Source organism: Trichosurus vulpecula, chromosome 6 (genome assembly GCF_011100635.1).
Source record: "Trichosurus vulpecula isolate mTriVul1 chromosome 6, mTriVul1.pri, whole genome shotgun sequence".
NCBI classification, from domain to species: Eukaryota; Metazoa; Chordata; class Mammalia; order Diprotodontia; family Phalangeridae; genus Trichosurus; species Trichosurus vulpecula.
Genome location: NC_050578.1, coordinates 265,713,858 through 265,784,228, shown reverse-complemented (window position 1 = coordinate 265,784,228; position 70,371 = coordinate 265,713,858). Strand labels below are relative to the sequence as shown.

The window sequence follows — 70,371 nt, the reverse complement described above, 5'->3', positions numbered from 1 at the left end:
ACACTATGTGACAACACTTAACCCTGAATGTTGTCTCCCCCCTCTCCAAAAAAAAAGGTAATTATTGACTGAGAGTCAAGGCAGACAGATTCTGATCAGGAGTTGCCTCTCCTTTGTGAGAATAAACCCTGAAAGGCCTTATCCCTTCAGCCATTCCTTTCTTTTCCTGAGTTTTGTCCATCTGAGACTCCTAGACTGGAGTATAGCAGAGAACAAGGGGAAAGGAACCCCTTATGCCCTCCTTCTGTGTGCCCCCCTCCCCAAATGACAGCGTATAACTTATTTGAGAAGCATGAGATGAGTGGCCTGGGTTTGCCTCAGTGAGCCTGAAAGGGAGAGTTTCTGATTTTCCATTTCCACTCCGCCTTTCTGTGTTTTTTTTTAGCACATAATTCAAAGATTAGTGATCCTGAAAATGGGTATTTTCAGTCTTATGGAAATTACCTGCTCAATACCACAAGCTCAAGAGCCAGGCACAGGCCCTACACAGGGAGATTTCCTTAATAACACACTTCTCTGAGAAGGAAGAACACTGCCCTGGCAAAGATGAGATCAGAGATTAGAACTTGGAAGGCCCAGAGAGGCAAAATCATTTCCCCAGGATCTGCTAAGTACTAAGTGCCAGACTAAAAACTCCCTCCACTATACCACAGGCCCTTTCCTTAGCAGCACTCCATGATACTGCTGTGAAGTGCCCTGATGCTGCAAGTTGAAGGTAAGAATATTTGTTCAGTGCTGGCCCTCCTACCCCACCCTAAGTTCTTTACTTTCTAGGAGGAGCCTAATGAGTCTAACAGATTCAATGTTTCTCATTACCTGCATTTGTCCATGTGCCCCTGTGAATCCTTTGTGTCTCACACATTTCACGTGATGGGTGAAGCCCCAACCTGATAGCTGGATTATACATTTGGAGGAAAGGATCTTGTTATCCATATTTGGGGAAACCTAGATGCAAATCTTACCTGAACTTTATTCAAGAGATTTCCTCAGAGCTTGGTGGAAGGGGAGGGGTATGGGGTGAGGGGAAGAAGCATGAACCAAAGAGAGAACTTGAACCTCTTGGGTCTGGGCCCCAGCATTGAGCCTGGTCCTTGCAAATCTAGAGATCTGGGGGCCATGGACATAAATGCTTTTATCTATCTATCTATCTATCTATCTATCTATCTATCTATCTATCTATTTGCCTATCTGCCTATCTGTCTATCTATCTATCTATCTATCTATCTATCTATCTATCTATCTATCTATCTATCTATCTATTGAGCTGTCTATCTATTTGCCTATCTATCTGCCTATCTATCCATCTATTCCTTCATTCATTTGTATTTAAAGATATTCAGGTTCCAAAAAAGTATATGGTATTCTAAAGTATTTTAAAGTACAAAGTATTATGATGCTTAAAAAGTACCATGTATTTTATTATATATGTATATATTATGAAATTACTTTGTAAACTGTGACATGCTTTCCAAGACATCATTGAGTAGTGGGAAATTATGACTATGTTGGGGAGAACCAAATTATGAAAGATCTTGAAAAGCAGTGAGTTTGGGTATAGCATGGTAGAAAGTAGAGAACCAATAAAGATCATTGAGCAGAGGTGACACGAGAGGTTTTTTTAAGGGAGATGATAATAATTTGTCATTCAGTTGTGTCCAACTCTCCATGTCCCCATTTGGGGTTTTCTTGGCAAAGATACTGGAATGGTTTGCTATTTCCTTCTCTGGTGTGTCCCCATTTTACAGATGGGGAACTGAGGCAAATATGGGTTAAGTGACTTGCTCAGGGTCACAGAGAATCAGATCTTCTTGATTCCAGGCTCAGTGCTCTATCCATTGCACAACCCAGCTGCTTCATTAAGGAGAGAGGAAGATGTGTCTCTAACCTCTCATTTTACCTCCCATTCTGAGGAAGACAGAGGTTAAATAGGCTTGTTCAGGGTCATACAACTAGTGGGTGTCTGAGGTCAAATTTGAACTTGATTCTGGGTGTAGCTCTATCCGCTCGATCCACAGTGCCACCTAGCTACCTCAGGGTAAGTCTGGTGATGTTATTTAGGGTATAATAATAACAACGACCAGTATTTATAAAGAACTTTTAAAAACGTTTGCAAAGTGCTTTAGAAATATTACAAATACCAAATGAAGTCAGGAAGGCTGCCTTGGATGCTATGTTACAGTAATTCAGGTGAGGGTGGTGACAGCAGGAATAGAGGGATGGGATATTTATTTATTTTCATTTTTTGGAGGGGGGAAGGCAGGGCAATTGGGGTTAAGTGACTTGCCCAAGGTCACACAGCTAGCAAGTGTGTCAAGTGTCTAGTGTCAAGTCCTCCTGACTCCAGGGCTAGTGCTTTACTCATGGCACTACCTAGCTGCCCCCGAGGTTGGGATATTTAAGAGGAAAATCAGACAGGCATGGGGACTGATTGAATATGGAGATAAAGGAGAAGGATTGCCTCCCAGGCTGTGTGACAGGAAGAACTGGCGCCAGCGACAAAAATGCCAATTAATAGACACGTTGATGCAATTGGCTCAGTTGAGCTCTCTGAAGAGAAGCGATGAGCTCCTCCTGTAATCCTCCCAAGGCCCATGCTTGCCTTCTTCTTGGTTCTCTGGCCGAGTTTTTCTATGGTGAGTGTCCTTTAGCCTGGCTCTTTCATTCATATTTATGCAATAGGCAGGAACACTAAGCTGAAATGGGAAGATAGAGAAAAAGTGAGACCTGCCTTTAGAACAGGCTTTAAACACAGTTTCAAGTAGATCCATGCTCTTTTGGACTGGTACTAGAATGTGTTAATAAAATGGAGGGCAGGGGCCATGCCTCCTATGCATTGATGGTTGTTATGGAAAATCAGAGCCAGAAGAGCCCTCAGAAAACATCTAGCTCCATGAGGACAGGAACCGTTCCATGTTTGTCTTTGTGCCCACAGTGCTTGGCACATAGGGATAGCATAATGCCAAGATAATGAACTGGAGACACTGGAAAGACAGTGGTGCCTTTGACTTCAATAGGGAAGTTTGGAAGAGAAAAGGAATTAAGGGGAAGATAGTTCAGTTTTAGATGTTTGAATTTACGTTGTGTCCGGGATATCTCTTCTAATGAGGGAAAATAACACATAACAGGGAAACTGTGGGGAGGGTTTTTTTCTGGCCATAAGGCCTGGAGATGGCCAGGAAGTAAAGTGGAGGCATGGATAAGGGCTAGATAAGGAGAAAGCTCATCAATAAAGTCCAGGGTGACTTTAGAGCTGGATTCCATGGTTCCAGAAGGGAGGAGGTAAAGATAATAGCCTGGGGTGGAGACTGCATGGCATCGAGATGACTGGATTCAACTGAATTCTTCTGTACCCAATGGTTCATGTGGTTCAGAGCCTTCGTCCAGAGTTCAAATTAATAGTCTAACCAAGATGAATTGAAAAAGGGTTAAAATACTTAAAAAAACAAACTTAGGGATGATACCAAGGTCAGAGGTATGTGAAAGGTCATGGATAACAGAAAAGGTACTATAAAATTGGAGAAAAACAAATATTTTTGCAATGATCAAAACAAGAGAAAAGATCATTCTCCAGATTATAGGTCAGTGGGTTTGACTTCAGTTCTAGAGAAGTCTAGAACAGATCATTAAAGAAAATGGGTGGCAAACACCTAGAAAGAAGAGATGATTTACAAAGATGGCTTCCTGAAGAACAAGCACGCCAGATTAACCCTGTTTCATTTTTTGACAGGATTACTAAACTAGTAGATGAGAGGAATGCACTGGGTATAGACTACCTAGGTTTTAGCAAAGCTTTTGATAAAATATCTCACATTATTCTGATGGGAAAGACAAAGAGAGAGGCATTAGGTGGTAATACAATCAGAAGGATTCAGAGTTGGATGAATGGACTCAAAGAGTAGAAGTTAATGAATGGCTCAGAGTCAGAGTGGCAGGAGATCTCCAGGTTCCCAAGGAGCTGTGCTTGGCTCTGTGCCCTTTAACATTTTTATCAATGATGTGGATAAAAAGCACATATGGTACGCTCATCACTATGCCTCCCCTACTCAACTAATTCTCAGCACCTCCTACTGCCTCCAGGACAAAACATAAATTCCTCTGTTTAGCTTTTAAATCTTAAACAATCTGGCCTGAGCTTATCTCTTCAGGCTCATTGGCCATCATACCCCCTGCTGCACTCTCCAATCCAGGCAAACTGGCTTCCCTGTTTCTCACACAGGATATGCCATCTCTTATCTCCAGGACTCTGAGCTGGCTGTCTCCCACGCCTGCAATGTACTCTTTCTCTCTCCTCCCAGAATTCCTCTTTTCCTTTGAAAAGACTCAGGCACCATCTTCTGTATGAAGCCTTTCCAAATTCTCCCAAAGACTTTCCTTTCAAACTACCTGTATTTATTTATATTTATTCATTTTATATCATTGCTGTATGTATTTTTTTCTGTCCTTGCTATCTCCATTGGAATTTAAGCTCACTGAGACGAGGGCTTGTTTCATTCTCTACACCTTTTATCCCCAATATCTGGGACTTAGTAGGTGCCTAATAAATACCTATTGATTGATTTTACTGCAAATCTTTCTCACAACTTTTGCAAAGTAGATGGCACCTTGGGTGGCACAGTAGATCTGGGCCTGGAGTCAGGAAGACACAAGTTCAAACCCAGGCTCAGACACTTACTAACTGTGGGACCCTGGGCAAGTCACTTAACCATTGTCTGCTTTACTTCTCTGAACTGTAAAATGGAGAAAATAATAGCGCCTACTTCCCATGGTTTTTGTGAGGGTTAAATGAGATAGTATTTGTAAAAAGCATTTGGCACAGTGCCTGGCACATAGTAGGTGCCTAATAAGTGCTTGTTTCCTTCCTTCTTTCCTTCCTTCCTTCCATCTTTCCTTCCTTCCTTCCTTCCTTCCTTCCTTCCTTCCTTCCTTCCTTCCTTCCTTCCTTCCTTCCATCTTTCCTTCCTTCCTTCCATCTTTCCTTCCTTCCTTCCTTCCTTCCTTCCTTCCTTCCTTCCATCTTTCCTTCCTTCCTTCCATCTTTCCTTCCTTCCTTCCTTCCTTCCTTCCTTCCTTCCTTCCTTCCTTCCTTCCATCTTTCCTTCCTTCTTTCCTTCCTTCCTTCCTTCCTTCCTTCCTTCCTTCCTTCCTTCCTTCCTTCCTTCCTTCCTTCCTTCCTTCCTTCCTTCCCTCCCTCCCTCCCTCCCTCCCTCCCTCCTTCCTTCCTTCCTTCCTTCCTTCCTTCCTTCCTTCCTTCCTTCCTTCCTTCCTTCCCTCCCTCCCTCCTTCCTTCTTTCCTTCCTTCCTTCCACAACTGTCAGGAGTCAACGAACTATCTCTTCATCATTGGGACCAAGGATGCTTTGACTTTGAGGGAATCACATTTTTGCTGAACTTTCTACATCAGGGAGATTTGTGATGAGGCAGCTGGATGCAACAGTGGGTAAAGTACTGTGCCTGTGCTGAGGGTTTAGGGTGAGAGGTGCTCGACACCCCAAAGTACCAACACACCGGGTCCTGCCGAAAGAATTCGACTCAAGCTTTCTCAGCCAAGGGGAAAGATAAAGTTTATTAAGAGTTAGCCAAATAAGCCTGCCCCAAGACATCCCACCCCTTGCGACGCCTGCAAGGAAAGAGGGCCATACCAATCTGAGCTAGATTGGATCTGACCACCTTCATGGAGGCAAGATGGAGATTATATACACAAAAGTTGTGGGAGTGATTGAGGGGTGGTCTGGGATGACTAGAGGAGGGGCTTAGGGAGGGTCTTGAGGGGAAGTCCAAGGAGGGCAAGGTGAGGTAATGGAATTAAGGGTGGGGAAGTAGCTGGACAATAAAGGGTGAGGCTAGGTATAGATTTGGGCCTAATGATAATGTGAAGCTTGTGGCCTTAGGGGAAGGCCAGATCCAGTTGGAAGATTCAAGGACAGTTCAAGGGGGCTCCCAGAGACTGCATTCCAGATTCAAGGGGGTTCCTAGAGACTGGGCCCTCATCACCTGGAGTCAGAAGGCATAGGGTTAAAATCTGGCTTCAGACATTTACTAGCTCTGTGATGCTGGGCAAGTCACTTAAAAAAAAAACAACACCATTTGTCTCAGTTTCCCCATCTGTAAAGTGGAGATTACAATAGCACCTACCTTCCAGAGTTGTGAGAATCAAAGGAGATAGTGTTATAAAGCATTTAGTACAGTGCCTGGCACTTGGTAAGGGCTGTACAAATGTTGACTATTTTTATAATCATTTACTGCCGACCATCTTCAAGACAGTTTAATGCTCAGCTGAAAATTTCCTATCTAAAAACACGTGAAGTTTTTAAAGGATCAATAGTTCATTGACTTACGATATTGTGTTAGGGAGAGAGAGCTGGCAAGACTCTTTTCTTCTTGCTTCCCTGCCCGACCAAGTTGTCATCACTGACTCCAACACAGGGACACATTCAACTAAGCATATCTTCTTTGTGTCCAAGTCTGAAACAGTAACATCTTGGCCTTCTCGGTGCCTGACAGGACGATCTGGGTGGTAGCCAGTTGGCTGAGGCTTGAAACTGCTAGGATGAAATGAGTGTTTCTGGAGAAGGATATTGTTTAGGGTGATAGCCAGGAGTTACTGCACAGATAATCCATATGTCCCTACTCTTCAGGAAGGCTTATTTCAATCACTCAATCAACAAACATTTAATTAAATGCTTACTATATTCCAAATTCTGTTTTAGTCACTGGGGAACAACTCCAAAAGTGAGCCAGTCTCCGATTCCAAGGAGCTCGTTACATCCTATTTGGTGGGATACAACATCTTCCTAGCTAAGTAAATACAGGATGTGTACAAAATAAAAACACAGTGATTTGGGAGGGCACATTAGGGACAACTGGCAGAATCAAGAATGGCCTCCTGAAGAAGGTATCTCTTGCGGAAGCTGGGGATTCCAAGAGACAGAGGGGAGAAGGAAGAACATTCCAGAAATGAGGGACAGTCTATAAAAAGGCATGGGGGTGGGTATATATAATTAATTTGATTTTAAATGCTAAGCAAAGGTGTTTGTATTTTATCCTAAATGCAATAGGGAGCCCCTGTTTGGGCAGAGCAGTGATATGATTAGACGGGAACTTTGGGCATGTCAGTTTGGCAGCTGTGTGAAGAGGAATAGGGATGGGCAGAGATGGGAAGCTGGGGGATCTATTTGGAGGCTATTACAAAAGTCTAGGCGAGAGGTGATGAAGGCCCCGACAAGAGTGGTTATGGTGTTAATAGAGAGAAGGGGACAGATGCAAAAGAGGCTAAGTAAGTAGAATAGACAAGACTCGGCCTATGACTAGATATGGGAGGTGAGGGAGAGAGAAGAATCGGTAGGGACTCCTGGGTGACTGGAAAGATGGTGACGTTCTTGACAGAGATAGAAAATTGTGAACAAGGTTAGGAGTTCTGTTTGTTTCAGGCATGTTGAGTTTGAGATGCTGTATTGGTAATTAAGATGGGCTTTTAACACTTATTCAGTCAAGTGCCCTTGAAGAGTTTGCCCTTTGTTTCCTTGATTAAATTAGGAGTCCTTGATGACTTCCTTGACTCAAGGGAAAGCCTAGTTTACATGGGTTTCAGTGATATGTTTGTGACATCAAAGGCTTTTAGACGCATTTTTTGTGATGCTTTTAGGTCACGTGGGTGAGTTGCATGTGTGACTCACCTTTGACCCTGAACAAGATATATAAACCCAGAGGTTGGCATTCTCCCTTGGGGCTCTGAGCCACAGGAGGAGTGGCATGTGACTCTGGGCCAGCCATTGAACCCAGATGTTGATGGTTTATTGGTAACTATGAATTGTGATCTGGTCTGTTTATATTGTGTATGCTTGTAACTTGTTTGTATTTGCTTTGAAGTTCAGGTTGCTGGCTTTTCTGCCTAAACTAAGTGAGTTTACATGTATATGCTAGATTAAAGTAAGATTGTTAACCCCTTAATATTGCTTTCCTTAGTAAAGGAGATCAAAAGAATGTGTGCTGGCAGAGTTCTTGTTGTTGGGCTTGTGTTTGGTCTTTCACCCCCAAGCAGCTGCTAGCTGAATTGTTGCAACAGATGCCAATGGGACATCTCAACACTCAATATTTTAATGATTGATTCATATTGGGATGGCAGAGGCCACCAAGGGATGGGAAAATTTGCAAGGGGGGAGGGAAGAAGCATTTTTAAAGCACCTATTATGCACCAGGCACTGTGTTGAATGCTAAACAAATACCACCTTGTTTGATCCTCACAATAGCGTTGTGAAGTAGGTGCTGTTGGTCATCTCACTGGGGTGGTCAGTTCTGCTCTTTAGTGCTCAAAGTCAGGATGATGGAGATCTGCTGTCAAAGTGATTTCTTCCACCCTGATCTTAGTATACTCATTCACCCTGAGAGAGAAACTGAAATAGATTAAGTGAGGCTGTTGCCAAAACAAGATATGACTTTGGGTAAGGCTCCGCTAGAATGGATTAAAAACTTCTGGAAATCTGTGGGTGTGAGTTCACTCACTGCTGTTTCCATGAAGAGTGGCCTACTGATTCAACAAACCATGCACCTCCACCAGGAGAGCTAAATCCACATTCTCTATCACAGCTACCTCTAAGGAGTTAGTCACTTATTTTTATGTATGGTGTCCTTAACTTCCTCCATTAAAATCCTTCTCCAGCTGCCCATCATGCTGTGGAGGCTGACTTCTCAAAGGCTGGGCTACATGAGCACATGTGCTATAAAGGGTTTGAGCATGGGAGCGGCAACGATCTATGTGTCTGTGTTTGGGTGTAGGACCTGCCTAGCAAAGTTCAGAGAGGCTTTCATTGCTGGCTTTGACAGAGGGTGATAATCTCTTTTGGCTCTACTCTTCGAAGACCACCTACCAACACGGAATGTATAAGTAACAGCAGCACCCTACATCAGGCAGCAAGGTAGTGCATAATGGATGAGTGCTAGAACTAGAGTGAGTAAGACCTAAGTTCAAATCCAGCCTTAGATACTCATTAGATGTGTGACCTTGCAGGATTTGCACTTACATCTCTTTGTACTACACATAAAATTGGTAGTAATCATATGTAGGCTATGGGTCAGAAAATGGCACGAGGGCTAAGTGTCTGCTATGGGCCTTCATGGATGACGAGCAGCTTTCCTCCATCTCTTTTGGGGAGCTGCTAAACCCTCCATGGTTAACGCAGACCTACTTTCTCTAGAGACTAGAGACGAAAAAGGACAGATAAAATTGACTTGAAGTTCTGTTCAGAGCTGGGATTGTATTTTGCACAAAGGCATTAGAAGATATCCAAAACATTTTAAAGAAATAATCCGTATTTTGGGAGTTAGGGGTGGGAATCTGGATCTGTGACTGTGTATGGAAGCTCCCTCCACCAGCAGAAAGTCACCTGGGGCACTGGAAGTTTATATCACCTGCCCAGGGCCATATAAGTTGGCTCGTACTGATGTGGGACATGGGCTTGGGTCTTCTTGAATACGAGGCTGGCCCTTGTGGCCATCACACATGCCTCTCAAAGTCATTTACACAACTTACTTATTTTTCTCCCTTAACATTGAACAAAAAGAAGAGACAAATGGCACTGTAGTTAGAATGCTGGGCCTCTGGTCAGAAGACCTGAGTTCAAATGCAGCCTCAGACGCAGCTGTGTGACCTTGGGCAAGCCCCTTCCATAAAATGCTGATAATAACACCCTCTCCCAAGGTTGTTTTAAGGATCAAAGGAGATGTCTGTAAAGCACTTAGCACAGTGCCTGGCATACATATTTAGAAACAAAGAAACTCATGGATAATTCTCAAGTATACAATTTGTTTTTATTTACAATACCCTATAAAAATGTAAATTTAGAAACTTTTATTTTCATTAATCAGAACCAAACAAAAAAAGTAAAAGCACAGGAAGGAAAAAAGGATGAAATGTCCACTTGATCAGCTGGGGGAGGAGGGGTGAAGAGGAAGGTGCATAGGTAGAAATATTCAATAAGTGATGGTTGGGGGAAAAACTGGATGTTAGTGGGGGAAGGAATGGTTGGGAAAGAAGCTGGAGCTGGATAAGGGGAAGAGATGGTGAACCGAGAGTGATGGAAGAGAGGCTGGTTATAACGGAGGATTTCACTGGTTGTACAATACATATGTGCAAAATGTTCATCTTCTTAAATAAAAGAACCTCTCCTCTCCACCACATTCCAAAAGGTGCGAACAGCAGGAAACAGTATAGGATGATTATGAAAATTCATCAGATTAAATTGTCCTGGGGGCTATGCCTGCTGGGGATAAAACCCAGGCCCCCTGGTTAATTTTGTTAAGGAAATCGGGGCAATGCAAGGGGCTGTTCCGGCTGGGCTTCAAACCCAGGCCCCACCATTATCTGGGAAATGGGACTTGAGTGAAACGGAGCAGGGACAGCAGCTCTACTTATGGGTGGGGGGGGTGGAGGGGAGAAGGGAGGACCAAGTCAAACTCAGAATCCATGGTTATAGTTGGAGGCCTCTACCCATTAAGGATCAAACCAAAAAGGATTAGAGAAGAGTCACAGGAGAGCTTTCTAAAGCATTCGCAGGAAGACAGGGTAGGTAAGTGTGCAAAGATGTGAAGTTAGGTTCCTACGTGGCTAATGCAGACTACGGGAGAGAATCAGTCATCCTGTGCAGGCTCTCAAGGAAGGGGCAGAAAGCATGAACTCATTTCTTATGATTTCAGTGAGGACAAAAACTAAAGCATGTGCTGTTTCCACAGTGAGGAGATGAAAACAGAAGCAGAAGGAGCAATGAGGAGACAAATGAGGATATCTGAGCAGAGTTGGGCACCTAATGAGATAGAGCATTGCTCAATGATTTCTCTTGGGGATGGATCCCCATATTTGTATAAGCTAGCACGAAGGGCAATCAGCAAGTCAGATTTGGGGATGGAGTAGACAGACACATTCCCCACATTCCAGCTGGCTGTTAGTTACAAAGAGCTGGTCGATAGCCCAATGAAAGGTTTTTTTTTTCCCCAAGCCATCACATCACTCCTTTGGAACTCTGGAGACAACACAAATAACAGGATTTCTATCTAATGTCCCCTCCTAGAATCTTGTTAATAAGGGCCAAGGAACTGGAACGCATCAAACAGGGTAGGGGAAGAATATTTTTGGTGGGCTATAATTTACTTTCAGCATGAATGATGGGAAAACATCAGATTAAAGAGATTACATCTGTGACTCTGTAGCCAAAAAAAAAAAAAAACCCAGTGAAATTAAAAAGAACTGGGGGTGGGGCAGGGCATGCAGAATTGTGACCTAGTAGTGAGGAGTAGAAACCAGCAAAAGTCATAGCCAGCCAAGTTTCCCGAGCGGAGAGGAGGAGGCAGGAGATCGGGGCTATCTCCAAATACCAGTTATCGATGAGAAACAATCCCACAAGGCTTTGCTCTGGGGAAGGAGCCACTTTCCCTCCCCCACTGAAAACACTCCATTGGTGATGGCAGCAGTGCAGATAGCGGCCACCTGGAGACACAGGTGCCTCCAGAGCTCTTCTACCGTATCCCCTGAACCAACCTAAAGAAAAAGAGAGAATGTTAGGAAAATCAACCCAAACAGAAGCCACCTGTTAGACACAGCAAGGAGACTTGTGTAAGGGGAAGGGAACAAATATTCATTAAGTGCCAGGCACTAATTAAGTGCTTATATTATGTCATTAGATCCTCACCACAACCCTGTGAAGCAGGTGTTCTCTCCATTTTACGGTTGAACAAACGGAGGCAACAGAGGTTAAGAGACTTGCCCAAAGTCACACAGCTGGCAAGTGTCAGTCAGGTCTTCCTGACTGTAGGCTTAGTGCTTTCTCCACGGGGCTATCTCGCTGCACAAAAATTCTCAGGCCAAATGCCCCACACCCCCTAGAATCTCTTTTCTCTCTTTGTCCTTTTCTTCACTCCTTAGTTTCATCCCCTGCTCTTGCTTTGCCTCTAAATTGCTCCTGCATACAAGATTTAGCACCAGCTTAACTTACTGCAATTTTGTCTCAAGCAGGTTCAGTTTCTGTCGGTCAACATATCGAGAAAAGAGGGATGCTAGGTTTGCAGGTGTGGAGACAGGCTTGGCCAGCGTTGCTTGGGGAATCCGTAGGAGTTCTCTTGTGGCCATGAACATCAACTCTGTCCTGACAGAGAAAAGCCACAGAAATGATGTGAGAAAGAGAAAGGAAGCCCTTAATCACCCGCTGAAGTGACACAGCCACTGCCCTCCTGGGGCCTGCCTGGAAGGAGAGGACGCTAGCCCAACTCACCACTGGTTGTCCTGCATTAACTCGGGAGATGGCTCTGAACTCTGTAGCTCTTCTCCTCGGCTCAGGACCAGGTAGAGCAATGACAGGCCAAACTGTACAGAGAGAGGGAAGGCATCAATCTGTCAGCCGATCAAGCAAGCAAAGCTACTACGTGCCAGGCATTGTACAATGTGTTGGTGATACAAAGAGAGGAGGAAATGATTCCTCCTCACAGGGAGCTGGCCATATCTAAGTCTATACAAAATAAATATCAAGAGATTGAGTATACCCTAATACAAAGTAGTAGGGGAGGGTGGGCACTGGGAGCGGAGGAACTTGGCCAAGGTTCTGTGGAAAAGGTGGCATTTGAGCCACGTCTGTGCGGCAGAGATGAGGAGGCCAGCCTGTGCCAGGACATAGAGATGGGAGATGGAAACAAAGACATTTCATTTGAGTGGATCACAGGGTATGGGATGGGGAGCAATTTATAAGAAAGATTGAGGACAGACTGTGAAGGGCTTTAAAAGCTAAGTGCAGGGATTTCTATTTTATCCTGGAGGCAATCAGGAGTCACTAGGATTTATCTACCAGGAGGTGAGACAGTCAGCTCTGAGCTTTAAAAAAATTAACTTAGGAGCAATGTTGAGGATTTACTGGCATGGAGAGAACCCTGAGCAGGGAGACAAATTAGGAAGTCACTGCAATAATCTAGATGAGAAGTGAGAGAGCCTAAACAAAGGCAGCAGCTGTGCAAAGTGAGAGAAGAGCTTGGGAGCGACGGAGATACAGAAACGGAAAGATTTGGCAACTGACTGGATGGAGACTGGCAGGATGATGGTGCCTTCAGCAGAATCAGGAAATGCGGCAGATGGGTGGTTTGTGGCAGGAAGATAACTAGTGGTTGTTTGGGGCATGTTGGGCTTGAGATGTCTCCAGGCCATCTGATTAGAAATGTCCAATAGTAAAATGGTAGTGTGATGAAGCAGAGCGGGGAGACTGGGACAGGATAAGGAGATCTAAGAGTGATCCTAAGTAAGCCCATGTGAGCTGGCAAGGTCCCTGAGGGAGCACAGGGAGAGAAAAGAGTGACAGAGAGGGGATGGACTTTGAGGATGAAGCAGCAAAGGAGAAGGAGCAGCTACACAGGAAAGGAAGAGAACCAGGGCAAAGAATGTTAAAGGCAGCAGAGAGGGCAGGAAGAATGAGGACTCATATTTTAATCATAAATGAGGAACCCTATTTGGCAGTTGAGACAGCACTGGTTACTTTGGAGAGAGGAGTTTCAGTCAGGTGATGAGGTCAGAAGTCAGTGTCAAATGTTGAGGAGAGGAGGCAGAGGCAGGGACCAGAGACAACTTTTTCTGAGTGTATGGCTGAAAAGGTCAAAGGTCCAGATACAGCATTGTAGCTTAAAGGGATGGTTGTTGATGTCGGACTCTTCATGACCCTGTGGGCCATACTGTCCATGGGGTTTTCTTGGCAAGGATACTGGAACTATTTGCCACCTCTTTCTCCAATGGATTAAGCCAAACACAGGTTAAGTGACTTGCCTGGGCTGCACTTGAACTCAGGTCTTCCTGACTCTAGGCCCAGTACTCTATCCACTGAGCCACCTAGCCACCCCTGAAGGGATGGTAAGGTCTAGTGAAAGCTTTTTAAGGATAAGGAATACTTGGACATGGGGGAAAGGATCCAGTAGATAGGAGAGATTCAAGATTAAAGAGGAGAGGATGACTGAAACGGGACTTGGGTGTTAGATACTGGGGGAAAGGTGGAAAGAATGGGGGGCAGTGTCAAGGGGTTGTGAAAAGAAGAGAAGGTGAAGAAGGGACTCCCATGGAATGGCTTCAATTTTCTTAGTAAAACAGGAGGCAAGATCCTTAGCTGAGAGAGACTAGAGAGGGGGAAGTTTGGAAAAGCTTTTGGGGTAAGATAGACAATCAACTAGAGAAGAATAAATGGATTGCCTTGCTCCAGACAGGGCCTAGTTGAAGTTGGATAACATGAATTTAATCTACCTAGTCAACAAGGTTGTGTGACTTTTAGCTTCATTAAGGAGCATGTGAATAAGAGTGAAGGAGCTGGGGAGTGGGAATAATGTTGAGCTGTCCATCATATGGAGACTGCAGGTAGTCACATACTAACATTTCCTTCCCTTCACTATTTCTACACTAAAAGATGAAAATCCAAAAGCAAATAGGAGTCAACACATAAAGAACCTCCCCACTTCAGGCTGGCACGACTAGCACCCTTTTGGGGATAGAAGAGATTTGCCGAACTATATATACTGGGCGAATGAGCTTCTATTTCCTCGTCATTGTAATGGAAATGAATTCAAGCTGGGAAGGAGTCTTGAGAAATAAATGAACACAGCCCCCCCATAAAATGCACCTATTATCCTCTACAACAACCCTGATGGTATCAGCTGGCCAGTGTGGACTTCTCCAAAGACAGAGAAATCATGCAGGATGGCTTTAACTGTGGGGAAGCTCTTCCTTACACCAAATTGAAATCTGCTTCCTAATAACTTCTACCCACTGGATAAGAGAAGGGAAGCCACAAAAAGATGACCTATGGTACGGACCAAAAAAAAAAAAAAGGAGAAAACAAGTCAAGGCTTGTTAATGAGACTGACTTCATGTGAGAAGAAGCGAGGAAGGCCCAGTAAAGCAGCTAAATTATCCAGGTAATGAAGGCACTTCTATATGAGGATAGACATTTAAAAAGTAAACTAAAAATACAAATACTGAGAGGAACTATAATTATAGCTACTAACAAATCACAAAACTTAAGGAAAAGTGCAAACCAAGACCTAGTTACCAAATCCTGGGGTAGCACAAATAGGGGGAAGCACCTCTATCAATAAAGGCAAGAAATTTTTTTATCCTTAGAAATGATAACGCTGAAAATATAAACAGATTCTAGAAGGACTTAGGTTAATTTACAGATAATTGAGCCACATGACAGAGAGGGGAACCATGCCTTTCCACAAAATGCCCTTTGGTGGTACTGTCAAAGCTAGAATACTGGGTTGGCTGGATTTTTTTGTCTGACCCAGAATTAGAATTTTTTTCATATTTAAACAGGGTGTCCCAAAAGTCTGCTTTAAGAGCTTAAAACTGCACTAAAACTTTTGGGATTTGCTATTTGCTACGTCCTTCCAAAGTAACTAAGAGAACAGATGGTATAGATTAGACATACTTAAACTAACTTAGAACCAAATTCAGAACCTTTAAAATATCCTTATCACTTAGAATTTAGAAAATAATGTCAATTAACAGCCATACACTTCATTTAATTGTCTGGACAATTCTAACACTAGGGAGGAACAGGATGAGTAGGATTAGATACTACTTTTTCCATCCAGTCTATACAAAAGTCAGGATTTTTAACTGCAACCATGACATACATAAAGCATGCAACAGCTGTTCCCTAGGCCCCTGTGCCAAGCCCTGCAGCCTGTGTGCACAACTCTAAGCCCAGGTTGAGAATGCAGTACAGTGTGGAGGTCAGAGGCCTAAGGAGCCCAAGAGCACCTTGTTCTGGAGCACAGCAGTGAGGTGTGGGTTGGCGGGTGCTGGTGCAGCTGCACTTTGAGGTAGGTTCATTAGCTGTTGCAGAAGGCTGGTGACAGTCATTGATGGAAGATGATACAGGAGAAGGGAAAAGGGACTCAGTAAGCAAGGTAAAACCTAAAGAAGAAAGACAAAAGCATCAGATATTAGCACTGCATATTCTCTCCAGCCAAAGTAGGGATGAGAAAGGCATTACATTGTACAGTACGCTGAATGAAACAAGATTTAATAAGAGGGGAGAAATAACAGTGAATCTCAAATCATTTGGGGCTAAAATTGATGCAACCCTCAAAATGGCTCCTGAAGCACCTCACCTTCTTCAAGTCCATTTTATGAGCAATTTTACACCCCTCGAAGGTATGAAATCTTTTTATGAATACACAATAAGTAGAATTATCCTGAACTTAAGACATCATTTAAAATGTTTAATGTTTTATTAGAAACTTAACATTAAGCACATTGATAGAAACCACTTAGTAATTAATTTTAATGCTTGAAGTATAACACTTTTTCAGTACTTCACTTTATGTTCCCACAAGGATTCTTTCCCCATTAATTCTCATTCACTTTTCATCATATGTTTTTCACTTTGTATTATTTCATAAAGATCTTTCTAGATTTCTCTGCATTCCTCCTCTATTGTACTTACATTAGAAGATTCCATTACATTACTGTAACATAATTTGTTTAATCATTACCCTACTGCTAGAACATTTAGGGTGCTTCCAGTTTTTTTCCTTGCAATTACATATAATGCTGCTATGAAGATCTTTGGACAGCTATTTTTGTCAGGGGCCCTTCTCAACAATGGATTTATTGAGTCAAAGGGTAAAATCTTTTTGTAACTTTTGCTGTGTGTTTTCAGATTGCTTGTAGAGAACTTTTAACTTTTTAAAGTGTTTTCACATCTATTATTATCTCATTTAGCCTTTTAATCACTCTGTGGGGTAAGTGGTATTAAGGAGAAACTGATGCAATGAGACAGAAAGTTACCTGCCTACCTTCACAGAGCAAATTCATTGCTGAACCAAAACAAGAATCCAACCCTTTGATCACTGCTGAGACAAGGGGTTCTTAGCCTTTTGGGGGTCCTGAACTCCCCTTAGGTAGCAGGCTGGAGAAGTCAATTGGACGCCTTTTCAGAATAACATTTGAAAATGTACAAAATACACAGGGATTGCAATTGAACTCAATGCAATTAAACCAACTAGAAACACATTAATTAAAAAATAACACACACACACAATACATGTATACACATATGTGCGCGCACACACATAGACCCCAGGTCAAGAATCCTTGGCCTAAGACTACACAACTGACGTGCCAAATTCAAAAAGAAAAAGAGTTAGACAACTAGAAGGGAATACAAGAGTTCATTTGTTCCATCTCTCTCTGGAGAGTTAAGAGTTCATACTACTATAATTATCTATTATATTTTCAAAGTTATCCATCCAGTGAATGAGATGGCAAAACTATGAGTTTATTAATTTCCCTCCTCCAAATTCTCCCACTATAATTCAAAACCATTTTTTTCTACTTGGTCCTTTACGGAAATAACTGGTCAGTGTTTTTCTCATAACAATTTTATATACTTTAAGAGAGTAAAGCCGTTCCTTCAGTGTTTTCATCATGCTAAGAAACCTCAAATATAATCTCTCCTCTTACATATATTTTCCATTCCTTGAAATCATTTTTTCATACTTTTCTCTGATGCCTTTTCACTTCTTTCCTTATTTTTAATATTTTACCATATTACTTGGTCTCTAGGGCCCTTAGTTAACTATAAAGTAAGACTAGCGCAAAGTGATCTCCAAGGCCCTTTTCCAATCAAGCATCCTATGGTCTTCCGCTACAGGCTCCTAAGATCTTTCCAAGAAGCCCCACCAGACTACTAAGACTGAAACAGTCTGCCATAACTCCTGAGTTCCTTTCTGCTATTCTGGTGCTCATCTCATATTTTCTCCATCTTGTATTTAGGAATCTTATTTTTGTTTTAGACATCACTTTGTACTACTGAACTTTATCCAGTTTTGAATTTCCTGAAACCACTTTAAATTCTGTATGAAATTTTTAGCAATCCTGCATAAGAATTCAAACATTACCTAGAATATTTAAAAAGCTTTTTACAAATAATAACCTGGGCTTCAGGGACATTACTTGATTGATTTTCACTGATGCTGGGTCACAGCTATATATTTATATACATGCTTATTTTCTCCCAGATGAGAATGTAAGCTTCTTACTTGGGATATGTTAGTCTTTGTACCTGTATCCCCAGTACATGGCATTTAATAAATGCTTACTGAGAATAATTCATAGGAAGATATAAGCTTCACCCTAAGCACATCATGAAGAAAATGACAAACGGGACAGAACCAACTCTGCAAATCCACAGCAATATGCCAGCTGCTTCCCTCTTATTTATATGGCCTGTTCTTCTACCTCTTGAGCAATTAAAAACTTTGGGCTCCAACATACAAGTTTTTAGTTTTAATGACCAGAATGTACTTTCTTGAGAAGTTCTCTTTCCTTAAAGAAAAGGAAAGTTAAAAATCTAGAATTGTTATGAACTATGGAAGTCTACGGGCAAGGTATCTCTCCTGGGGCATTTACCTCATCTTGGGCATCCTTCTTGATCAGAAAAGGCAAGTTCCTGGCTGTTGCCAAGAGGATGTCAGCTGCTTGCTCTTTGGACAAGAAAGGGAGAATACGGGCAACCATTCTCTTCCCTTTACGGATACACATAATCTGCATAAAGTGGTCATCATTTGGCCTGTAAAGGGAGAAAGAAATTTCAAATTAAATCAAAATCTACTTGATTACTGTCACTTTGTCTCTGGCTTGTTGTTTCAACATTCCCGGGTTAGAAACTATCTCAACAAAATCCTGTTCACAATAGGGAGCTCCTAATTTATTCCATTTAGAATACTGCCAACTGAATATCCCATATAAAGTTACTTTACTGTGATTATTTTACCATGAGCATGGTCAAAACCAAACCTTGAAGAAAGGATGAAAAATAATTTTCTAGGCATGAAATGCTTTTGGCCAATGTACTGAACCATTTCATTTATTTTCTTTGTCAAAAGATCCGGGAGCAAACTTCATGCCTTGGTTCCTTACAGTGTATATTTGTATGAATATTTTTTCAGGAAAAATCCTCACTGAAAAAATGGGTAGCCAGCTCACTTCATGTAGGGCTGGACTATTCAGGGTCCAATATGATTTATAGGTTCATCCACAAGGCTCTGCCACTAGTTGATTCCTGAACCTGAAGAGGGTGGAAGGAAAAAAAATACACATCTGCTTTGTCTTCTGCTTCTCCACAATAAAAATGCTTCGGTCAGTACAATTTTGGAAAAGGCTTCCTGCCAGGGGAGGTGGGGGGGCCACCCACCAGAGTTAAATGGACGCCCTGATGTGGGAGAAACAACGGTTCTAAAAGTAGTGCGTGTACGGGCGGATGAGAAGCAAAGGCCCTGCTCATCTTGATGGCTGCTCTTACCTCTCCTGCCCAGGCAGTTTCCCCCTCAGGTTGTCATACATGCCACATATCTTCTGCTTTCTCTCCTCCATCAGGGCCTGCCGCTCCTCTTCCAGGCTGAGAACGTAGCGCCTTTCATAGTCTTCCACATCCAGGAGCAGGCTGTATGTCTAAGTGGGACGATGAGAAGCCTGTTAGGGCGGCACACCGTGAGCCCCGCCCACCATGAGGGATACTAAGCAGAAACTGGGTAGGACTGAAATTAACAGGCAGACTAAGACACTACAGACCTCTGTTAAATCTGGAACTACCTTGGAACCTCCCCCAGTAATGTATTGTCCCACCCCCTTCCTACTTAGCCTATCTCCAGATGGCTAAAAGCAGCAAAAACAGGTCTATACTTTGCCAAACTCTGGAATTAGACTTAAAAACTTCAAACCACCATACTTTCTAGAGAGACCTGGCAAGCAACAAGTAAGAAGTGTTTGTTAACCGACTGAAGCACAGACTATATGCCATTTATTAAACTGTCCTCCTAATTCCAACAAATGCAAACTTTCTTACATTACACAAGTGTGTGTCTGTATATAAACACATGTTGAAGAGCGGTATGTATATACGTATGTATGTATTTATGTACGTGATTATAAGTGTGCAATTTTCCACAGGTGGCTGAATGTAGGCATAACTATAAGAACTTACTTTCTCAATTGTAACGAGAGTCTTTCGTCTCTTATCCCGAACTTGTTTCTCTTTGGTCTCCTAAGAAAAGACAGACGCCTCAGTATTATGTCTTTTATCATACCCATCCCAAAGCACATACTGAATATCTCCCTGCAGGCAGTGTGGCAATAAGGTTGCGTAAGCTAACCTGAACAAGAAGCTTTTGTCTGCTGAAAGTGAAGAAGCTATGGGAGACAGCATCACCAAAAGGAAATACGGACGACTGCACCAACAGTGTCCAGGTATAGATGACAAAGGACATATGTCTGTTATGTATACATACGCGCGCACGCGCGCACACACACACACAAATACACATATACACACACAGAGAAATCAAGACAGAGACAGAGAGAGACAGAGCTGAGGATGGGAGACGGAAGCAAAGAAATAACGGTGTACTTTCAAGAAGCAGACAGATGTTAGACAAATAACAACCCTTTTCTCCACCACCCCTCCTCCCCCCTGCTCTGAGGCACTGAGAGGGACACAAAGAAGAAAAGGTGATAATCCAGATCCCTGTAAGCAGACAGTTCTGCTAACACCTACATCATCTTCGCTCCGGGATGTTACCACAGCATCGATCATTTTCCGGGGATTATTCACACTAGAGACAGTAAGCTTTCCCAAAGAGCCCTCAAATTGCACTGCAAAAACAAAATAAAAACAAAACAACCACAACAATGTCAGCAGACAGCTTTTAAAGAACATATTATTCTCTCATCAAACCATGAGGAAAAAATAATCCTTTACGTCCAAGCTCTGAGTTGTAGATTTCCCAATAATCTCTTATGCAAACTTCAACACAGAGTGCAATAATAACTCAAAATATTTCCCTCTTTATTTTAAGGGATCATGGGAAATATGCTGTCTGCATTAAGGTTTGGCCACTGTGTATTACTCCAGCCTTGTTTGCCTGCCCAACTGCCAACACTCTTAGCCTCCGATATGAGAGACAAATGGGGTGACAAGGCCCTTGCTCACCTGGCTTGTAGGCATGCTCCAGCTTTGCCACTTGGGGAGTGATCAGCTTGGTACGTTCTTTCTTGGGGCCATCTCCATGCACTTCCTCAGCTGCTGAGAGTTTCTCCAGTTTCTCAAAGTAGTTCTAGAGAATAGAAAGGATTGTAAATTATCTTTAATACCAAAAGGCTCAGAACTTAAGCTGTCAACTGACACAGTACATTTTTTAAAAAGCTATAAGGCAAAGAAAATATATGATGAAAAATTTATTTCAAAGTAAAATTATTTTTTTTTATCAGTAACATCTTTTATTTTTTTTAATTTAAATTTATTTATTTGACATATTTAGTTTTCAGCATTGATTTTCACAATAGTTTGAATTACAAATTTTCTCCCCATTTCTACCCTCCCCCCCCACTCCAAGATGGCATATATTCTGGTTGCCCTGTTCCCCAGTCAGCCCTCCCCTCTATCACCCCCCTCCCCTCTCATCCCCTCTTCCCTTCCTTTCTTATAGGGCAAGATAAATTTCTACACCCCATTGCCTCTGTATCTTATTTTCTAGTTGCATGCAAAAACTTTTTTTTTTTGTTTTTGAACATCTGATTTTAAACCTTTGAGTTCCAAATTCTCTCCCCTCTTCAATTCCCACCCACCCTCCCTAAGAAGTCGAGCAATTCAACCTACGCCACACATGTATCATTGTGTATAACCCTTCCACAATACTCATGTTGTGAAAGACTAACTACATTTTGCTCCTTCCCAACCCATCCCACTTTATTGAATTTTCTCCCTTGACCCTGTCCCCTTTCCAAAGTGTTTGTTTTTGATTACCTCCACCCCCATCTGCCCTCCACTCCATCATCCCCCCCCTTTTATTTTTTTTTATCTTCCTCCCTCTTCTTTCCTGTGGGGTAAGATACACAACTAAGTATGTATGGTATTCCCTCCTCAGGCCAAATATGATGAGAGCAAGGTTCACTCATTCCCCCCTCACCTGCCCTCTCCCTCCTCCCACAGAACTGCTTCCTCTTGCCACCTTTATGCGAGATAATCCACCCCATTCTATCTCTCCCTATCTCCCTCTCTCAGTATGTTGCTCTCTCATCCCTTAATTTCATTTTATTTCTTTTAGATATCTTCCCTTCATCTTCAACTCACCCTGTGTCACACACATATATATATACACATAGATATATACATACATACACATTCACTTATATATATACATAAACATATATATATGCATATTCCCTTCAGCTACCCTAATAGTGAGGTCTCATGAGTCATACATGTCCTCTTTCCATGTAGGAATGTAAACAAAACAGTTCAACTTTAGTAAGTCCCTTGCAATTTCTGTTTCTTGATTACCTTTTCATGCTTCTCTTGATTCTTGTGTTTGAAAGTCAAATTTTCTATTCAGTCCTGGTCTTTTCACTGAGAAAGCTTGAAAGTCCTCTATTTTACCGAAAATCCATATTTTGCCTTGGAGCATGATACTCAGTTTTGCTGGGTAGGTGATTTTAGGTTTTAATCCTAGCTCCATTGACCTCCGGAATATCGCATTCCAAGCCCTTCGATCTCTTAATGTAGAAGCTGCCAGATCCTGGGTTATTCTGATTGGGTTTCCACAATACTCAAATTGTTTCTTTCTGGCTGCTTGCAGTATTTTCTCCTTGATCTGGGAGCTCTGGAATTTGGCGACAATATTCCTAGGAGATTTCTTTTTGGGATCTATTTGAGGAGGCGATTGATGGATTCTTCAATTTCTATTTTGCCCCGTGGCTCTAGAATATCAGGGCAGTTCTCCTTGATAATTTCTTGAAAGATGATATCTAGGCTCTTTTTTTGATCATGGCTTTCAGGTAGTCCAATAATTTTTAAATTATCTCTCCTGGATCTATTTTCCAGGTCAGTGGTTTTTCCAATGAGATATTTGACATTGTCTTCCATTTTTTCATTCCTTTGGTTCTGTTTTATAATATCCTGATTTCTCATAAAGTCACTAGCTTCCACTTGCTCCAATCTAATTTTTAAAGTAGTATTTTCTTCAGTGGTCTTTTGGACCTCCTTTTCCATTTGGCTAATTCTGCCTTTCAAGGCATTCTTCTCCTCATTGGCTTTTTGGAGCTCTTTTGCCATTTGAGTTAATCTATTTTTTAAGGTGTTGTTTTCTTCAGTGTATTTTTCAGTATTTTTTTGGGTCTCCTTTAGCAAGTCATTGACTTGTTTTTCATGGTTTTCTCGAATCCTTCTCATTTCTCTTCCCAATTTTTCCTCTACTTCTCTAACTTGCTTTTCCAAATCCTTTTTGAGCTCTTCCATGGCCTGGGACCAGTTCATGTTTTTCTTGGAGGCTTTTGGTGTAGGCTCTTTGACTTTATTAATTTCTTCTGTCTGTATGTTTTGGTCTTCTTTGTCAGCAAAGAAAGAATGCAGAGTCTGAGACTGAATCTCGGTGCGTTTTCGCTGCCTGGCCATATTCCCAGCCAACTAATTTGACCTTTGAGTTTTTCAGTGGGGTATGACTGCTTGTAGACTAACGAGTTCTATGTTCCACATTTGGGGGGGAGGTGCCAGCTCTGCCACACCAGCACTGCTCCTTCCCCAAGAACCCCCAACCCGAACTGGGCTTAGATCTTCGGCAGGCTGTGCACCCCTGCTCTGATCCGCCACTTAATTCTTCCCACCAGGTGGGCCTGGAGCGGGAAGTAACAACAGCTGTAGCTGCCCCACCTCCGCTGCCCCCGGGGCTGGAAGCCGAACAGTGAACTCCTTCCACTCCCGCAGCTTTTCCCACTGACCTTCTCAGCAGTCTTTGGTGTTTGTGGGTTGAGAAGTCTGGTAACTGCTGCAGCTCACTGAATCAGGGCGCTGGGGCATGCTATGCCCGGTTGCTGGTCTTGTTGGTCCACGCCGCTCAGGCTGGGCTCTGCTCCACTCCGTTCCCAGCTCCCAGCTCCGTGCGGGATAGACCTCACCCAGAGACCATCCAGGCTGTCCTGGGCTGGAGCCCTGCTTCCCTCTGCTGTTCTGTGGGTTCTGCTGTTCTAGAATTGGTTCAGAGCCATTTTTTATAGGTTTTTGGAGGGGCTCGGCAGGGAGCTCAGGCTAGTCCCTGCTTTCCAGCCGCCATCTTGGCTCCGCCCAGTCAAAGTAAAATTACAATACAATTTTTGCATCAATTGACATATACCTTGTCCTAAAATTAATGATTCAGAATAATAGGGTAATAGTGTTTAGCTTACTGATATATCAGGTTTTGTTTAAACTCTAAAAATCTACTTTTGCGATTGATCCAATCCATCAACAAACATGAGCAAGCACTGCTGTGTACCAGACACTGTACTAAGGACTTGGGATACAAAGACAAAAATAAACTAGTGGTCTCCAAGAGTGTCTGTTCTATTGGGGTGATGACAAGACAAATACAAATTCAAATACGTATACAAAATAAATACAAGGCAGTAGGGGGAGTCCTAGCAACTGGGGGACATCAGAAAAGGCTTCATGCAGAACATGGCTCTTGAGGCGAATTTTGAAGGAAACAAAGATTTCTAAGATGCAGAGGTGAAGAAGGAGAACATTCCAGGGGACAAACAGTGAAGAGCACCAAGGTGACGTGGAAGGAACAGCGAGGCCAGTCTGACTGAACCACAGAGGCCAGGAAGAGGAGGCATAGATACCAAGCTAGAAAGGCAGGTTGAGGCTATGTTGTGCAAGGCTTTAAAATCAAATGGTTGAGTTTATATTTGAACTTAGAGGTAAAATAGGGTCCCTGAACTCTACTAAGATGTTGTTTAGTCATTTTTCAGTTGTGTCCAACTCTTAATTGACAAAGATACTAGAGTGGTTTGCCGTTTCCTTCTGCAGTTCATTTTGTAGATGAGGCTACTGAAGCAAACAGGGTGAAGTGACTTGTCCAGGGTCACACAGCTAGTAAGTATCTGAGGTTGGATTTGAACTCAGGAAGAAGTCAAGTCTTCTTGACTCCAGGCCCAGCACTCTACCCACTGAGCCACCTACCTGCCCTTACTGAGAAGTACTATCTCAAATCTGTCCTTCAGGAAAATTACTTTGGTATCTGTATGCAAGACAGATTAGAGTGGTGAGAGACTGGAAGCAATGAGTGCCATTAAGAGGTTACTTCAGCAGTCCAGCTGAGAGAGAATAATGAAGGCCTCAAGCAGGGTGGTGACCATGTGAGTAGAAAGAAGGGGACACATGTGGAGGCAGGAACGACAAGAGCTGGCAACTGACTAGATGAGTGGGTTGAAGGAGAGTAAGGAGGCATGATGACACTGAGTTTGGGTACACACAACTGGACCATGATACCCTTGACAAAAATAGGGAAAAGGGTGGGTTTGGGGGAAAAGATAATGAGTTCTTTTGGATAGAATGAGTTTGAGAAGCTATCGCATTTGAAATGGCCAATAAGTAGTGGAAGATGAGTGATCTTCAGGAGGAAGTAGGGCTAGAAATGTAAATCTGGAAGTCATCTTCATAAAGATGATAATTAAATACATGGGAGTTTATGAGGTCACAAAGTGAGAGTACAGAGAAAGAAGAAGGTCCAGAACAAAGTCTGGGGTACAGCCAATAGTTGAGGGACATGATATTCATTACCAAATAGTAAAGAGACTGAAGAGAGTTCAGTCAGGTAAGATGTAAACCAAGAAAAAACTGTGTCATGAACACACAGAGAAGAGAGAGTGTCCCAGAAGACAAGGGGATCAGCAACGTCAAATGCCACAGAAGAGGTCCAGAAAGATGAAATCTGAGAAGAAGCCATGAAAATGGACAATTAAGAGGTCTGCTAACTCTGAAGACAGCAATTTCAGTTAAGTGACAAAGCTGGAAGCCAGAGAGATGAGAGGAAGGTTTGTCCCTAGGAGTTTGACTTAAAAAGGTAGAAGAGATACAGCATAAAAGGAGTTTGACTTAAAAAGGTAGAAGAGATATAGCATAAAAGCTTGAGGAGACTAAAGGGTCTGGTGAGGGTATTTTTAAATATAAGGAAGACTTAGGCATATTTGTGGGCAGTAGGGGTGGAACCAGAAGATAAAGACTGAACATTAGAGAGAAGAATCTTATGGAGAGAGTAATCTGCTAGAGAATGCAGGAGGGAGAGGATCAAGGGTACCTGGGGGTGGCCTTGGTGAGGAGGACCACCTCTTCAGAGAGTGGAGTGAAGGAGGAGAAAAGAGGGGATAGATCAAGGGAGTCTGAACTCTAGAGAACAGAAGAGGAAGCCCATGTCAAATGGTCTTTATTTTCTCAGCAAAGTATAACATACAGTCCTCAGCTGAGAATATAGGGGGAGGTGGTGGTGATGTGGAAGGCTTGAAGCTCGGAATATCTTCTGTGGTGAGTGGAAGGGAGAATCAATTAGGGATGGGGTAAAAGGATTAACTTGCTGTGGTGAGGACCCTTTGAGATTAGGTAACATGTTTGTATTCAGCCTAGTCAGCTCAGTGGAGTGATGTCCTCCAACTCCATTAAGCACTATGTGAGCAGGAGTGGAGAAGCCAGGGCTGGAGTTTGGCATGGTTATGAACACTGACAGGACAAGAAGGAATGGATTTGAGATTAGAGGACAGCACAGAGCTGAAATAGTTAACTACAAGATAGAAACTGAGAAGGGGAAAAAAAGTGAAGTTAGAACAGGGGCAATGGCTTGGGACACTAAGGGATGGAGGGATTTGGAAGTTCTCGTGAGGATGAATAAGTGTAGGAGGGGCAGGGCATGGGGAAGTATGCAATGATAGGACAGTATGATCGCCTAAAATTTTCTTTGGAGGTTTGGATGGAAGAAGTGGAATATCTGTGAGTGATGGTAAAGGGTGTAAGGGAGCCCATGTGTAGCTGAGGTGGAAGGAAGGTAATAGCACTTAAGAAGCCTGAGGAATTTGGAGCTTAAGGTATTTGAGGGAACATTGAGATATGTTGAAGGCTCCTAGTAAAAGGGCACTCTCTATATTGGTGTATAAAGGAAGACTGTGAAGCAGGCACTGAGCATCCTGACAAGGGATCCTGAATGACACAGGAGATAAGAGAGTGAACAGAAAGGAGGAAAGACTGATGACTAATGTGGCAAAGTGAGAGTCTAAAAGCGGCCATGGAGAACATGAACCTTTCAGAACCAGGGTGCTAGGGTGGAATAAAAGAAGTAAAGGGGGCAGGTAGGTGGTGCAGTGAATAGAACACCAGCCCTGGAGTCAGGAGGACTTGAGTTCAACTTCAGCCCCAGACACTTGACATATTTACTAGCTGTGTGACCTTGGGCAAGTCACTTAACCCCAACTGCCCTGCCTTCCCCCCTCAAAAAAAAAAAAAAGAGAGAAGAATAAAAGAAGAATAACTGGTGTTGAAGAGAATGGCCAGGGACGCAGTGGTATCTAAGAGTAACCAAATCTCTGAAAAGAGAAGAAGACGGGAGGAGCACAAGAGGAAAAGGGCGAAAAGGAGGAAAAGTTCATTAAACAAAAGAAGAAAAGAATTCTAGAAGGCATAACAGAGGGATAGGAAGAACAAAGGGGGATGGGACACAGCAGAGGCAGGGTTGAGGTGGACAGAGATTAGAAAATGTGAAGATGTGAAGTGGGGGACTGAGGCACTCAGTATAGAACAAAAGTCTCGGTCTCCAAATAAGATGAGTCATCTAAGGTAAGGCTGCCGGTGTTCTTCTCTGGCAGAACTAGAATGATGAGCAAAGATAATGCACAAGAAACTTGACATATTAAACTGAAAGGGACTACTGAAAATAAATGAAATGTGTTTAAAAAAACCCATTTCATTGTATCGTAGCAATGGGTATACATCAGCATTCAGCTTGAAGAACAGAATTACCAACTCCAGAGCCAGTCAGGGCTTTCAAAAGAAAATTTCACAGATATTTGTTTTTAGAAGAGGGCATAAAAGAAAAATATTGTCCAAGAAACGTATATTTGGAAAGAGAGGTGGGCCAGCAATGTAGAAAAGAGTGAAGGATGACAGCCAGACTAAATGCTGTTATGGTACCAACACTAAGTTAAAATACGTAAAAAGTCTCCAGAGCATTGGGTAGGTCCACTACAGAGTATCTGTGGTACATGAGCAAGAACTTCACAGCATGAGAAAGCAAGTACAGGTTTCAGCATCTGCATTGCTGAAAGGAATCCTGTGCCATGAAATCACAAATCCATTCAAGTATTTAATTGGTTAAAATAACCAGTTAGGGATCCAAAGAGACATACAAAGAATTGGCAAATAGCCTGTACCTGGTAATAAAAGTCATCCAGGTAGGGATCAGTGCTTTGTAATTGCATCATCTGGATCTTTGAGACCCAATCCTTCTCCCGCTGTAACATAAGGTTTGCATATGGGTCCTTCCGTAGCTGCTCCTGATGGTTGCTCCGGTGACCTCCTCGATCCCCAGTTGCACCATTTATACTTCGATGTTGACTAAAGAAAAGAAAAACATGCTTAATTCACTCAAAGATTTGGGAATGATAGGTACTTTGTTTTGATGCTATTAATAGGCCTTTAATAGTCAGCCTGGCTGAGTGACTTCCTCCAACTCCATTAGGCATCATGTGAGCAGGAGTGGAGAAGGCAGATGGCAGGAGTAATCCAGGGCTGGAGTTTGGCATGGTTATGAACACTGACAGGACAAGAAGGAATGGATTTGAGATCAGAGGATAATACAGAGCTGAAACGGTTAACTATAAGGTAGAAACTGAGAACAGGAAAAAAAAGTGAAGTTAAAAGAGGGACAATGGCATAAACCATGGCATGAGAATAAAATGTACCAATTAAAAAAAAATTTTAGATGGCAATAGGTAACTAAGTCATAATTCAGGGGAGATGACTGCAACATATAAAGAAGTAATCATAAGTAGAAAATTCCCTGCATTCCTTTTAAGGAAAGAACAAAAAACACTTGGAGAATTTTGGAACTGGAAGCATCTTTGGAGATCATCTAATCCAGTTTCCTCATTTTACATAGTCATAAGAAAAAAATGAAGGTTGGCTGATGGCCTAGCTTTACGTGAAAGTGTGAAAGCTGAAATAGTTAGCCACTGCATGCTCAAGCATACAAGATCTAAATTAAAGTGGTCAACAAGGGGCAGCTAGGTGGTGCAGTGAGTAGAGCACCAGCCCTGGAGTCAGGAGGACCTGAGTTCAAATCCAACCTCAGCCACCTGACACATGTACTAGCTGTGTGACTTTGGGCAAGTCCTTTAACCCCAACTGCCCTGCCCTGCCCCGAAAAAAAAAAAAACAAAAAAAAAAATTAAAAAAATAATAAAGTGGTCAACAAAAGATAGTCCAGAATCTGGTGGTAAGAGATTCACAAAATAAGATCTGCTTTGACAAGTCTGACCTCAACCTCAATCCAGGTTCATAACTGGCCTAACGAAATTTGGCACTCGCTCCTTTTTGTATAGAGAGTCTCGGCAATCTGTGGATAAAGTCTTGTTATCATTCTTTTTAAAGCCCTGTCATAACTGCACAAGGGCACAAGAATACAGAAAGACAGTTTAATGCTTCAGGAGCTGCCAATTCAATCTCAAATCAAGAGAGATTTCTTCGCTCTGGGAAAAATAGGTTCACTAATTAACTGTTGGTAGAGTAGTGAACTGATCCAACCATTCTGGAAAACAACTGGGAATTAGATCCAAAGCGCTACAAAACCACTAAGTGGTCCGTAATCTCAAAGAGATCAAAGGAATACTTTTATGTGTATAAAAGTATTTATAGAGCTCTTTCTGTGGTGGCAAAAAACTGGAAGTTGAGGGGATGCTCATCAATCAGGAAATGGCTGAACAAGTTGTGGTGAATCATTGTGACAGAATACTACTGTGCTAAAAAAGATGACGGGGGGCAGTTTCAGAAAAAATTGGCCAAGACTTATACGAACGGTTGCAAACTAAAGTGAGAAGAACCAGGACATCATTGTGCACAGTAACAGCAATGTTGTACTGATAACAAACTGTGAAAAACTTGGCTGTTCTGATCAATACAATGATCCAAGACAATTCCAAAGGACTTATGATGAAAAAATGCTAGCCACCTCCAGAGAGACAACTGATGAACTGTGAGTGCCAAATGAAGTATAATTAACTCACTTTCTTTATTTTTCTTGCTTTTTTGGGAAATATGAAAATGTTTGTAGGATTTCACATGTATAACTGATATATTGCTTGCCTTCTCAGTGGGGGGAGAAGGAGGGGCTAGAGGGAGAGAGAGAATTTGGAACTCAATATTTAAGAAGTTCAAAATAAATAATAAAATTATACATACATACACACGTATACACAGACATATGTATGTGTGTATATACATACACATACATGAATACACACATGAAATATTCTCCTCTCTGGTAGTAAGCATGAACCCCTAGAGAGAAGTCAAATCCAAGTTAAAGAATATAATTGCATTATATTCCATATAAAAAGAAGATGAATGAGAATAGGTGATAAGGAGAAAAAATGCCTGGAAAAAGAATCCTGGGTAGCCCATCTGTTACTCACTATTATGTGAGCCAGGTCATAACATCTGTCACTTGGCAAAAAGATTATGTTTGGTCTTAACACCCAAATCTTTACAGTCAGTCAAGATTGCATATGTAATATTCACTATTTAAGAGTACAGTACAAAATAATACATACACATAAAATACGTACTATATAATGAACCACAACTATAGTCACGTCAAGGCATTTCTGGAAATAACAGGGCAAATGTAGCCAAATAATTGTAGCAGAAGTTACTTTGAAAGACAGAAATATGATTTGACAAAGGCATGGACAGAATGCACAAAAGGCCAGGGATGGAAGTGGGAAAGTTGTATGGGCATTAACATAGGCTCATCTGACTGATATAGTGAATGCACAAGAAATTCAATATGAGAGTAGAGAGCCTTGAAGTCCAAGATGGAGGGGAAAAATTCCCTGTCCTTAAAGAGCATATGTTGGGAGCAAGAACATTATTTGTGGGTATACGTGTATAAACACACACAGAGAATTTTTGAGGAGCAAATGCTAGCTTGTGGGAGGATGAGGATAGAAAACCTATAGAAGGTGGTACTCAAGCTGAGCTTTGAAGGGATTCTATAAAAAGCAGAGGTAAGGAGAGAGAGCATTCCAAAAGTAGGGACAGCCAATGCAAACGCAGAGATGAGAGACTGAATGTCATGTACAAAGAGAAACGAGAAAGCCAGTCTAACTGGAAAGCAGACTGTATGGAGGAAAGTAATGTGCAAGGGGCCTGGAAAGGTAAGCTCAAGTCAGATTATGAGGGGCTTTAAGGGCTAACCAGAGGAATTGGTGTAAGATCCTAGATACAAAAGGAACCACTCAAGTTTCTTGAAGAGGGAGGTAACAAGGTCAGATCTGTGTTTTAGGAATACCAGTTTGGTAGCTGTGTGGAGAATGGACTAGAGAGGAGAGAGAAATTGAACTAGGGACACTAGGCTACAGTAGGCTACTTGTAACAGTACAAGTGAGAGGTGATAAGGGTCTAAAGTAGGGTGATGATTATATGAATGAAGAAAAGGGAAATGAGGTGAAATATACTGTGAAGATAGAATAAGTACGACTTCCCAACTGCCTGGATTTGAGGGACAGCAAAGAACTGATCATATTATATATATAATTATAATTGAATCTACAAGGTTTTGAACCTAGGTACATAAAGAATGGTCGTATTCTCAATAGAAATAAGAAAATTATGAAGATAGGCGAGTTGTTTTTGAAAAATAGTTCTGTTTTATACATGTTCAGTCTGAGATGCCTATAGGACATACAGGTGGAGATATCAATAGTCAGTTTGTGATGTAGAAGGGCAATTCTAAGGGCCCAGAAGAGAACACTGGGGTATAGCAGTGAACATAGAGGGTCTCTGGTACAGCCATCTGAACTGTACTGGCTTGATCAGCCACATTTAGACACACTGTACACTGACCTCGACATCACGATGTCATTGTGGTCCTCTTCAATTACGAAAATGAACATGTGGGTGAGATAAGGACGATGATCCTGCAAAGGAGACTAAGAAATAGCCAGAAGTAGGAGAACCAGGAGACACTAGTGTCATGAAAATGCATAGAGAGGAAATGTCTAGAAGGAGGGCATGGTCCACAATGTCAAAGGCTGCAGAGAAGTCAAGAAGGTTAGGTACTAAGAAAAGGCCATTAGTTTTGGCAATTAGGTCACTGGTAACCTTGAAGAGGGTAATTTCATTTAAGTGATGTGATCAGAAGCCAGGATGTAAGCTGTTGAGAAGTAATAAGAGTAATAAAGTGGAAACAATGAAAGCTTCTTCCTAGGAGTTTGGCTGTGAAAGTTATTCAACTCAAAACATTATATGGAACCACGTTAGCAATGTGTTCAAATAAATATAGAAGGATAGGAATTCTTGGTTCTATACATAGTTTGGATGAGAAGAATAAGGTGTTGTGGAAGTCGAGAGAGAGAGAGAGTGAGAGAGAGAGAGAGAGCTTGGACACCATACTTCAAGAAATCATGCCCCAAATCTATTTAGAACTGGAGGACGAAGTAAAAATAGAATCTAACGATCATCTCCTGAAAAAAAAAAACTCCAAGAGAAAATGTTCTAGAAATATCATAATCAAAATCCTGAGCTTCCACATAAAAATAAAAATACTGTAAGGATTCAGAAAGAAACAGCTCAAGTGCCAAGGACTCACAGTCAAGATCACAGAAAGACCTGGTGGCTTCTACTTAATCCAGAAGCAAAAGCAATAACCTCACAACCAAAGATAAGTTATACTGCAAAGCTGAATATAATCCTACAGGGGAAAAAGTGACCTTGAATGAAACAGAAGATTTTCCAGAATTTCTCATGACAAGACCAAAAGTGAGTAGGAACTCTGAAATACAAACATAAGAGTCTAGAGAACCCTACAAAGGGAAATTTATTTGAGCAACTGAAATGGGCTGTATGTTGATGAAAAGCTAACATTGCAACCGGGGAGAACAAACAAGTGTCCCACTGTCTTCAAAAGGTGATGGACTCAAGGTGTATAAAGAGCCCTGGCTTTGCAAATGGCCATGGTGTGGAATCATATTCCTTGGTCACGCTTCCTTGGTTTTCTTCTTTCTCTTACTTTTTTAATTGTCAGGGAGTATATTAAAAGAGAGAGAGAGAACAAAGAGAGAAAGCAAATGAGCCACTGAAATGCTTTCACAAGTGCACAGAAGAAGGCATGGAGAAGCAGGGGAGCTTTGAAAGCAGTATGTGGAATTTGAACAAATAGACATTCATACAGTTCTCTTTGTGTTCTGCTGTGCACACGAAAATGCTAGCAAGAAGAAAAATCACTGCTAAAGCAAGATGGCAAAGATGGAGCAGGCAGGCAGGAAGGAAAGCCAGGTGAGCAAGGTCCCAGAAAGGAGACTGGAAACAGAGCAAAGTCAGAGGATCAAAAGGACAAGCATCATGGACTTGTTTTTAAAAGACTCAGGGAAATGGAGACTATTTTAGTTTAATACTAATATTATCAAAATTAGAGAAGAGGCTTATACTACTTGGGAATAATTTTAAAAATTCAAATTTACATAGAATATTTCTTCCAAGTAACTCAACAAATTTCATAAATTCATTCATTCATTGCTCACCACTCTTACAAAGTAAGAAGACAGGGAAAAATAACTTCCACCTCTATGATGTTTTAAGATTTCCAGAGACATCTTCTCATAAAAGCCCTGTAAGGCAGGTAGTGTAAGTAACAACAGACTCTTGTAGAGGTGAGGAAACTGAGCCTCTGGGGGTTAAGTGACTTGCCCATGGTCACAATGTGCTGCAATCAGCATCTGAATCCAGGTCTTCAGAATCTAAGACCATCACTCTGCCCCACTATACAACACTGTCTAATAGTTACATATTCACGATCGAACATCTGGGCACCGTAAAAGTGCCCAAGTGAAATGTCACAATTTCTCCTTCCTTTTCCCCCCATTGCTTTTTTTTTCTCTTTTCTTTTTACACATACAAAAGGGAATAATATATTTTCAGGAAGACTGAGTTGCAACCTTGCCTCAGATTCTTACTAGTTGTGTGACCTTGACTAAGTCACTTGACCTGTTTGCCTCAGAGTTTCCTCATCTGTAAAATGGAGATACTAATAGCACCTAACTCACAAAGTTGTTGTGACAGTCAAATGGGTTTATACATGAAATGGGCTATGCAAACTTTAAACTGCTATATCAGTACTGTTATTATTTTTATTATTGTCGATGTTGTTATTATTTGATCGGCTAATCCACAAGGGCACTCCCTAATGTCAAAAGGATCAGTGTAAAGTAGAAATAATCTCTTCTATTAACACCACCCAAACCCAGGAGAACTTGGTACTCACTTTCTATTCTGTTGCTGTCTCTGATGTAAGAGTCGACGGTGCTGTGGGTGAAGGTGAGTTGTGTCTGGTCTGAACATCTGGGACTGAGGTCTGTGGAAAAACAAAAATAGCTTCCAAGAGTCATCCACGTGAGAGGAAGGACTCCTGTGTTCTGAGAGTCATTTCCAATGTCTGCTCTTCACTTAGCTGGTAGGTGGTGGTTAATGAATTCAAGTTTATAAGTGGACATCATTTTAGGGCACTAAATTTTTCACAAAAGTCTTCATTGATTTTAGGAGACTGGGTTATGACCTGATATCAAAGCACCTGAAAAGCAAGATCCTGAAAGTACTCATCTCCTAAAGGCAGTCCTAACATTTAGGTGAAGGGCCAGCAAGGGTTTATACCTGTTTTGCTGAATTTCTCATTCTAGACACAGGGACCTGTTTCTAGTAGACGCTATACTACTACACTTTGTCAATATGGAAGAAATCCAGTGAGCATCCGATGAGTTATATTCAAGCAAAATGAAATGTTTTATTTTTGTTACCTTAGGTTTTGTAGGTGAGGTCCTGGGCAAGAGGGATGCTGCTGTGCTGGGGGTGGTGTAGCTGGTGGAGGTGCGCCAAAGAAGGCACGGAAGCCAGGAGCTGGGGGAATCATTTGTCCAACCCGTCCTTGAAGCAACTTGGGATTCATAGTAGCAAGGGGACTGCTTACAAATCCAGAGAGACGAGCAAACTGGCTGGGAGACATTCGTCCAGGCTGCAGGTAGGAAAAGGGACAAAACTTTCAATTTAGCTACAAAGGACCCTATGCCACGGGATTAGTATACTTTTGTCCACCAGAGGGTATTTTCTCCATCAATAGCTTTGCTGGTGGGAAAAAATAAAAATACTAAATAAATAATTTTTTAAAAATAGCTTTACCGGGAAAAGCAAAGCAGAAAATATGCCAAGGAGCGACAAAGTATTAACAAAACCCAAATGCTACATCCTCAGACAAGAAAGTGAGAGGCCCAATCTGGCAACAGAGAGAGAGAGACAGCCACAGCTTTACCTGTGCTCCTCCTAGAAGCTGTGCCCTCTGAATAGGGCTGAGAACAGGTGTGACACTGGGAGGGAATGGGTGGCCCAGAAGGGAAGAGTTCTGGAAAAGAAAGGGAAAAACTGAAGCTTATTCTAAACCAAAAAATTAATCAACAAAATATATAAACACTCAATAGGTACACAAAACATACTTGGATCACATGTAAAAATCATAAATTTTACAACTTAAGATACTCAAGCTATTTCCTAGGAGGAACAAAATGGACAAAGAATTTTAATTATTTAACATGGAGAAATAAATGGTAAAAGAAGGATTAAAAAGCCAAAAGTAAGCTGATCTAATCGACAGAGTCTGGATTTGTAAAGAAGAGAAAATTGAGGTAAGAGAAATAATCAAGCAGCATTAATCATATTAGGCCTTAGGACCTTTTGAGGTTCAGATTAAGAAATTGAAGTAGTGAAGAAGTTCAAGATACAGGCAGCAGAGGATGGTATGGGATGTAAACACATGCACATCCACAATAAGTAGGAAAGTGTAATACCGCGACACCGCAGAGCTGGTTTGGAGACATCCTCTCGCCATAGGGAGCAGGATATCGCTGTTGCATCGGGGCACGAACATGAACAGGCTTCGGACAAAGAATCTGTCAGAACAAAAAGAAAACCCAGAGAATTGGACTTCAATACAAGTGAGTTTCTCTTTCACCTACTCTAAGTGTCCCTCCCATCAGATTCTGGTGTAGAAGTAAAATGGAAATCAATGGCCCTGCTTCTAAACAGGTTCAAACATGGACCTCCTGATCTTTTCTCTCTCTCACAAACAACAATGTGCCCATTTTAGCTGAGGGAGATTTAGCTAATTCTCCAGTATCCCCACCCCTTCCATGCTGAGGGAGGTACTAGCAAATTCTCGGACTTGCAAATTCTCGCTCCCATGATGGCACATTTTGGCAAACAGTTAGGGATAGGGAATGGATAAGAAAGCTGGAGGATTAACTAAGCTCCATTCTGGAGACCTTCTGATATTCTGATATGGCCTTCATGCTCAGCAGCTTCATGACACACTATGACTTTCTACTGTTTCAGATAGAAGTGATCCTGGCTGGGCCATACCAGTACCTCCCTCCCCCCATACCTTCCAAATGGGCCTTCCTTTTCAGCTGCTGGTTTCAGGTGGAGGAAAGTCTATGGAACAGGACTGCACAGGCTCTAGGGAAAGCAGGGACATCTTAAGGGTACAAAGGGATGTGGACAGCACTGTGTGTTCCCATTCCCCCCAGCCTTTAATTTTCTGGCAGTGTTCTGGACAGTCACCAAAATTTTTTTAAAATACCATCAAGTGGTAACCTATCTGTTTTTAATTATTAGACAGCAGCAGCAATGAATGATAGGGGCATCTGTCTTTTCTTCACTCTAAATTGGCTATTTTCCTTTCTAATTCAGTACCTACCAAAATCTTCCCCCCTCCTCCCAGAACAAATCCACTAAATGATTTTGCCCAGATTCCCAATATCCTGGGCTGAGTGCCTGCAAATGAGATATACCTGCTGGTTAAAGCTGGGTACAGCCATCTGCTTAGGTGGGGTGCCTATTGGGACCGCTCTGACAGGAGGGCTCCCAATGACGGGAGAAGTTGAACGCCTTGGTAATGCCCGCTCAGAAAGGTCCCGCTCCTCTTCCGGGCCCTGTGGGGGTCTCTGAGGCAAGGCATATTCTAACACAGACACTGTGGGCATTTCCTGATTGAAAAACAGAGCCATTAGAAAACTGGACATACAAGTGCTTTAGCAATTTCCAGGGATACTAAACCATTTTGAGATACTATGACCTGAATCAGTGGCATAGTTATAGCAGTGAATGGTCAAACTGAATTTAAGAGGCAAAAAAGAATAAACCAAATTGGGGAGGCAAATGTTAATACTCGACTAGGCTGGCTTTTTGAGCCACTACTATACCTCACATTTCAATGTAATGTGCCTTAATTAGCGTTTGCTGAATGGAGTCTTAAGGACTCAATGTGCCAAGGACTGTGTAAATCACCAGGATACAAAGTTCCTCAAGGAATTTACATCCTGCTAAAATAATCCCATATTTCACAACAGCAGACTGTTTGTGTGCCCTGGATTATTAATGGAATTAACAGGCTACCTGAGCAAGAAGTGGTCCTCGTATGCGTCTCAGAACTGCAGAGCCATCCCAAATGCTAGAATTGAGACCTCCAGGCTGGTGGTACAAAAAGGGGAAAGAGATGAACTGTTGGAACTCTGGAACAATTTGAATTCTCTGGTTGCTTTATTCTACTCATCCTAGTGAGGATATAGAGAGCTCAACAATCTGAGAAAACACATTTTATCAGAGCCGTATATGTAGGCCTACCACTACTAGAAATCTTTTTTTATTCACTTTTAGAAACAAGCTTATTACGAGCTGCAGCACAGTAAAAAGTTACAAAGCTTAAGACGTCACTCAATTACACTGCCTGGGTGGAAATACTAGGAAGGGTCCACTTTCAAAGTTCTTAGAGCCTGAGGATCCACTCACCTGCAGAACAGGCCTGGTCTGCAGTGCCCTCATGATTGCTGGGTCCTCCAGTTCATTGTCAATCACCATTTTACTGAGCCTTTCAGCCAGGTTTTCTTCATGGTCTCCCAGCAAGTCCATCTCATCAGTGCTCCCATTGCCTGTCTGTTCAACTGCCACCACTGGCTTCTCTTCCAATTCAGCCAGGCGCTCATGTGCTTCCTGCCAATCATCATCTACAAGAAAACCGCAAAGATGAAATATGGCCAATAAAAGCACTTATGTTATAAATCATCAAGTGACTGGGGTTTATAGATTTATAAATTCTTGTTCTTGGACCTCTTCTTTTTATTTTTTTATATTCTCTCTTCTTCCTTCAGAATTATCTCTACTTCTCCGGTCTTGACCTCTCTTCGAGCTATATAAATGAAGTTCTACTAGCTTCTGGATGTTCACACGAGGCTACCGCACTGACACCTCAAACTCAACATGTTTGAAGTAAAATTCATCTTTCTCCTAAAACCTGCTCCTCTCTCCCCCTTAATTTATCATTATCTTCCCAATTACCCTAAAATGTCTAAAGGTCAAAATCCTTAAGGATTCTTCCCTCATCCTTGCTCTCCACAACCCTAATTAATTGCAAAGTTTTACATTTAGAAATATTCTATCTGTAAAATCTCTCACAACCAGCATCCTTTCTCTATTCTTAATGCCACCATCCTTGTTTAAAGCTTCATGACTGGCAGCTAGGTGGTGCAGTGAGTAGAGCACTGGCCCTGGAGTCAGAAGGACTTGAGTTCAAATTCGACCTCAGACACTTGACACACATAGTAGCTGTGTGACCTTGGGCAAGTCACTTAACCCCAATTGCCCTGCCTTCCCCCCTCCAAAAAAAAAGTCAAGTGATATATTATAAAAAAAACAACTTCATTACTTTTTATATTTGTTATGAGGTATCCCTAGTTCCACAAGCTGGCAATGCTGTATTTAATAGTCAATACTTTCTGGCTGTTTAAAGGGGAGGAGGGTAGTAGAAAACCATGCCCTTCTCCCACCTAGCTTCCACTAATACAGGAATGTTCCTCAATTGGTCACGGTTGAGGGGGTGGCTTCCTATCAGAGACAGAGCAGGATGCTCTTGAATCAGTAAAATGTACCTCGATAAGGGAGATGATTGAGCTAACTTAAGGGGCTCAGACTCCTTTCTAAACTGACTTCTGATGGCACAGCTTTCAACTTGCATGAGCTCCGCATCACCTCTAAGGAGGTGGTTCTAAAAAAGAACACATAAACATGTGATGTAGTATGACTAAAAGCAGACAAGGCTTCTCTAGATTTTTGGCCCCTAATCTTCCCATCATTCTCTTGCCTTGTATGGCTGTTCTGAGCAGGAGCCTGGAAACTTTGCTTTCACTTTTCTTCCCCCTCCTCCCAGTAGCCAGCAGAACTCTGGGTCTCCTTCTTAGCCTTGCTTGCTGAACCAGGTCTGTTCTAATCTGAAGCTGAGCTATGTAGCAGAAGCCTGCTCTGTCTCCTTTTTCCTCTCTCTTCTGCTTCCCCAGCCCCAACTCCAGTTCATATGGACAGAATCCAGAAGGTCTAGGAGAGGTAACTTAGTGTCATTCTCTTAATCAACATGCATTAAGTGCCTACTGTGTGCCAGATACTGTGTTAAGTGCTTGGAATACAAAGACAAAATCAAAACAAACACTCAGTGCTCCCTTTATTGGAATAATTGTGTTTTCTGTGTTTAAGATTAGGGTCAGAACTGTAAGTTTTATTACGAAGAACTTATTATGGATAGATTTGTAAGTTGTTCTCAACAGATCATGTTAGAATGTAAATTCCCTGAAAGTAAGAATTCTTTCTATTTGTATCCTGAGTTTCCAGAACAGTACCTGGTATACAGTGGAGCCCTAATACATGCTCACTGATTGGTACTTAAATGAATACGAGATTAACATTATCATTACTGACAAATATACAATACATAACCTGATTATATCCATTAAATACTTCTCTTTTGAGAGCAAAATGTAGTTATTTTGTGATGCTGCCTTGCTGGTATACTAAGTCCAAGGTCTCAAATATCCCAGAAGTCCTGGGACCTGTGTAGATTTAGTGCTAGAGGAGATAATAACTTGTGCAAACTGGGAGTTCATTACCAGTTAATTACTACTGTTAGATTAATCTTTTTAAAACAAAAGCTCTGATCATGAACCTTTGCATCTCAAATACCTCTGAAGATCCCTTTCCCAATTAAATAAAGCTAAATTTCTCACTTGAGGCTCACCATGATTTGGGTGGTCACAATGAATCTTTTTTTTTTTTTTACAATGAATCTTTCTATTCTTATTAGCCACTACTCCCAATTATACACTGTACCTTCTAACCAAATTGCTACTTCCTAATATGGAAGCCTGCTCTGAAATTCTTTACTTGTGGGCTTTTACTCATACTATTTTCTCTGCCTGGAATGTGCCCTAATCCTGTTTGCTTGCCCAATTCTTAGCTATTTCTCTGATCCTCCCAGACAGAAAGATATCTCCATCTCTTCCGCATTTTGTATTTCTCATTAAACACATCTGACCTAAAAAATTAGTTATTTGTACATGTATTCTCTATTCCACTAACTCCATGAAGACAGAGACCCTGCTGCCTTTTTTTTTTCATCTCCCTCCCCCCTTCCCCTCACCTAGGAATTTATTGAAGGTATTCAATAAATAGATGGTTGAGTGGGTGTTTATGTTAACCCAGAGTATACCTCTGTGAAGTAGGTAGAAAGAAGATGGTATTTTTGTTTTAAAATGAGATAAAAAGTGGGACAAGAGCCACTGCCCATTTCAAAAACAGATCAGAGCTCGGATAAAGCCTTGCTTACCAATGTAATACCCTGTCTACAGCATCATTGGCATTTATGGAACTTTTAAAAAACTGATACTGAGACTTTCTTGTGTTCACACCACTAATGGGTCTTGCTCAAATGTGACTCAAACATGAGCCTCCCCAGAAGTATTAAACTAGCACTGCATTAGCACTGTTCCTGTCTGGAGTACTCATGTTCATGTCTTTCCATCATCTCCCAGCTCTGACTCTTTTCATTCCTACTGACACAATCTCCACCCAGCTTCTGCTTATCTCTTCCTTGGGGATGCTTCTTCCCTTACAGACTCTAGCATCACTTCTACTCTCAATCTGTGACAGTTTTGTCAGAAATCTTTTCTTGTTGCTACCACCATGCCATCTCAGTGTCTTGGGGCCTCACTCTTGTGATGACCAGAGTTCTGATCACCACCCATTTCAGCTTTCCTAAATCACACTTCTTTCCTTCTTCCAAAGCTTCTTTACTATAACCAATTCATTCTTACATCTATGAGAAACACTCTTCTCAGACCAGTTTACCAAGCTCAATCTCATTCAAAGAGCTCCTAAAATCTCTATTTCCTCTCTGAAGCTTTTGATAAGGAACTAAAAGAAGTAGCATTTTCTTCCTAACTCCATTCCACTTAAATATACAATTCTTTATCTATCCACAATATACGGTAATGTTCCTCTTTGATTGTACACATTACATATTCTGGGTTACACTTGTGGATAAACTGCTTGTAGGTTTTCTGGACAGGCTATGTATCAAGAGATCAAGGAAAAATGTCTAACTCTTTCTATACTCTATCTTATGCAATGTAGTACCATACAGAATGACATTTAAGAGTTGGCCCTCCATTTTTATAGATGAGGAATCTTAGAGCAACAAATGTTAAGAAACTCACTGGAAAAAAAAAAGGCAGAGACAAAACTAGAACCCAGGTTCTAGTTCGTAATCCAGGACTCTTTTCATTCAACCATGTATAGATAAATGTAAACTCTTTATATTTGAAGGTAACTAAATACCACTACCACAAAATTTATAAGTACAAGAATGGAGAGTCATGTCTACTTATAAAGCAGCTCACCTGGAAAAGATCTGGGCCTTTTAGATCACAAGCTCGACATGGGTCAGCAGCAAGCTATAATCAGGGAAGAACTGTGGCCAGGATGGTAAAAATAAGGCTTCTGTTGCCTTACGAGCTGGCCAGGCCACATCTGGGGTGCGATGTTCAATTCTGCTTGTCACATTTTAGGAAGGACAATGATGAGCTGCAAAGTCTCTCACCAGAGGGTAAAGGGCCTTGGGATCATGCCAAACAAAGACTGTAGAAGATGGGTTTGTTTAGCCAGGGCAAGACAAGGCTTAGGGGAGTCAAATATTTAGAGGGTTATCAGGTTAAAAAAAGGGATTGTCTTCATTCTATTTTGCCCCAGAGGGTAAAAGAAGTAGCAATGGGTGGAAGCTTTGAATAGGAAAATTCAGGTTTGCCGTAAGGCCTGTGCTTCCCCTCCCTGGATGCCATCAAGCATAGGCTGGATCACCAATTGTTGAGTAGTTGCAAAGTTCTTGTTCAGGCATAGTCTGGACTACATGGTCTGTAGTCCTTCCAACTCTGAATTTCTGTGACGCAGCAAGACTCTAGTTTACTTTTTTTTCTTTTTTGCCTTTTCTTAAAGCACTGAGACCCAATATAAAATTAAATATTGCAAATAAACAAAATAATTGCTTACATTTATCACCCTTGTGGTAAGCAATGCACCCTGGAATAAGATAATTTCCCATGCCTTGTAACTATGGGAAAACGACATTTGACAACATTCCTATTATCCACCAGGTACTGGGAAGCATTGTTAAAGCTACAAAGGACCTTCCCTGACCCTGAAATAGTGGTTCATTCTGGTACTAAAGATGGCAGATCTAGAAAAGACATTCCAAATGTGTTTACAGAAGCACACAGGTTTGTAGGTGCTTTCCCAGACATACTGGATTCTCTTGCTTGCTCAACAACTCCCTGTTTCTCTGAATAAATGATTCAATGACAATTTTTGTATCATCTTCCTTTTTATAGAAAAAAATCTGAGAAAGTCACCTAAAAATTCTATAAGTTTTCACGGCACTAACAAACTATGTTTTGGCTGTAATATCTACAAAAAAGACAACATTTGTAACACAGATGGTTAAGTAAATAATGAGTTATTTCAGGCCATGCTTCCTTTCAGCACAAGGGGTATCACTGCACATCTTCTTACTTGCCATTTCTCCTACTAAGATCCTACTTCTTCTCTCTGGGTACCAAAGAAAGAAAGAAAGCAGGAAGAGTAACCTTCTAAAACCATTAGTTTGTGATTCCAGAGGACTGTTGATGAGGCATGCTATCCACCTCCCAAAAAGAGAGGTGGACTGTGGGTATAGACTGAAATATGTTACTGAACATGAGCAATGCGGGGATTTGTTTTACTTGTCAATGTGTATTTGTTACAAGACTGTTCTTTTCTTTTCTTTTTTTCCTTCCCCAATCAAGGGGTGTAGTTGAGTGAGAGATAAAATAGATTTTTCTAAATTGAAAAGAATAAAATCAACGGTTTGGTAACTTCTGTGGTCAAGAAGTTGTATTTTTAAAGTTGGACATTTAATTATGAATCAAAGAGGCCTGTTTGCATAGGGTACCATAATCTTCCCATTCTCATTCTTTTTTCAATAAATGTATAAGGTCACTTGGAAACATAGTGTGTGGCATTTTGAGTTCCAGTGCACTCACTGTGTGGCAACACTTTACTCGCTATACTTTTCACATGACCTAAAGAATGCAGTTACTCAGATATGAAAAAGTCTGACCTCAATCCATGTAGGTCACAAGTCGAATTGCGAATCAAGAAGAAAACAAGAGGTGTGATGGGGGAGGGGAAGGGGGAAGGAGAAGGGGGAGGAGGATAAGGAAGAAGGAAGAGGAAGGAAGAGAAAGGAGAAAGAAGAGGAATAGGAGGCGGCAGCTTGTACTTTTGGCCATTAAAATGTTTCCTTTCAACCAAAAAGTACTGACCTTAAGACCAGACTCTCAGATTCTTAGCTGCTTTTGGATTTAGACAATCCCACCAGCCACATTGGTGGTAAATCCAGGTGGCCTTGAGGCCAACCCTGAAAGATCAAGGAGCATTAAAGGATAAGAGCAGGAGAGATGATCAAGGAATAATGGAGACTTAGCTTGGAGACAATCACAGTCCCTAAGAAAGACAGACTATTTCTTTAGAAGGTAAAGAAATACCCAAGTCCAACAAAGTAGGGATGACAGGTAAGCAGTTCCTGCTCTGAGTTTGTTTGGTACACAAGTTTTGCCTTGTTAAAACTTTACTTGTCCAAGTTTACTACTCCAAAATAACACAAAAACTTAACTTACACAGAGCAGAATCACCTATTTTCTTAAGGAAGGCTGATCCTTAGTATCACTAAGCCACAGTTACTAACATTGCCAGGCTGATTCAATCAAAAAGCTGAGTCTCTGAACATAAAACAGTTACACAAAACAGGCTAAAGAAACTCAATATAATTGTAATTACTGATATTTACGTGGTGCTGCTTATAATTATTGAAGAGAGATAGCATGAGGGAGGGAGGGAGAGAGGGTGTGTGTGTGTGTGTGTGTAAAATCCACCAACAGATTTTTAACTCCAGTCTCTTATCATAAGATTTTCTCAAAGGAGAATCACTATCTTGGAAAATCCTTTCTGTTCAGAGGTTTGTTGACTGAAAAATTCTTCTTACTCATGTTTCCTCTCTAGTCCAGCAAGTAATGTCACAGGAAGTTATTTTAACTCTATTTTTTGCATTCTGTTCTTTGTGGTTTTCCAACAGCAAGGTGTATGTGGGGGCCTGAGGAAGGGGAGAGGGGTTAAATACCATATACACAAATATTCTTACATCATTCTCATTTTTAGAGGGAACATACTCTAAGTAAGTAACTTTGCCCAGAGTAATACTCAAAGTTACTCAGAGAGCAAACATCACCCTTTCCATGGTTGCAGGTTTAAGACTGAGCCATAACAATGCGACATCCATGAACCAATTCAGTCAAAGTTTACTTTAACACTGAAGACTCCGAGAAAGGGGGAAGACAGAACATGCTCTTAATGGATAAAATGGTTCTAGATGTTAGCGCTCAATATTTTGTGCTATGTGGTTACATTAGCTGCCTATGAATGCTATTATCCTAAAGATAAGACAAAATGACAGCCAGCTCTCTGCCCCATGACTCTATCCTACAACCTATCCTTTCACCCCGGTACCATAGTCTCCAACATCTTGGAGCATGGCATCCTTCTGGCTTGTCTCCACAGCCGAGGGCACAATCCAGAAGGCCTTTGGGCCCTTTCTCTTATGGTTCTGGCTGGTACCCAGAACAACGCTCTGTTTCTTCTAATGACAGTTTCTTAGTCCTCTATGGAATTCTACAGAATCCAATTCCCATCCTTATATTCGCTATTACTTTTTCCCCCGTCTTCATCTCAGCCTAAAGTGTAATAAAACTTAGTGGAACTGAAAGCTGCAGAAAAATCTTTAAGCATCTTCTAAGGCCTTCCTTTCTCCCATTTGTCAGCCTCAGTCTCAGCCTCATCCACTACTATTTATTTTCCGCTCTCTCCTCGTTGCTCATGTGTATATATTTGCTTCCTACTATACTTCGTCTGGATTACTCATGTGCACAACTCTAAATTTCTACACATATTCTCACATCCTAACTTTGTCTCTATCATTACACTTTCTCTGTGTCATTAATGCCATCCTTCTTAACTGAAGGATGAGTAAACGCTGCTTCTCAACCCTAAGAGGGTAAGCCCAAAGAGTCCCATGGCCCACTGACTACCTGATTATTTCAAAATCCAGTTCAAAATTGGAATTTTTCTACTTGTTGAAGGGTCTCAAGGTTATTTCATGGTAACATCAGGTTTTAGTGACAGAGACCCAAAATAGAGATGTCAAGTTGGTGATTTTTATCCGCTTCAGAAGAGGAATGTGAGGTGACACTTACCAACTGCACCGGCTCCAAATGTGTCATCATTGAATTGATCAATATCTTCATCTTCTTCCCCCAGAGCCTGAAAAGCATCATCATCTTCATCCAGAGGACAATCTTCTAGGGACTAGAGAGGCAGGAGACAGGGTTAAGGTATTCAGCAAGTCCACACACCCCTGAAAAGACCACTCTGAACTGTCTGTTCTGTTGAAGAATGCAGTGCATTAACTTGCATAATGCCTGTAGTGTCTCTTCTGTGCAACCTTATCTAACAGGAGACACCGCTTCCAAAGGTGAATTTGCTTTTAGGACAGTGTTCTCTCTCAGTAGCTAGCCTATTTCCCCTTTTCTTCCCAGGGTTTCATTTCTCATATCAGAAATCTTGGTTTCGTTGATATATTTTTTGACACTATTGACACTTTCCAATACCCCAAACCCACTACACTACATAGTCCATACTTGCCATTCTCTGAAAACAGTTCAGTTAGAATGACTTTAAAAGCTTGACTGCCACTGACAATGTGTCACCTTTCGTTAGCAGAAAGGATGGCTATGTGCTTGAACAGTCTGGCACCAACACTGTCTGTGACATTTAACTTCAGCTTTGTGGACATTCGTTACATTTTTGTGCATGCCTGTATTTACACTGTATACAATATTTTCTTGACTGCATCATTTCACATGATTCCTCAGAAATCTAGTAAAGGGCCTTCTTAAATCTCAACTGCTACAACTAAGCCAGAACTGAAACTAATCCTTAACTTCCTTATCTCACTGTTTAAAGTAGTAAAAGGAATCGAAAGTTAATTATGTTACATTTCTGGCTCTGAGTTTTAGGTATTTTCCCCTATAAACTTATTTCCCGCCATGCTTATCTATTTCTCAATCTATCACTCCTTTCTTTTAAATATTTCCCAACATTCTCTCACTCCTAACTTGGGAAATAAAAAGAAACGTCTCTATAGCAACTCTTCAGACTCACAATTCACTCCATTTCCAACAAAGCAAATCTTGATAAATCATCTCCACGGCCTTGCAGAAACACAACTGCATGGCATATGAATTTTTTTTCATCCACTTTCTTGTTCTAATTATTCCTTTCTGTTTTTTTAAAAATGACAACAGCCAACTTATTCCCATCCCTTATTTCCACAGTCATCAAAAGTCCATCAGAAGTCAGTGGAGTTTGAGGAGCCTCATGTTAAGGCAAGACTTCCTGCTAATTCTAGTGGGGTGAATGAACCGGAGATTTAGCACTATGTCCTGTGACAATTCTCTAAGCTGGCTAGTGCATTGGACACAATGCTGGACTTAGAGTCAGTTAAGTCTTGACTTCAAAATCTGTCTCACACCCTTACTAGCATTGTGATCCTGGGCAAATCATTTAATCTGTGCCTGCCATTCCCTTATATGTAACATGGAATTATAATAGCACCTACCTCCCAGGGTTGTCATGAGGATCAAAGGAGATTATTTGTAAAGTGCTTTGCAAACCTTAAAGCATTATATAAATGTAAAGTGTTACAACTATTACTAATAATTATTATTAGAATCACAGAATATAGAGGTGTTCAAGTAGCTGAAGAATGTAAAGGAAAGAGGCCCTATATTTTCCTATTTTAAAGATGAGGGAGGCAATGTGGTGTAGTGGGAAGAACGATAGCCCTGGAGTCTGAGGATCTGGGCCTAAATTCCAACTCTGCCATTGTACTACTGGTGTGATTTTTGTGCAAGTCAATTAACCTCTTTGGGCCTCAGTTTCCTCATCTGTAAAATGGAGTTTGGAATGGATGATCTGAGGTCCCTTCCAGCTCTAGATCTATGATCTTATGAAATTCAGAGATATCAGTCACTTTGCTTAAAGTCACCAGGTTAGGAATCACAGATTTTTAGAATTGGACACAGAAGGAAACTGAGGCCCAGCAAGTATGTGTTATAGGTGATGTACTCCCTCCTCACATGAACCTCTTAAAATTTCCAGCTCTCTTCAAAGGTCATCTCAAATTTCACCTCATTCATATATTTTCCTGGTCCTTCCCTCCTCCTCTTCCCACCACTATCAGAAATTACTTTGTGTGTGTATTTGCATTTAAGCTCAAGGGCAGGGTTTGATGTTTAATTTTGACTTTTTTAACTCTGGAGAACAGCTCAGTGCCCAGCACATAGGCTCAGATCTAGAGCTGCAAGGGGCATCGAAGGCTATTTCAACCTCCTCACAACACTGATGAGGAAACTGACACTCAGAGAGAAGAAAAGACCTGTCCAATGTCACATAAAATCGGGTCCTCTGTTTCCAGAGTCAATGCTCTTCCCACTAGCAGGAATTTAATAACAAAAGCTTGTTGAATGCATAAATGGTAACAGTAGAATGCATGAATGGTAACAGTAGAAGAATTCTGGATGTGGATTCAGGAAGCCAGAATTCAAATTCAGCTCTGTCAATCCTTAGTATCTAATTCACCTAACTTCTCTGGGCCTCAGTTTCTTCCCCTGTAAAATAAGGTGTTCTACTAGCTGTTTATTAAAGCTCTTTCCAGTGCTTAATTCCATTCTTGAGCCCAAAGACACATTAAGTAGCAATTAAGTAGCAAGGCTGAGATTCAAACCCACTTCAAAATGCAGGTCTCGGCTCTCTTTACTGGTGGAGATGAGCACACACAGACACAGATAGACAGGCACAGACACACACACACACATACACGGGGATCTCAGGTTACTTTACCCCAGAAAAGTACTGGACGGAGCTACCTGCTCTGAATTTCAGGGCAACTGTAGGTTTGGTCTAAGTAGCTCGTGCTAGAAACCTAAGTCAAAGTACAAACCTCTCTAACAACAGGAGCAACAACAGAAACGCAGCCCAAGCTTAAACCAAGAGGCTGCCCCCACCTAAGTGGGTCTTAGCAGACAAGCCCTCCAGCGCACTTCCCCCCAAGGGCATCATCGGTGCCTTCCAGCACAGCCCGCCCCTGGCCTTTGTGAGCCGGGTCAAGGTCATGACCGCCCCAGACCTCAGACTCTAGGCAGGCCGGTCTACAGCTAAGGCCAGGGGCAGGTGCGTCCCCAGCCAGCCTCCCCCGCACCCCTCCAAGGCGGCTGTGCCTCCTGAACAGGGGCTCCAGCACCTGCTCCCCTGGGCTACTCCGAGAGATGGGGAGCCCTCATCTCAGACCACCCCGAGGCTCCGTGGCACGGGGGGGAGCGGGGGGGGGGGGAGCGCTACGGAGAGAACCCTGCAAAGTTGGAAGGATGCCCCAAGACCCCAGAGGGAGCCCTTAAAGCCACAGAGGGAACCCCCAAAGTTACAGAGGGGGCCCCACGATAAAAAGAGACTCCCCCAAAGTTACAGCGTAGCCCCTCGTGACCCCAGGGGAGTCTCCTAAGACTACACAGAGACTCCCCCAAAGTTATAGAGGGGGCCCCCCAGGCCCGCGGAAGCCTCCCAAGGCTATAAAGGGACTCCCTTAAAGTTACAGAGAGAGCCCCTTACCGTCTCAGGGGAGGCCCTTTAGGGCTCCACGGGGACCCCCCAAGTCTACAGAGGAAGACCCTTCTCCCAGGCTCCAGGGCAGTCTCCTGACCCCTCCTCAGGCTGGGCAGCGGCTCCCAGGCCGGGGCGTCGGTCAGTAGGTGTAACGGGAGTAACGGGCCCGGCCCCTCCCGCTCCCCCCCAGGTCCTCCCGGGGTGGGGGTCCCCCCTTCCCTCTCCCCCCTCCTCCTCCCTCCTCTTCCCGGGGGGCCACTTCCGGTGGCCCGCGCTCACCTCGTAGCGAAACATCGTCGGGGGGAGGGGGAAGGGAGAGGGGGGGGAGGAGGCGGAGCGGGAGGGGGATGGGGGAGGGAGGCGTGGGGAGGGGGGGGAGACGCGTCCGACGCCCCGGGCTCCTCCGCGCGCGCCCGCCACTCCTCCGCCGGCTCGCGACCCCTAGCCGCCGCCGTACGCCGCTTGCGTGCCAGCGTGCGAAGGGCGTGCGCAGGCGCGCTGGGCCGTACGGCGGGGAATCCGAGGGCAGGGGGAGGAAGGGCCCTTCCCTACTAGTGCGGCTGCGCAGGGACGGATCTGGCGCTCGGTAGTCCTCTGAGGTCAGCGGCAAATAAGTCCTAGAGCTCAGTTCAGGCCCTGCGCGGGGCTGCCCCCATCGCCTCGCCCCGGGCTGTGTTCTGTGGTGCTTGCGCCGGCTCCACGTCTGGGGCGTGGCGGGTCCTCGAGTCACGAGGCATCTGTCCGCGGGGGAAGTCCTTGTGATTGTCACCAGATTGCGGCTGGCGGGGGCGACTTGTGACCTTGAGAAACCCCGCCGGCCTGGGCCTGCCCCTTTCCGGGCCGGCAGACCCCCACCTCCATTCCCCCTCTCCCCAGCGCCGCCGCCCCATTAAAGAACTTTGTGTCAGTCCATTCACAAACACTCACGGAGCCCGGCGGGTGTGCGGCCCGCCCCAAGGCACGCGGGAAGCTAGCCCAGCCCTCGAGGGCCTCACTTTCTAGCACACCCAGGAAACGGCTGCGCTCGCCTGCACACAAAAGTTTCCAGGGACATTCACTAAAGGGAGCCAGAGATCTAGCAGACCGCCCCTCTCCGGGGCTTTCCCGCTTTGAACCGCAGCCCTGCCTTGGGGAGGTGGGGGAGGTCATTGGCTGGTAGTCCAGGACTTTGGAGATCCAGGATTCCAGGGAGCTGCTCCAAGCGAGGCCAGTGCGGGGAGGGAAGGAACCTGGCGGTGCCCAGTCCATCTGTCAAAAACCTGGGGCACCAGAAGCACTTTGCCCCTTTTGGGGTCCCCACCGCATAGCACAGTGCCTGGACACTCAGGATGAGCTTAATAATGCTTTCTCCTGATAATCATTTAATATCAATTTCGTAACTCTGACAAGGGCCAGAGTCTGAACTAATCAACCGGAGGAAAAGTTTGGACCTGACAACTTTGTTCTCTGAGTAACCTCAGAGAATACCACTTCTTAGGTCAACAAGCCTAGATGGGGCTAACTTAACAGCATTCTTTGCTGTCTATGGCCATTTTACCCAAAACACTATCTTGAATAATGGGACCTTTTTAAAAATCTTAATATTTTATGGACATATACTATGTTATGGCACGTTAATGGTAAATTAAACACAGAGATCCTGGGTTATAATGTAATGGACACTTTGTCAACTCTCTTATTGTATTTACAACCTATCCAATTAAAAAATTCCTTTCTTATACTGTGATTAAACATACATGGAGATCCTAAATTTTGAGCCACACAGACCTGCCGAGTTGGGGCTGTCCTGAAATGCATTTAAGCCTTCTCAGTCTTTTGTTCAGATGTCAGATTTTGTCTGGCACCATACATGTATGTGTCTGCTAGCTTTAAGTGAATAAACAATATGAATTTACACATCACCTAGCTTGTTTGCCTCCTTTAACCTTCCTTCCTTCCTTCCTTCCTTTTTCTTTCTTTCTTTCTTTTTCTTTCTCTTTCTTTCTTTCTCTCTTTCTCTCTTCCTTCTTTTCTTTTCTTTCTTTCTTTCTTTTTCTTTCCTTCCTTCCTTCTTTCTTTCTTTCTTTCTTTCTTTCTTTCTTTCTTTCTTTCTTTCTTTCTTTCTTTTTCTTTCTTTCTTTCTTTCTTCCAACCTCCTTTCCTTCCTCTCTCCCAACCTCCATTTCTCTCTTCCTTCTTCCCTTCCTCCTTCATTCCCTTCCTCTGTCTCTCCTTCCCTCCCTCCCTCTCTTCTATTTTCACTTTAGTAGCAGGGTAAGACAGAAACATGGATAACTAGATTTCTCAATGCTACATGATGACTGCATCAGAAAAGCATATGACTGTTTTTCTGGTGCTAACAAGAATTACTGGCATTTCTCCAGTGCTTTAAAGTTTGCCTGTGATGTGCTCGAAGCCACCCAGCAATGGCGGTAACACATCCCAGACTAGGATCCCGGACCTCCTGACTCTCAAGTCAGACCTCCTTTCACTACACTGTGCATCCTCTCAGTAATCATGTGTATATACACAGGCGGAATGTAAATGTATGTGCATGTGTATGTATGTGTCACTTGCTGGCCTTGGTCACTGGGTCTGTTTGTAAAAGGAGGGGTTTGTGTTACCAGATCCTACAGTCCCTTCCAACTCTAAATCCAATGGTTCTTTTCTCATGAAGGTTACCTCCTTGCTATACTGGCTATCCCAAGAGTTTTAGTGCAGGTCTATATTTCAATAGATTAAACTGCGCTAAGACTTTTGAGACATGCTATATATAGATCTGGGGGCAACTAGGTAGCACAGTAGATAGAATACCTGCCCTGGAGTCAGGAAGACCTAAGTTCAAACCCAGTCTCAGACATTTATTAGCTGTGTGACCCTGGACAAGTCAGTTAAGCCTGTTTGTCTCAGTTTCCTCATCTGTCAGATGAGCTGGAGAAGGAAATGGTGAACTGATGAGTTCAGGGTGCACTCCAAGAATGTTGGGGTACCACCTGAAATGATGAGGAATAGATGTGTGGGTCCTATCGTTCTGAAAAAATTCACTTGGACAGTCTCCAAGTTAAAGAAAGGCATTTATTGGGGTCTGCTCCCCACTCTACTCCATGTAGGAGGCAGAGCAGGCCCTACCCCTCTAAGACAGCAGAGTGGCCCTGCTTCCCATAGGAGGCAAAGGCAGCCATTGGGGCTTAAATATAGTTTCATGGAAGAGAGGGAAAAGGGACAAGAGAATGGGAGGAGCTCCAAATGCCTGGGATATCAGGTAGGCCTGAGGTGCCTTTATCATACAAATAAGCAAAGAGAAAAGGAGAGGGGAGGGGAAGAGCTGTTCTGGAATTGGGGGTGCTTTGTGAAAGCACACAGGTAAGTCCACAGTGGGGATTCAATCCCTAGTCTTCTTTGATCACTTTTCAGCCTGGTCATGCCCTGCATCTTTTCTCATATCTCATATCCTGCATCCTGCTTGCTCCATCTTCCTGGAGCACTCCTTTCTACCTCATCAAAATCTCTGCAGTATCCTTGCCAAGAAAACCCCAAATGGAGTCACAAAGAGAGAGACACAATTGAACAATATATAACTATATAGCTCTATATAGATCTGCAGACTATAGATCCATGTATCAATTTTCCTATATATGAACACTCATATAATGCATACACACATAAATAATATTTACACGTAATATATACAAATGCATGCATATATATATGCATAAAAACCTGTTTATATGCTTCATTTAATGCACTTAATTCAGTGGCTGTAACTTCTTCTGTAGTGTCCATTCAGAATTTATGCAAAATGCCCCTCCCATAGCTCCTCACACATAGAATCACAGAATTTAAGTTGGAAGTTTCCACAGGAACCAGCTAATGCCATGTGGAAGGATCACAGGATCAAAGATTTCAAGCTAGAAGAGACCTTAGAGGCCAGGTGAGGAGACCTAAACACAGAGAGATCAAACAACCCTCCTGGCATCACAGAGCCACTAAGTGTCTGAGGCAGAACCTGAACTCAGGTCCTCCCAGTGCCAAGTCTCATGCCCCAACCATTACACCATGCTGCCTCTTGAAAGGTCCACTCTACTATGTCTGAAATCCTTTGGTGGAAAATATCTGATGAGGGGAAGTAAACACATCCCAAGGAGACAACTCATTTCCCTTGGGGCAACTGTTCTTATTGAGACATTTTTCATGACATCAAGTCTCAGTTGGCCTGTTTGCAACTTCCACTAGCCCTTGCTCCTGGTTCTGTCCTCTGGGCCCAAATTGATCAAGCCTAATTGCTCTTCAAATGGTTCTGAAACCAATTCACAATCCTGAACAACTACGAAGTCAATTCTATGATTATCTGGCCCAGGTCTCTTGATCTTCTCCATAAGAAGAACATGACACATTCTATCTAATGCTTTGTTAAAATCTAACAACTCTACCCACAGCCTTCCCCTGGTATCTGATGTTAAGGAGAGGCCCTATAAAAAAAAAAAAGAAATAAGAGAAGTCATCCTGATAAAGTCATACTGGTGCTTTATTGCTTCCTTTTCTGGATGTTTGCTACCTCCCTTATGGCATCTAACTCCAGCCTGGATTCACTCTCTACCCTTGCCATTTGATTCCATTCAACAAGCATGTTGCAAACACTATAGTCAGGTACTGTGCTAGGGTTACAAAAACAAAAATGAAACAGTTCCTTACATTTTCTCAGGAGAGACAATGTACCCAATACATAAGCCTACACAAACTATATACAAAGTAAATTTAATATAATTTTTTCAGGGGATAAACAAGTAGCTAGCACAGATCAAGAAAGGCTTCATGTAGGAGGTAGCATTTGAACTGAGCTTCTATCAGGGGTGGGGAACCTGTAGCCTCGAGGTCACATGTGGCCCTAAGAGACCTGGAGGGCCACATGTGACCTCGAGGCCTCAGGTTCCCCACCCCTCACCAATTCATCATAATATGTATGTATGTGTGTGTATGCATGTATGTAGTTTGTACATAGTTGTTTGCATGTTATGTCCCCCATTAAAATAAGAGCTCCTTGAGATGGGGGACTATTGTTGTTTTTTAATAGCCTCTGAGTGTAGAACAGTTTGTGGAACATAGTTAAGTGCTTAATCAATGCTTGTCGACTTGTCGAAGGAAATGAAGGGTTGTAAGAGGCAGAGGAGAGGTGAGAGGAATCCAGGCAGAGGGTACCAGTCATTCAAAGGCATGGAGGTGGGAGATGGAATAAAGATAGTGGGTTCCCCATTATCAAGTATGTATAGACAGAGGCTGAATGGCTGTGTCATGTCAATGTTGTAAAAATGATTCCTGTTCAAGGACCAGTGAGACAAGATGTCCTTTAAAGATCTTTTCATTTCTGAGATTCTGTGAGTTTTGTTTCAGCTACTGACATCTTTGGGAATCTGAGTAAGCCATCTAATCTCTCTAGGCGTTTTTCCTTAGCAGTAAAATGAGGGAACTAGGCAATTAGGTGTCCCAATAGGTAAGGCACTGGACTTGAATTGAGAGGACCTGAGGTCAAATCTGGTCTCAGATACTTTCTATCTGTATAACCCCAGAGAAGTCACTTTGATGAGGTGCCTGGGTGCCTGGGCTTGGATGCCAATCCCAAAATCACATTTCTCCCTAGCCTCAAAATATTGTCCCTGGCAGTTTCTCCCCAGCCCAAGGATGCTGTGCCTAGAAGTAACTCATGAGTGGGCCCCAGCAAAATACTTCTCTCTCTCCGTGGTATAGTAACAAACTGCACCTGTAGGATTTATTAGTTTGAATTGGCTTTGTACTAGCTGATAAAGCTATTCAGTACCTACTGGACTATCTATACCAACTCCCTACCTCATTATATGCATCCTGGACTCTTCATTATGTGTAGCCTAGATTTTAGACATATGTATACTCCCTACATCTATCTTGTCTAACAAGACATTGATGGGTGGCAGACCGGGCATTCCTCAGTCAGCCCTGACCTCTAGTTGACTTAGTGATGTTGCAGCCTAAAACCACACCTCCATGTAGCACCACACCCCCACCTTGGGCTTTTCCCAGTGAACTCTGGGTAAAATTCCTGTTCAATAGATACTGAAAGTGCATGTTCCTTTAAAAACTGACCACTCCTTAACCACTTCCTAATCTTGCTCTGAATCACCTTGTTAGCATATTTAGCACATGTTTTTACTATAATTTATCCTATATAAACTTCAACTCTACCCCTCTAAGGTTGCCGGTTCCCTAAGAACTCTTGATCTCTGAAAAGCATAACAATAAATCTTTGCTACTTTGACTTAAAGAATGCTTGAGTCCATGAATTCATTCCAGATGACCCTGTTCAGTATTCTGGCCTTTGGGGGTGGGTCCCTGAACCCCTCAAACTGCATCAACTTTACCTCTGTCTGACTCAGTTTCCTCATCTATAAAAGAGGAAAACAACAGCAGTCGCCTCCAAGGATTATTGTGAGGATCAGATAATACCTGCAAAGTGCTTTGCAAAACCTAAAGTGCTATATAAATGTCAGATATTATTTTTATTATTAACAAAATCATTTCTTGAGTCCCATATTGCAGGATCACATTGGAATGAAACCAGAAGTAGCCTGTGGGCTCCATTAGTCTCCAAACCATGTCAAGAGACCTAGAAGAAGCCATGTAACCTTCTCTAAACTTCTTGGAAGAGCTTACTTAAATTTTTAGTGTGAGCATTTTCACAACAGAAATGGGCAAACTACAGATCAGGGTCTGACTTATTGTTTTGCTGATCATCAATCTAAATTTAAAAAAATGGACAAAATGTTAATACAGATTAAATTTAAAAGTGTATCCTGTGAACTCTGTTGTTGTCTGGTTGACATTTATCAGTATAGTCCCGAGCACAGCCCTGGAGGATTTTGTGGAGAACATAGAGAAAAATAACATTGAAGGAGAAGACCTTGATAAGTTTATGAGTTGAAGGTAGTGCCTACCTCACTGAGATCACAAGTCTGTCGAAGGTTGGAAGCATTGAAATAAAGACTAGAAAACCTACTCTAATCATTGACATACTAAAGAGTTTGTTTCAGTCCTGGGGCCAGGCCTGGGTTCCAGAGTCTCTAGACAGAAAAGCCATCAGAAGGCCAGGCTAGAATTGAATTTTTCTATAGTTCTTCATCTCCACACCCAATTTCAGACTCCTCAAGCAACTTAGAGACACAATATTAACAAGATTTTATCAACAGAGGAAACCTTAGTGGCCAATCTAGTCTAGCCCCCTACTTTGGCATGCATGTCCTCCAAACACCCCTAAGTCATGTTCCTCCAACTTCTGCTGAAAACTTGTAAAGGCAATCAGTGAATGGGAAGATCTTTCCCACCGTTTGAGTGGGCTTCGGGGATGGGGCTCTCAGGGTCCTGGGGGGAGTGGCTAGGACTGGAGCCAATGGTAGGTACCTGAGTTCTGGTCCACATGATAACATGAAGCCTGTGGTAGGAGGAGCTTGCTGAATGGTTGGAGCAGAGCTAAGAGGCAGTTGGTGAGGCAGTTGGTGGGAGCAGTTAAGAGCTGAAGGAGAGAGGAAGCAGTCAGCTAGCTGGAACACAGCTTGGAGAATGCGGCGGAAGAGGCAGAGACGGTGGCAGGCACTACAAAAAAGCAGGACTGACCCTTGTGGAGACCAGAGAGTGCTGAGCAGGGGCTTGAGGCCAGTGGGTGGTCTTCTTGCTGGAGGGCCCTGGCATTGCTGGGGGAAGCACCAGTATGCCTTGGCTTACTGCCGTAATGTTTTTCTGTGGCCTCCTGGTCACTATTGTGAGATGGGCATACTGGTTTTGGAAGGTTCTTGCCAGGATGTTGAATTGGGGACACTGGTCCGTGGGTCTGCTACTTTTGAGTTTCAATAAATGCTTTAACTCCTCTGCTTTATACTTAGAGAATTCCTTATATCCTGTGATTCTGAACCATTCAGGCATATTCATGGTTATCTTTGAAGTCATGAATTCTGCTTTAATGGTGTAAAACTCTAGTGAAGAGGAACCCACAATCAGTCTATTTTGAAAAACAATAGAGCTTAGGACCTCTTTAAAGAGCTTAGTTCATAGATAGCAAGAATAATTAATTAAAGTAGGAAGCTACCAAATGGTAAGGTGGAGTAAGTTTTCCTCCTCCTTCTACTGAGTACCCAGCTGAGAGCTATCATCAAGCTTAATGGATTCCTAGTTCTAGTTTTGGTTTTGACTGCAAGACATCATTGTTACTGCTGTTGCTGTTTATTTGCCTCTCTGCCACTTTCATTCACTGTTCCTAGTTAAAATAACAAGAGAACCAATGTTTCCCAAGGGCCTTTGGACTTTGGTTTTCCCATGGGCTGCCAAAGAACTGGGGTGCCCTTATTACCCAACCACATGGTTTGTGGTGGGATCATCTTAACCACCTCTGAGCTCCAGTATTCCCTGATTGATTACCTTGAAATAAGAACTAGGGAACTCCAGGGAGATGATGTGGACTGTGCTTTGAGTAAAGCATTTTGAATCATATTTAAATAATTTAGAAACCTCTGCCGAAACCTGCGGTCAAACCTGGGCAAAACACATCTCTGGAGAGTGCTCCAACCTGCCATCTTGGAATTCCTCTGCAGAGTTAATAAGAAGCCAGCATTCTGTCCACTGAATCACTTAGCCCTCTTCCATTGGCAGAGCTAAGCCACCAGAATCCAGGAATTCTGCATCAATATGCTCTTGACACTAGACCCGTTCAACCATTTAGGACATAAAACCCCTATGTTAGTAGCTTTTCTTTCTCTAGGCATAGTTGGAGGCAAAAAGGACAGCCTTTGGGAAAATAATGAAGGAAACAAGGGGTCTCTCAACTCCTTCTCTGGGAGTCTCTTTCCTAGCTTCTGATCTCAGGATTTTCAAACCTTTTCACCTCTTCTTTCCTATTAAAGGATGTAAGTCATTTACACTTTAGTGTGAATGAATGTGACTTTATACTCTTGCTGTTTTAAGCCTTGATGATGAATGAAAGGGCTGTTATTACTCTCAAGAACAATGGTGTCAAAATCAAATAGAAACAGGGGCCACTAACCCCTGTGTAATGATCCCTGGCTGCATATTGATTTAGTTTTAAAATGTAATGTTATATTATATTTTTCTTTATTTTGTTGAATATTTCCTATTTTCATTTTAATCTGGTTTGGCTGCACTGGGGAGTTTACCAGCAAGGTTTAATATGTGTGCTCTAGAAGTTAGCATTTCCTAGTTGCTTTACTGTAGCATAAGTAGAATGAGCAAGACTTCTGTAGTCTGAATTCAAATCAATCCAAAAGACAAATTCATTAAGCACCTACTATGTGCCAGGCAATATGGGAGGCACTGGGGATACAAAGATAAAATCGTAACTACTTGTACACTCTAAGAACTTACGTTCTATGTAAGCTTACTATGCTTGGCCCATATATGCTTCATAAATGCTTTTCATTTGTTCTAATGAGGGGAGGGACAACTCATACCCAGAAAAACATAAAATAACAGCAAAGTAAATACAAAGTAATTTTTCATCAGGCAGAGGAGAACACATATCTAGGGGTGGGGATCAGGATAGATCTCTAGGAGAAGTAGGGCTGAGCCTTAAAGGGAGCTAGAGATTCCAACAAGTAGAGGGGAGGAGGAAGGGCATTCCAAGCATGAGCAGAGTTTGCGAAATGGAGGAATAGCAGAGTTCAGTTTGGCTGGAACACATGGGGAGTAATGTGCAATTAGTCTAGAAAGCAAGTTTGGAGCTAGATTTTGAAGGTCTGTAAATGCTAAATAGAGGAGTTTGCATTTTAGCTTAGTAATAGGGAGCCACTCAGACTCTGGAGTAGGGGAGTGACAGGCTCAGACTTGTAGCCTAAGAATATCAGATTAGCAGCTGTGTTTAGGAGGGATAGGAATGGGGAGGGGCTTGAGGCAGGTGGCCAATTGGGTCATTGCTATAGTCCAGGCCGAGATAGTGAGAACCTAAACTAGGCAGGTAGGTGGTCACAGAAGTGGAGAGAAGTGGAAAGATATGAGAGCTAAAGGAGTGGATCTGAATTCTGGCTCTGGCCTTTTCTCACTGTCTGACTCTGGGCAAGTTACTTGACCTCATCAAGCCTTGGTTTTCTCCTCTGTAAAATGGGAATCATAACACTGGTACTCCTTAATTCACAGAGTTATGGGGAGGAAAGTGCACAGGTACCTATAATACAAGGCAGTGTGATGCTAGAAAAGTTCAAAAGACAGAAGTTCTGGGTAATTTAATCATTTCATTAATAATACCAGCATTTTAATAAAAGGATTGTCATTTGGCTGTCTTTCTTAGATCAAAGACCCCTCAGGGTGGTGGGCTCACAGTTTATATGCCCATTGGAAGAGGAGTGTTCCTGTGAGTACCAATCAAGTCTGATTGGTTAACAATGAGAAAATGAATATTATAATGAAAGAATGGGCTACATTACAATGGGGGTCTTGGGGTACTTGACTTGGGTCACTCAAATCTTGGTCAAAGAGACTTAGCAACTTCCATATCACCTTTCTGACAAAAGGGAGAATCAACACTTCCCCACATCTGTCTGAGCAAACACAATCAGCAGGAATGAACCCATTAGCCCAAACTTAGAATTTCTTTTACTGTCTGATTAGATCTTGGCCTGGGTAAATCTTTAAGAGAAATTTCCCACACAGATTAGTTACTGGATGAGGAAGTAGAAAGGGGGAAAAATCTTGCTCCTAATACAATAATTAGTTATTATATATAAGAGAGGAGTAATCATTTCTCACAGCAGAGAATAAAGGTAGGGGTGAGGAAGTCATCAAAATGTCCTATCATCCACCACAATTCTTGGGTGGGTAATGAGGAATCCCTTTTCATTGATAGTGACAAGGAAATTGAAATACAAAGGCCACTGGGGAAGGTGGGGTCTATTGTGTTTTAACTATGTGGAAGTTGTGTGTCCCATGTAGATCTTATATAAATAGAAATTTCCTAACAGATAGAACTGCCCCAAAGTGGATCAGGCTGTCTAAGCAGATGAGTTTCCCATCACTGGATACCATCAAGATATCTTCAAGACTTAGGTGAGCATTCCTGGGGGATGTTAGAGGGCATTCTTGTCCAGGTAATGGGTTGGACTAGGTGGCCTTTGACCACCTTTTCTATTCTGTCATTTGATGACTCTGGGCCTCTCTATATACAAAAGATTTATAAAGGTAGTGATTTGTTGTTTGTCCTTCATTCCCTAAAAGGACCAATGACATCAGGAGGGTGATGTCTTGATTTACAAGTGAATTGTATTTAAGTGAGGCAGGCTGTACAAAGTCATCAGCCTCACTCTCTCCAGAGTCATCATCCAGGGGCAAGAGAGATCAGAAAGACTGGAGATGGCTCCAGATACAGGGGGAGACCTTGGCCTTTTTAAGCTAAAGTCTTTTCCAGGTCTCATTTGTCTGAGGCAACCAATGCTTGAAGGAGCAAAAGGAAGAAAGGATGGCTGGAATAAACTTTTTATTAAAGGAGATAGCTTTTAAAGACAAGTTAAGGAGAGAGATTAGGGCTGGATTTATAGAATTGGGTGTCATCTACATAGAGAGGGTAATTGCCCCCATTGTAATGGATAAAACCACTAAAGGAGAGAGTCAGGAGAGAGAAGAGGGCTGAGGACCAAGTCTGGTGTACACTCACAAATAAAAAATGGGAAAAAGATGATGATCCAGCAAAGGAGACTAAGACATTAGATAGGTAGGAAGAGAGAACAGTGTCACAGAAGTCAGTGGAGGTGAGAATATGCTGAATAAAATAAAGAGATAAATAATAATAAAGAGAGTCTGAAGCTGCAGAAAAGTCAATAAGGGTGAGTAATGATCAGATTTAGTGCTCATCAGATTTGGCAACTAGGAAATCAAAAATCACTATTCTGTGAAAGGGTAATTTCCTTAGAGTGGTGGGGTCAGAAGCTAGGTTGAAAAATGTTAACAAATAAGTAGAAAATGAACAAATGCATTTCAGCAGTGAAAGGGAGGAGAATTCTGGGGTAGCAGAACAAGGGGGGTGGCTAGACCAAATTGAGTGGGATGGTGAAGACCTCTTATAGAATCTGGATCTTGGCCTTTCTGTGAGTTGAGTGGAATGAATGGGGGTAGGGACCTTTCGGCATGGCTCAGGGCTTCTGATTGACAGCTAGGCCTAAGTTTTGAGTTACTAAAAATCACCTGAACTGTGTCCTTGCTAAATAAGGGAAAAAGTGTCTTTAAGAGTTTGTCATTGGGGGGAGCAGAGCCAAGATGGCAGCTGGAAAGCAGGGACTTGCATGAGCTCCCCACCAGGTCCCTCCAAAAACCTATAAAAATGGCTCTGAACAAATTCTAGAACTGCAGAACCCACAAAATAGCAGAGAGAAGCAGGGCTCCAGCCCAGGACAGCCTGGATGGTCACTGGGCGAGGTCTATCGTGCACAGAGCTGGGAGCAGAGTGGAGCAGAGCCCAGCAAGGGCAGCGGCAGGACCAAGCAGACCAGGAGCCAGGCAGAACAGGCCCTAGCACCCTGAATCAGTGAGCCATGGCAGTTACCAGACTTCTTAAACCACAAACACCAAAGACAACAGAGAAGGTTAGTGGGAAGAGCTGTGGGGGACAGAGTGAAAGGAGTTCACAGTTGAGCCACCTCCCCAGGGGCAGCAGGAGTGGTGCAGCTACAGAACTACAGCTGCAGTTGCTTCCAGCCCCAGACCCACCTGGTGGGATGAAATAAGTGGCGGATCAGAGCAGGAGTGAAGAGCCTGCTTAAGATCTGAGTCAGGTCCAGGTTGGTGGTTCTTGGGGGAGGAGAAGTTCTGGTATGGCAGAGCTGGCTGTATAGAAATAGATCTGAAAACAACAGCACATCCCCTCAAGCTTGGAACAAAGTAGTCTTTACTCTACAAGCAGTCATACCCCAACAAAAAACACAAGGGTCAAGTAAGTTGGCTGGGAACATGGCCAGGCAGCAAAAACGGTCTCAGATTCTGTCTCAGACTTTGGAATCTTTCTTTGGTGACAAAGAAGACCAAAACATACAACCAGAAGAAGTCAACAAAGTCAAGGATCCTACATCAAAAGCCACCAAGAAAAACATGAACTAGTCTCAGGCCATGGAAGAGCTCAAAAAGGATTTGGAGAAGCAAGTTAGAGAAGTAGAGGAAAAATTGGGAAGAGAAACGAGAGTGATGCAAGAAAACCATGAAAAACAAGTCAATGACTTGCTAAAGGAGGCCCCAAAAAATACTGAAAAATATACTGAAGAAAACAACACCTTAAAAAATAGACTAACTCAAATGGCAAAAGAGCTCCAAAAAGCCAATGAGAAGAATGCCTTGAAAGGCAGAATTAGCCAAATGGAAAAGGAGGTCCAAAAGACCACTGAAGAAAATACTACCTTAAAAATGAGATTGGAGCAAGTGGAAGCTAGTAACTTTATGAGAAATCAAGATGTTATAAAACAGAACCAAAGGAATGAGAAAGTGGAAGACAATGTAAAATATCTCATTGGGAAAACTACTGACCTGGAAAATAGATCCAGGAGAGATAATTTAAAAATTTTTGGACTACCTGAAAGCCATGACCAAAAAAAGAGCCTAGCTATCATCTTTCAAGAAATTATCAAGGAGAACTGCCCTGATATTCTAGAGCCAGAGGGTAAAATAGAAATTGAAAGAATCCACCAATCGCCTCCTCAAAAAGATTCCAAAAACAAAACCCCTGGGAATATTGTCACCAAATTCCAGAGCTCCCAGATCAAGGAGAAAATACTGCAAGCAGCCAGAAAGAAACAATTTGAGTATTGTGGAAAAATAATCAGGATAACACAAGCTCTAGCAGCTTCTACATTAAGGGATCAAAGGGCTTGGAATATGATATTCTGGAGGTCAATGGAGCTAGGATTAAAACCAAGAATCACCTACCTAGCAAAACTGAGTATCATGCTCCAAGGCAAAATATGGATTTTCAATAAAATAGAGGACTTTCAAGCTTTCTCAGTGAAAAGACCAGAGCTGAATAGAAAATTTGACTTTCAAACACAAGAATCAAGAGAAGCATGAAAAGGTAATCAAGAAACAGAAATTGCAAGGGACTTACTAAAGTTGAACTGTTTTGTTTACATTCCTACATGGAAATACGATTTGTATAATTTATGAGACCTCAGTATTAGGGTAGCTGATGGGAATATGCATATGTGTGTGTGTGTGCGTGTGTGTGTGTGTGTGTGTGTGTGTGTATGTGTATATATATATATAGAGAGAGGGCACAGGGGAGTTGAATATGAAGGGATGATATCTAAAAATATAAAATCAAATTAAGGGATGAGAGAGGAATATATTGAGAGTGGGAGAAAGAGAGAGATAGAATGGGGTAAATTATCTCACATAAAAGTGGCAAGAAAAAACAGTTCTGTAGGAAGGGAAGAGGGGGCAGGTGAGGGGGAATGAATGAATCTTGCTCTCATTGGATTTGACCTGAGGAGGGAATACCATGCACACTCAATTAGGTATCTTACCCCACAGGAAAGAAGGAGGAAGAAGATAAAAAAGGGGGGATGATAGAAGGTAGGGCAGATAGGGGGAGGAGGTAATCAGAAGCAAACACTTTCGAAAAGGGACAGGGTCAAGGGAGAAAAGTCAATAAAGGAGGATAGGTTAGGAAGGAGCAAAATATAGTTAGTCTTTCACAACTTGAGTATTGTTGAAAGGTTTTACATAATGATATGCATGTGGCCTATGTTGAATTGCTTGCCTTCTTAGGGAGGGTGGGTGGGGAGGGAAGAGGGGAGAGAATTTGGAACTCAAAGTTTTAAAAACAGTTGTTCAAAAACAAAAAACAAGTTTTTGCATGCACCTAGGAAATAAGATACACAGGCAATGGAGTGTAGAAATTTATCTTGCCCTATAAGAAAGGAAGGGAAAAGGGAATGGGAGGGGAGTAGGGTGACAGAAGGGAGGGCTGACTGGGGAACGGGGCACCCAGAATATATGCCATCTTGGGGTGGGTGGGAGGGTAAAAATGGGGAGAAAATTTGTAATTCAAACTCTTGTGAAAATCAATGCTGAAAACTAAATATATTAAATAAATTAATTATTTTTTTTAAGAAAAGAAAAAGAGTTTGTCATTGGCTAAATTGTACCTGGGGTAGTAGATTTCTGTGAAATTGTGAGTCTGGACTCCACCAATGAGAGTAAAAGACCAGTGGTGGTGGGGCAGGGGCTTGTTTACCCTACAATATAAGGCTGGGCTTTGCCCTTTGGGCCGTGCCTCTCCCTACCTATCTTCTAACGTTTTGGAGACCGCCCTTTCCCACAGGATCGTAATAAAGAAGTTTTTCTGTTCTTGAATTTGATAGCCCTCACCACACACAAAATGAATAATAGCTGTTGTTATTGGGTTGTTTCAGTTGTGTTCGACTCTTCGTGACCCCATTTGGGGTTTTCTTGGCAAAGATACTAGAGAGGTTTGGCATTTCCTTCTCCCAGCTCATTTTACAGAAGAGGAAACTGAGGCAAATAGGGTTAAGTGACTTGCCCAGAGTCACACAGCTAGGAAGTATCTGAGGGCAGATCGGAACTCATGAAGATGAGTTTTCCTGACTCCAAGTCCAGTACTCTTATCCACTATGCCTGACACATGGCCCTTTAAGAAAAAGTGCTTAATGTACACATACACTAAAACATTAGAGCATCACAACAACCCTGTGAGGTAGGAACTGGAGACATTATTATCTCTATTTAAAATATGAGGAAAATGAAACTCAGAGAAGTTACATGAGTATGTATAACTTTTAAGTGTCAGAGGCAAGATTTGAACTCAGGCCTGCCTGACTAGTTTCAGAACACTATCCACTGCACTACACCTATTCTTGGTGATTTTTTTTTTTAAGGAGAAAGAACTGAGTATGTTTCTAGATTGTGAGGAATGAGCTAGTAGACAGGGTCAGAGTCAAGAGATGGAGGAAAGGCGGAAGAGAAAGGGGAGAAAGCAGAGGGAAGGAGAGAGAAAGAGAGAGAGAGAGAGAAAAACTGGTAGGGCAAAACTCCTGAAGGAGTTGAAAGGACATGGGATCAAGAGCATAAGTAAAGGGGTTGCTTATTGCCAAGGAGAAAGGTCACCTTATCTGAGATTTGTTAAAAAAAAAAGTATGGGTGAAAATTAAGATATATTTCGAGGTCTTCGAAGTATTTAAGCAAATTTGAACCTAAGCACCAGTTTAAGTATCTTCTTGATTAAATTATTCTATCCTGGGCTTCTATGAGCCCTTGGCAGACATTTGGCATTTTGGGTTAGAATTTTCTAGCCTCTTTGGCTATTGAGGAATGTGGAAGAGTAACGTCTGTTCTTAATGAAGGTTTTAAGCTGGAAATGGAGGGGTTGGATCCAATCCCCCAACTTCCACTCCCACCCTATGATGTTTCTTTCCACTCAGAAGGGTGTATTATGGTGATCAAGTCCCTGAGATGGGGAACTCCTAAACCATAGTGGAATCTATGATTTTAAGGCAAAAAAGATCTGACAAAGGAGCAGCTCTGTAAGGGGAAACTTTCTAATGCAAACTCAACATTTGCCAAACTGCTCTCTTATCTCGATGTCCTCTTCCCCCTTCTCAAAGCTGCCTCTCTTCCTACTTCCTGTCCAAGTGCTGATGATGCCACTATTCACTCCTCCTGTTACCCATTCTTGAGACTCTGGACTTCCTTTTCAAGTTCCAGACTTGCAAAGGAAGCTTCAATCGTAAGAGAGATTCTTTATACTAATAAGAGGAGAGTAAGCCCAAGGAAGTGTAATGCACATAGGAAATTAAATCGGAGCTCCTTCCATTCCCTCTCCCTGTTGCCCCAGAGTTGACCAATAACAACTTTTGGTGCTTTTACCTCTGAAATATTTCTCATTTGAGAGGCAGTGGAGCATCACAAGATTGAAGTTTGAATCCTGACTCTACCACTTACTACCCATGTGACGTTTTGGGGAGTTGTTTCCTTACTCTATTTCCTTTTATACAAAATGAATGGTTGGAGTAGGTAACTCTTGAAGGTCTTTCCATCCCTAAATCTAGGATCTCTGGATCTTTCCTGCCACCTCAGTTTAAGCACTTAGCACAGGCCCCCAAGACAAGAGGTGTAAAACCTGAGGTCCTATTAGTATCACAAAACTCCCTATCGTGTAGGTGACAGTTTAAAATGTAATTGGGAAATGTTTAACAAAATAGTAAAAATATGATACAACATAGATAATGTTAATTTGTGGCTTTCTAAGTTAATGTGCAGTGAAAGGGTGGGGGTGGGATTGGCAAATGTTCTTTTTGAGTTTGATAACACTGCTTTAGGCTATTGTTTTAGCATTAGAGTAATAGGGGTGGCCGGGCTGGGAACAACATGGTCAGATTAGGCTAGTACCAAGGGAAGTCAGCATCAAGGGGAGACCATTGGAATGTCACAGGTAGTAGGCTTTTTGAGGCAATAGAGGTAAAATGTAAGTTGGCTAATTAGCAGTGCGGAAGGCAGCTGATTACAAGCTGATCGAAGCTCCCAAAAGCCATGAATTGCCTGAGGCTGACCAGATATCATGACCCTACTAGCCTCTGACTGTCTTGTAAATACTCAACTCTCTCCCCCTGAGATTCCCAAGTTTTCTCTTTGGACTCTAGGTTATTGTGCAAAACAACTAAGCTAGAAAAACCACTGCTATCCCAAGCCCCTCACACCTGCAGCTGGGCCATTCCAAGAATCGTACCCCTCTCCCTCTGCCCTAATACTCTGTAAGAATTCCTTGCCCAATCTCTTTCTTGGGTACCCCACCACTTGCTGCTGCGTGACACCCCGAGCCGCATCTCCCTTGCCTCTGTTAAGGATCCTGGTTTTCTCTGGTGATATTTTTTATTTCAGGTTGACATCAGTCTTACAAAAATTGTTTTATGTCTTCATGAGGCTTTGATATTAGCCTTTTAGGTAACTGTGTGCTAGTAGTCATATCTCTACCTCCTGTTAAAATAACCCTGTGAATGTACACTCTGATTCTCTTATGCCTATCATTTGTTTTTGTGTTTGAATAAATGATCTGTCCTTTACCTGGGTTCACATTGTGAATCTTTTTTGCTTCCTACCTTTTAAGAAGGAAGCAATACCCTGGACAAGAGATAAAAGGAGAATTATCCTTGGGTACTTGGGTAGAGAGCCAAATATGAGAATGGGGAGCTTACTTCTCCTACTGACAGGTCAGGCTTCCCTCGAGTGGGACCTGGACAAACCATAGTGGCTGAAGGAAGCCAGGGGTTCCACCCAAGAGAGGCAAAGACAGCTAGGAGCCCAGGTCCCCAGAATTCTCACTTTTACTATGCCCCAGCTGATTCCTTCCATAAGACAGGCCACCAGCCCCAGTGGGGCTTAGATTTGCATTCCTTGGTATGTATTAGAATGGAACAATTTAAGACAATTGCAATCTTCTTCATCAGACTGACTCTCCCAGAAAATAAGCCCCTGCTTCCCTGCTGAGGAGCGTAAGAGCTGCCTGGCTAGTCAGGGGGAAGGAAAGAATCCCTCCCCCTCCACCTTTTTTTTTTGGTGAAGCTTCTGAGGATAAGGAAATTGGTATTCTAGGGACACAAGCTTCCTCCAGAATAGATCCCCGCCTCCCCATCATAGTTTTCACTAAGGCACTGGCAAGCCTTGTAGAGCAGGACACAAAGTACCTTAGCCCTCAGCTTCTTTCTACCCTGCGACAAGAAGATAAACAGAGTTGGCTGGAGGCAAAATGGCCAAGTCCAGACATCTACCTATTGTGGTATTTCCCTCCTCCTCGGTGACATTACCTGCTCTGTTAACTTCCTTTAATGCAGTAAAAAAGAACAGTAGCTTTTGGAAGTCAGAAGATCTGGGTTGGGAATCTCAGTTCTTCTAAGGGTTTCACATGAACAAAAATACTTATATAGCAGCTCTTTGTAGTGGCAAAGAACTTAAAAAATGAGAGTGACCACTGATAATCATTTAATATCAATTTAATAACCTCAATAAGGGCCAGAGCCTGAACTAATCAACCAGAAGAAGAGCCTGGACCTAACAGCTTCTTTGTTCTCTGAGTACCCAGAGAATACCCTTTCCTATATCAACAAGGCCAGATGGAGCTAACTTAAGACCATTCTTTCCTCTGTCTATGGCCATTAAGGATGAGACCCTTAACATAAGACACTATCTTGAATAATGGGACTTTTTCTTATCTTAATATTTTATGGACATACACTATGTTATGATATGTTAATGGTAAAGAAAATATAGATGTCCTGGGTTATAATTTCAATTGACACTTTGCCAACTCTCTTATCTTATTGTATTTACCACCAATTCAATTAAGAAAATTCCTTTCTCGTACTATGTTTAAACATACATGGAAATCAATTTGAGTGACACAGCCACCCTGAATTGGGATGGTTCTAAAATGCATTTAAGCCTTCTAATTCTTTTGTTCAGCCAGATTTTATCTGGCTCCATACATGTATGTATTCTGTTAGCTTCAAGGGAACAAATAATATGAATTTACATGTCACCTAGCCTGTTTGCCTCTTTAACCAAACTTTCATGTCGACACCACCAATGGGAGAATGGCTGACTAAATCATGTTATATTGACTTAGTGGAATATTTGTGGTTGTTCAGTCATTTCATTCAGTCAGTGTGTCTGACTCTTTGTAACCCCATTTGAGGTTTTCTTGGAAAAGATACTGGTGTGGTTTGCCATTTCTTTCTCCAGCTCATTTTACAGATGAAAAAACTGAGGCAAACAGGTTACATGACTTGCCCAGGGTCACACAGCTAGCGTCTGAGACCGGATTTGAATTTAGGCTTTCCTGACTCCAGGCCTGGTGCTCTATCCACTGCAGCACTTAGCTGTTCCCTAATGGAATACTTACTGGACTATAAGAAATGATGAAAAAGCTGGTTTCAAAGAAACTTCAGAAGACGTGCATGAACTGATGCAGAAGGAAGTGAGCATAAATGAGAGAACAATTTTTACAATAGTAAAGTTGTAACAACAAACAACTTGGAAAGACAAATCATAATTTTTGGAGGACTGATGCTGCCTACCTGGTGACAGAGAGGTGATTGATTCAAGCTGCTTGCAGAATGAGACCTACTTTGTCAGACATGGCCAATCAAGAAAGACCAAGAATGATGGTAATGGTTCACTGGGATAGAGTGAAAGCTATGAATATCAGCACTGGTATAGACACTGGGATAATAACAAAGTGAGAGAAAGGGAAAAAATGTGGCTGTATAACAAGAACGTTATTTACAGTCGTTTCTGTGAAAACAATTAGGGTTAAGTGACTTGCCCAAGGTCACACAACTAGTACATGTGTCAGGTGTCTGAGGCTGGATTTGAGCTCAGGTCTTCCTGACTCAAGGGCTGGCGCTCTACTCACTGCGCCACCTAGCTGCCCCCTTGGGGTTACATTTTAGTTTTAACACTAGCTGTGTGATCCTAGGCAACTTAGTATACCTCTCTGAACTTCAATGTTCTCATCAATAAAATGAGGGTAGTAGTCCTCTTTTCTTACCTGGCTGCATCGCTCAGATTTCTCTGACTGATTTCTCCACCCTGCCTCTGGAAGCTCTTTACTGGGATTATTAGTATCCTATAAGATCCCTTCAGCCTTAGGACTTCACCTCTTCACTACCCTCAGCCTCTCTGATTGGAGGGTGAGGCCATGAACTCCCAAACCTCCATTTAAGGAGACAGCTCAGCTCAGACAGCTCCTTATTTCTCATCTGGCTGCATTACTTTGAGAATTCTCTGATTCCTCCACTAGGCCCCCAAGTCAGGTACGTTCTTCTCTTCCCCATATCCCAACTTTGGGAACCCCTTTTGTGTTTTGTCTTCTTCCATTAGATTGTAAGCTCCTTGAGGGCAGAGAATGACTTTCTTTTTTCATATTTGTATCCTCAGTGCTTAACACAGTTCCTGGCACATAGTAGGTGATTAATAAATAGTAATTGACTGACTGACTCTCACCACCCACATCACTTGGTAGACATAAGGAAAGTCCTTTTTAAAAAGCCTTAAAGCACTATAGAAAGATGAGTTAGTATTAAAACTGCTTTCTTTTTAATCAGTTAGGTTTAATGACCAAGTA

General features: G+C 42.3%; 1 protein-coding gene across 1 annotated transcript; it reads right to left on the bottom strand.

Annotated features, from left to right (window-relative positions):
* Positions 1-9,780: 9,780 nt before the first annotated feature.
* On the bottom strand, positions 9,781-49,727 carry PATL1 (PAT1 homolog 1, processing body mRNA decay factor). The gene is made up of 19 exons (XM_036763786.1): positions 49,536-49,727; positions 45,791-45,902; positions 37,920-38,134; positions 37,527-37,601; positions 36,923-37,117; positions 35,921-36,022; positions 35,389-35,478; positions 34,880-35,094; positions 34,351-34,440; positions 28,244-28,427; positions 21,006-21,129; positions 20,571-20,668; positions 20,001-20,060; positions 19,320-19,468; positions 18,428-18,587; positions 15,773-15,928; positions 12,258-12,349; positions 11,982-12,131; positions 9,781-11,527 (listed from the first exon to the last, which is right to left on the bottom strand). Exons 1-19 carry the CDS (start codon positions 49,548-49,550, stop codon positions 11,506-11,508), a joined length of 2,304 nt encoding a protein of 767 aa, XP_036619681.1. The 5' UTR covers positions 49,551-49,727; the 3' UTR covers positions 9,781-11,505.
* Between the last annotated feature and the right edge of the window lie 20,644 nt (positions 49,728-70,371).

Excerpts from the sequence above, each read along its gene's own strand:
- PATL1 (XM_036763786.1), bottom strand. Across the intron at positions 20,061-20,570 it reads CATCCCGGAGCGAAGATGAT|GAGACCAAAGAGAAACAAGT; the intron begins GTAGGTGTTAGC and ends GTCTTTTCTTAG. Across the intron at positions 15,929-18,427 it reads AGAAGGATGCCCAAGATGAG|GTTTTACCTTGCTTACTGAG; the intron begins GTAAATGCCCCA and ends TTTCTTCTTTAG.